Source organism: Amblyraja radiata, chromosome 5 (genome assembly GCF_010909765.2).
Source record: "Amblyraja radiata isolate CabotCenter1 chromosome 5, sAmbRad1.1.pri, whole genome shotgun sequence".
Classification (NCBI taxonomy): Eukaryota; Metazoa; Chordata; class Chondrichthyes; order Rajiformes; family Rajidae; genus Amblyraja; species Amblyraja radiata.
In genome coordinates, this window is record NC_045960.1 from 8513637 (window position 1) to 8585725 (window position 72089).

General features: G+C 49.4%; 1 protein-coding gene across 4 annotated transcripts; it reads left to right on the forward strand.

Annotated features, from left to right (window-relative positions):
* The first annotated feature begins 4452 nt into the window (after nucleotides 1-4452).
* mocs1 (molybdenum cofactor synthesis 1) lies at nucleotides 4453-47040 on the forward strand. 4 transcript variants are annotated; one of them, XM_033020568.1, is made up of 12 exons: nucleotides 4453-4575; nucleotides 4612-4642; nucleotides 20589-20721; nucleotides 23706-23873; nucleotides 29141-29305; nucleotides 29986-30047; nucleotides 33017-33128; nucleotides 35608-35720; nucleotides 38277-38387; nucleotides 40267-40387; nucleotides 43231-43278; nucleotides 46154-47040. In XM_033020568.1, the coding sequence occupies exons 1-12, from the start codon at nucleotides 4505-4507 to the stop codon at nucleotides 46861-46863; spliced, it is 1845 nt and encodes a 614-aa protein (XP_032876459.1). In that variant the 5' UTR covers nucleotides 4453-4504; the 3' UTR covers nucleotides 46864-47040. The 4 variants fall into 4 exon arrangements, with proteins under 4 accessions (XP_032876459.1, XP_032876458.1, XP_032876461.1 ...); XM_033020567.1 differs by having other exon boundaries at nucleotides 4453-4642; XM_033020570.1 differs by having other exon boundaries at nucleotides 4453-4642; nucleotides 43231-43306; nucleotides 46154-46275.
* The last annotated feature ends 25049 nt before the right edge of the window (nucleotides 47041-72089 follow it).

Genomic DNA, 72089 nt, shown 5'->3' on the forward strand with positions numbered 1-72089 from the left:
TCTTGGTTGGATTGCTCTTTGTCAGAGACCTCCCCTCGACCTTACCGCCATGGGTGGCCCTACCAGGAGCATAGCTCCAGACGGCATTGCTCTCAGGATCTCAGGTCCACACAAGCTTCTCCACCACGACAAGGTGACAGTCCATGGAGAAGTGGTTATGTATACATTCCCAAGAACGTGCCATCAACCATCTCTATTTCGCCGCCATCATTCTGAAGAAAGGGCCCTGACCAAAAACGTTGCACGTCCATTCCCTCCACAGATGCTCCCTGACCCACCGAGTTTCTCCAGCACTTTGCTAAAAAGCAAGGAATTTCAGACTTGGTTTACATAAAAGGACACAGAGTGCTGGAGTAACTGAGCAGGTCAGCAAGCATGGATAGGTGATGTTTCAGGTCGGGACCTTTCTTGGAGAACGTATCCTATCCATGTTCCCCAGAGATGCTGCCTGAGCCGCTGAGCTACTCCAGCACTCTGTGTCCTCTGGAAGTTCGTTCTATTCCTCAATAATGCAGCTGTTTGATGGTGACTATTGATTCATACAGCGTGGAAACATGTCCTTTGGCCCAACTTGACAGCACGTTTCCTATAACATGGTGCCCAGAAACGAACACAATACTCTAACTACAGCTTCACCAATATCTTACATAACTGCAACATGACCTCTCAACTTCTATACTCATTACAGGACTTAATAGCACCTTTGTTCTTTTGAAACTTCCAACTCAATAAGAGTCAAGAGTGTTTTATTGTCATGTGTCCCAGATAGAACAATGAAATTCTTACTTGCTGCAGTACAACAGAATATGTAAACATAGTACACGGCAAACAATATAATAAACGAGAACAAAAAGTTCAGCGTGTGTATATATTAAGGTTGCCAACTGTCCCGTATTAGCTGGGACATCCCGTATATTGGGCTAAATTGGTTTGTCCCGTACGGGACCGCCCTTGTCCCGTATTTGACCGCTACTACTCGGGTCGAGGGGACTGTCGGGTCGGAGCGCCGCGTCCGGCCCCGCCTCACCCGTCCCGACGTAGTGCAGCCCATGGAGTGCAGCAGCAGCAGCGCCTCGCCCGTGGCCCCGTCGGTCGGCAGCCCGGCCAGCTGTCCGACCTTCGGACCTTCGCTTACCGCCGACACCACCACCCCTCCTTCTCATGGCCGATCATCGGTTCATGAGTTGGATGGGGCGCCGGACTTTGCGAGCGACATCGCGCGGCCCGGGCCAAAACTCCTCAGCTGGCCCGCCGGCTGGGCTTTGTGTGCAGTCCAGCACCCGGGACAACTCATCATTCACCCAGCCACGGCCGAGTCGGTCAACGAATTGCCATCGGGAATTTGTCCCTTATTTTGACTTTTTGTCTCTTATTTGGGAGTGAGAAAGTTGGCAACCCTCGTTTTATGGGTGCCACATGCACACATAAAAAACAAACAATAATAGTACAATAATAATAGTCTATTGTAGTTTGGAGCTTATTTGAGGTTGTAGTGTTTAATAGCCTGATGGCTGTAGGGAAAAAGATGTTCCTGAACCTGGACGTTACAGTTTTCAGGTTCCTGTACCTTCTTACCGATGGCAGTGGTGAAATGAGTGTGTGGCCAGGATGGTGTGGGTCTCTGATGATGCTGGCTGCCTTTTAGAGGCAGCGATTTCCATAAATCCTTTCAATTGAAGTATCACAGTTACTGCTGAGAGATTTGTACTGAGAATAGACAATAGACAATAGGTGCAGGAGTAGGCCATTTGGCCCTTTGAGCCAGAACCACCATTCACTATGATCATGGTTGATCATCCACAATCAGTACCCCGTTCCTGCCTTCTTCCCATATCCCTTGACTTTAAGAGCTCTATCTAACTCTCTCATGAAAGTATCTAGAGAATTGGCCTCCACTGCCTTCTGAGGCAGAGAATTCCACAGATTCACAACTCTCTGGGTGAAAAGGTTTTCCTCATCTCAGTTCAAAATGGCTTACCCCTTATTCTTAAACTGTGGCCCCCGGTTCTGGACTCCCCCAACATCGGGAACATGTTTCCTGCCTCTAACGTGTCCAAACCCTTAATAATCTTATATGTTTCAATAAGATACCCTCTCATCCTTCTAAATTCCAGTGTGTACAAGGCCAGTCGCTCCATTCTCTCAGCATATGACAGTCCCGCCATCCCGGGAATTAACCTCGTGAACCTACGCTGCAATCCCTCAATAGCAAGAATGTCCTTCCTCAAATTTGGCAACCAAAACTGCACACAATACTCTAGGTGTGGTCTCACCAGGGCCCTGTACAACTGCAGAAGGACCTCTTTGCTTCTCTTACCTCTTACCTCTATACTCAACTCCTCTTGTTATGAAGGTCAACATGCCAATAGCTTTCTTCACTGCCTGCTGTACCTGCATGCGGTCTCTGCATTATTGATGTGGTCGGCACTGGACCCGGTGGTGTGGTTCCCAGAGCAGACTGCCCAGCTTGGCTGGCAAAATCCCTCATCGCCAGAACTCAACAAAAGGCACTAAGACCCGGCATGGCTGGCGGTGAGGGGAGCCCTCCCACTGATCCTTCCTGCACCGTCGGAACCTCACTACCAGCGCACGCTGCCCTCGGGACGGCTGCTATGGAGAGGAGACGGTTGCCCACCTCTTCGCAGAGTGTGGATTTGCAGAGAGAGTCTGGAGAAAATTGATAGGATCCCTGACACGATTTATCCCGAACATCTCCGTCACAGAGGACTCTGTGATTCACGGACTGTTCACAGACACATTTGGAGATGGACATCGAGTGCTGCTGGAGGGTCAACAACTAGGTGAAAGATGCTCTTTGTTCTGCCCGAGCTTTGTTGACCTCCCAGCGGTGCGGGATGTCCGTCGGGGAATGTTGCCGACTGGCCCGCTGCAGACTGCAGGAGTATGTGCTGAGGGACGCACTGAAGCTCGGCGCAGCCAACGCCAAGGCTCGATGGGGGAGGACTACAATGTAAGGTCTTTCTGCTGCTGGACATTGGAGGGCAGAGTGTGGTGGGGACAGACCACAAACAAGGGACGGGAGATCATCCCATGAGTGAGAGCGATGGCACAGCGGTATAGTTGCTGCCTTACAGCGAATGCAGCGCCGGAGACCCTGGTTCGATCCCGACTACGGGTGCTGTTTGTACGGAGTTTGCACGTTCTCCCCATGACCGCAAGGGTTTTCTCCGAGATCTTCGATTTCCACCCACACTCCAAACACGTACAGTTTTGTAGGTTAATTGGCTTGGTAAATGTAAAAATTGTCCCTTGTGTGTGTAGGATAGTGTTAATGTGCGGGGATCGCTGGTCGGTGTGGACTCGGTGGGCCTGTTTCCGCGCAGTATCTCTAAACTAAACTAAACTAAAGTGGCTTGGTCTATGGATAATTTGCAAACACTACCAAATACAACACTAATGAATGCATTAGAATATCGGAAGATTTTTTTTTGCACTGTTCAGGTTTTGTATATTTAAAAAAAAATTCTGGATAAGGATTAATTTTGGAAACAAAATTGAATTCAATTATGTGATATCTTTCACATAAAGTTAGCCGCATATATTTCTCACAGGTCTTGCGTGACAACATGGGGGGAGTTGCCAGCATTATCAGCTGTTATCAGTAGGGTGGGGAAATGCTGGCAAACAGAGGCAATGGTTAGTTTGTCTAGTTCAGTTTTTCCACTCATGTATCTTGTTGTGCTTTATGAATGTTGGCAGATCAATTTCCCTGCTGGGATAAGTAAAATTCCATATCGTATCGTAGGTCCTCTGGTACTCTGGGCAAGAGTAGGCAAGTGCACCTGCCAAGTCCGAAGAAGGGTCAAGACCCGAAACGTCACCCATTCCTTCCCCCCAGAGATGCCGCCTGTCCCGCTGAGTTACGCCAGCATTTTGTGTCCACCTTCGGTTTAAACCAGCATCTGCAGTTCCTTCTTCCACAAGCGCGTCTACCCCCCCCCCCCAATCTATTCCCCTCCTGGTTTGTCTGTTTCAACTACTTCCCTCCGGCAGACGTTACAAGGCCTTCTACGCCCGAACCTCCAGACTCAGGAACAGTTTTATCCCAAGAGCTATAGCGGCTCTGAACCGGCCCTAATGAGTGGCGCCCCACCCACCCCCCTTTGGACATTCTCCCTCAGATGGTTACGTCAATCAATTCAGCTTGTTTATTTATGTATTGTATTTATTTACCTTTCTTGTACATCAGTGGAGCTGCACACTAAATCTCGTTGCACTGACGTGCAATGACAATAAAAGATATATTATTATTATTATTATTATTTTGCACCTGATTGCATAATGGGCTGAATGGTCTGATTCTGCTCCTACTTGGCTCAACTATGACTGGCTTACGTCACAAGGGAGGGAGGGAGCTGAGGACTACAGCCCCCAGGGGGCAGTGCGCGGCGGCGGGCCGACGGAGCATGCGCGGGGTCTGGAGAGCGAGAGGGGTGGCTTTGAGTGACAGGCGGCGGCCGGGCCAGCGTTCCATTCCGCGGCGATGTTCCGAGGCTGCAGGAGCAGCTTTGCAGCGGCCGCTGCCCCCGTGTTCAGAAGAGCATGCATTCACTGCACCCTCGCTGACACATGCAGCCCCCAGCCGGCACCCACCCCTGCACCTGGCCGGCTGCCTGCTGAGGTGAGTTTGCAAAAAAAGTTTCCTGCCTCCTTTGGTTGTTAAGCGGAGAGATGCAAGGAGGAGGGGGGGGGGGGGGAGAGAAAAGCAATTATAAATGCAAGGGGGACTTGCTTGGAGTCACTGAGGGTTTCCCCCAAGTCAAACGATGCAATGGGAACGAAAGTAGCTTTGGGGTGTTTACGAGTAAGGTAGGACAGGGATTGATGTGGAAAATCTAGGAACTGCAGATGCTGGAGTCTTGAGCCAAGCACAAAGTTCTGGAGGAACCCTGGAGTGAGTCAGACAATATCTGTGGGGGAAAACAAGGAACTGCAGATGCTGGAGTCTTGAGCCAAGCACAAAGTTCTGGAGTGAGTCAGACAATATCTGTGGGGGAGAACAAGGAACTGCAGATGCTGGAGTCTTGAGCCAAGCACAAAGTTCTGGAGTGAGTCAGACAATATCTGTGGGGGAGAACAAGGAACTGCAGATGCTGGAATCTTGAGCCAAATGCAAAGTGCTGGAGGAACTCGGTAGCGGGTCAGGTAGCACCTATGGAGAAACAAGAAAATTGCAAGATGCTGGCATGTATGGAGGTGCGCCTGTCCATTCCCCTCCCGCAGATGCTGCCTGACCCGTTGAGTTCCTGCAGTACTTTGTGTTCTGCAGCAGAATTAACATTCTTGCTCATTTGTGAGGTAGCACAAACTCAATGGGTGGAATGGCCTGCATTCATCACACTCGATGGAGACTCCAGATGCAGGAATCCAGAGCAAGATATTAAGTTTCCTGGAGTAATTCAGCGGGTCAGGCAGCATCTGTGGAGAACATGGATAGGTGACGATTCAGGTGGAGACCCTTCTTCACACCCACTTTTCACCCGCTCTGGCACTTCGTGTCTGACTCAAAAATGTTCCTCCTTGGATGCTGCCTGACCTGCTGAGTTCCTTTGTGTTTAGTTTAGTTTAGAGATGCAGTGTGGAATCAGGCCTTTCGGCCCACCGAGTCCATGCCGACCAACAATCACCCCATATACTAGTTCGATCCTGCACATTTGGGACAATTTACAGAAGCCAATTAACCTGCAAGTCTTTGGCGTGTAGGAGGGACCCGGAGAAATTCCACGCCGGTCACGGGGAGAACGTCCAAACTCCGTACAGACAGCACCCGTAGTCAGGATTGAACCCGGGTCTCTGGCGCTGTGAGGCAGCAACTCTACCGCAGCGCCACCGTGCCGGCCTGTGTCTATCTTTGTAAACCAGCATCTGACCCAAAACGTCCATCCACAGAAGTTGCCTGAGGTCCTCCAGCGACCTAACTCGGTGTTTAGCAGGGATGGAACACGTGTTCCTAATCTCAAGACGACATTGCCACTTGGCCAGCTCCAGATATGCTCTTTAAAGAATATTTACATATTTTAATAAATTTGTTCCTGGCAACGGAAAATTCCAGTGCGGTGTGGGCGCAAGTGTCAGAGATGGGACGCTGGTGTTTGGAGATGCAAGGCGTCCGAGTGAAAACAGATGGACCTTTGGTGAAGCGTTTGTCGGCACTGGGCCTGTACTCGCCGGAGTTTAGAAGAATGAGGGGGGACCTCATTGAAACGTACAGAATAGTGAAAGGCTTAGTCAGAGTGGATGTGGAGAGGATGTTTCCACTAGTGGGAGATTCTTGAACCAGAGGTCATGGCCTGAGAATTAAAGGACATTCCTTTAGGAAGGAGATGAGGAGGAATTTCTTTAGTCAGACGGTGGTGAATCTGTGGAATTCACTGTGGAGGCCAAGTCAGTGGATATTTTTATGGCATAGATCGATGGGGAAAAGGCAGGAGAATGGGGTTATGAGGGAACGATAGATCAGCCACGATTGCATGACGGAGTAGACTTAATGGGCTGAATGGCCCAATTCTGTCCCTATCACATGAACATTTAGAGTATTGTGTTCGGTTTTGGTCTCCCTGTTATAGGAAATATATTGTTAAACTGGAACGGGTACAGAGAAGATTTATGAGGATGTTGCCAGGACTTGAGGGTCTGAGCTATTAGAAGGGGTTTGGCAGGCAAGAGGACTTTATTCCTTGGAGCGCAAAAGGTTGAGATGTGACCTTATAAGGGTATATAAAATCACGAGGGGAATAGATCGGGTTAATGCACTGAGTCTTTTATCCACAGCAGGGGTATCAAGAATCAGGGGACATGGGTATAAGGTGAGAGGTGAAATATTTGGAGTCAGAGAGTGATACTGTGTGGAAACAGGCCCTTCAGCCCAACTTGCCCGCACACGCCAACATGTCCCATCTACCCTAGTCCCACCTGTCTGCATTTGGCCCATATCCCTCTAAACCTGTTCTATCCATGTACCTGTTTAAATGTTTCTTAAATGTTGTGATGGTCCCAGCCTCACTACCTCCTCCGGCAGCTCGTTCCATGCACCCACCACCCACAATGTTAAGAAGATACCCCTCGGATTACTATTAAATCTCCCCCCCCCCCTCTAACCTTAAACCTATGTCCTCTGGTTCTCAAATTTAATAGGAACCTGAAGGACAACTTTTTCACACAAAGGGTGGTGGGTGTATGGAACGAGCTGCGAGAGGAGGTATTTGAGGCTGGGACTATAACAGCATTTAAAAGACATTTGGACAGGTACATGGATAGACGGGTATAGCGGGATATGGGCCAAACCTGGGCAACTGGGACTAGTATAGACAGGGCATGTTGGCCGTCATGGACAAAGTTGGGCCGAAGGGCCTGCTTCTGTACTGTGTGACTCTACGTCTCCTATATGTGCTGGGATGTTGCGTTATCTACTTTGACCTAGTGTGCATGCAGTAATCTTGTAGCAGATTCCAGTAGTTTGACAGTCTGGGAGATTATCCTCACAAGCAGAGACACCGTGGTCCCCGCCAGGAATGTCGGGCGGCCATTTTGAGCTCTGCCTTCACAAGCAGCTATTGTGGAAAAATAACGAGATTATACATGCTTGGGATCGAGGAGGGTCATGGGGTCCTGCCCGGGGACGAGATTCCTGTCACGCTACAAAATGTGCAGGAAGGAACTGCAGATGCTAGTTTAAACCGAAGATAGACAAAAAAATGCCGGAGTCACTCAGCGGGACAGGCAGCATCTCTGGAGAGAAGGAATGGGTGACGTTTCGGGTCGAGACCCTTCTTCAGAATCATGGCTACAAAATGGATTGAGTAGATTGAAAGTATCACTGGGTCAGGGGTGGGCAACCTTGTTCTGCATAGGGGCCAGGACCCACGTCTGTGCGCGGATGGCGGGTCACATCTATCGCCATAGTGTGACACTTGGTGGGTTTTTTCGCATTAGTTTTCAATTAGTTTTCTGCAGTTCCAAGGTCAGCTCGCGTGCCCTGGGACTAGCTGTATTTCCCAGGTCGACTCGCTTGCCCCAGGTCTGGCTGCAGTTCCCAGGTCGACTCGCTTGCCCCAGGTCTGGTTGTAGTTCCCAGGTCGACTCGCTTGCCCCAGGTCTGGCTGCAGTTCCCAGGTCCGGCCCGTGGGCCATAGATTGCCGATCCCTGCGTGTACAGTGAGCCAACTCCTTGACGATGGTGCCCACCACTTGCATTAGGGTCCCGAAGCATATGATCCAGGCCTCATGAATGCACACGTCGATCCCTTCTCGAATATTGACACCTCTGCAATTGGACCACTCTCTCGCAGAGCAAGCATTCCTGTATCAAATCATGATGTGGAATAGATAAGGTGGAATGCACAGTCTTTTACCCAGAATACGGGGGAAATCTATAACGAGAGGTTGAGCAGGCAGGGACTTTATCTCTTGGTGCGCAGGAAGACGAGGGGTGATCTTACTGACGTGTACAACATCACAAGATGAATAGATCAGGTCGATCCACAGCCTTTTACTCAGAACTAGGGGTATCAAGGACCAGAGGACGTAGGTTTAAGGTGAGGGGGACAAGATTTAATAGAAACCTGAGGGGCAACTTTTTTTCACTCAGATGGTGGTGGGTTTATGGAACGAGCTGCCAGAGGAGGTAGTTGAGGCAGGTACAGTAACAGGTAACACTTGAGCAGGTACATGGACAATAATTGTTTAGAGGGTTTAAGGGCCAGATGTGGGCAAATGGGACTAGCTTAGATGGGACTGCTTGGTCAGCATGGATGAGTTGGGCTGAAGGGCCTGTTGCCACACTGTATGACTGATTTTTGAGTAAAGGGATTAAGTGGTGTGGGGATAAGGATTGTCAGACTGCGAGGGACTTGTATAACCTTGCTGTACAACTTGCCATAGTTGTTGATAAACGTCACTCTGTGGGAATTGTAAGGCAAGTAATGTTGAAGGGTTGAAAGATACAGCATGGAAACAGGCCCTTCGGCCCACCAAGTCCACCCAGACCACTGATCACCCGTTCACACTAGTTCTGTGCTATCCCACTTTAGCATCCACACCCTACACACTAGGGGCAATTCACAGGCCAATGAACCGACAAACCTCGTGGGGGGGAAACCAGAGCACCCGGAGAAAACCCACGTGGTCACAGGGAGAGCGTGTAAAATCTGCGCACACACACACACACACACACACACACAGCAACCGAGGTCAGGATCGAACCTGGGTCTCTGGCGCTGTTCTTCTTGCGTTTGAAGCAGCGGAGGTTATGTAACGGCCTCCAGGCGCTGTAGCCAGTTCAATGTGCTGTTGTCCAGGGCCCTGAAGTCTACCCCTCCACCGGGGGGGGGGGGGGGGGGAGGACAGCGCAGTCGGAAATGGCGTGCCACGATGTTTGCGGGTCTGCTCCGCACACGCAGTCTGCTGATGAACGCAGCCCCCAGCGATGCATGTTGGCGTTGAACCGGCCGACCCCTGTACGGAGCCAGTTCAGGGCGACCTGCTCTTTGCGGGGCAGGTCAGAGCCGGGCGGGGCCGTGACGTTCGGTGCAGCAGTGAACTGCGGAGGTGACGAAGTCTGTCCCCAGCTGGTTCTCCACGCTACTTGCGGCGCTGTGAGGTAGCGTCTCTACCAGCTGCGCCGCCGTGCGCTGCCCTATGAAAATCACGTGCTGGAAAAATTGGACAACCCTCGGTGAGAACTGGGAAAAGATAAAGTGAAAGCAAGTTTTAAATATCGGGAGAAAGTGGAAAGAGGGAGATGGGGGAAAGTTGAAGGACATGAGTTAGAGAGAGTGCCCGTGTTCAATGAGTAACCAAGGGTCAGTCCGGCAATCTCTTTTACTACCTCCCCCATTTCACTTCCAGGAATTCATGTTCGGATGTAGTTACAGAGTCAATGATTCAGGTACAGAGGTTGTTGAAAGTGGTATCACAGGCAGATAGGCGGCTCAAAAAAAAATGTCAGCACCTTGGCACTAATCAGTCAGGTTAATGAGTATGGAAGTTAGAAGGTCCTGCTGCTGTTATATAAGACGTTGGTGAGGCCGCATTTATAGTATTGTGTAGGAAGGCACTGCAGATGCTGGTTTAAACCGAAGATAGACATGGTGGTGTTTACAGAGTATTGTGTCCAGTTCTGGGCACCAACTTACAGGAAAGATGTTGTCAAGCTCCAAAAGGTGCAGAGAAGATTTACGAGGATGTGTAAGAAAGAACTGCAGATGCTGGTAAAAATGGAAAGTAGACACAAAATGCTGGAGTAACTCAGCGGGTGAGGCAGCATCTCTGGAGAGAAGGGATGGGCGACGTTTCGGGTCGAGACCCTTCTTCAGACTTGCAAGGATGTTGCCAGTACAAGCGGGTCTGAGCTATAGGGAGACAATAGACAATCAGTGCAGGAGTCGGTAATTCGGCCCTACGAGCCAGCACCGCCATTCAATGTGATTATGGCTGATCATCCCCAATCAGTACCCCGTTCCTGCCTTCTCCCCATATCCCCTGACTCTGCTATCTTGAGGTTGAGTAGGCTGGGACTCTACTCCTTGGAGTGTAGGAGGATGGAGGGTGATCATATAGAGGTATATAAAATCATGAGAGGAATAACGTCCCTGGTCCAGATAGGAGAATCTAGAACCAGAGGAGATAGGGGCAAGATGAAGGGGGAAAAGATTTAATAGGAACACGAGGGGTAACTTTCACCCCAAGGGTGGTGGGTGTATGGAACGAGCTGCTGGAGGAGGTAGTTGAGGCAAGGACTATCGCATCGTTTAAGAAACAGTTGGACGGGTACATGGATAGTACAGGTTTAGAATGATATGGGCCAAATGCAGGCAAGTGGGACTAGTGTAGATGGGGCATGTTGGTCGGCCTAAGGTGGGCCTAAGGGCCTGTCTCCACGCTGAATGTCTCTCTGTGACCACGGCTCGGATTCACCCGAGCTCCACCCCGTCTCCCAGGCATTCCCTTTGTTCCCCTCCACTCCTGTAATTCTATCTGAACCATTAGACTTCCTCTTGTAAAAGATTAGTGGAACACAGAACAGCACAACACAGAAACAAAATGGCCGTGTCGAACATGATACCAAGTTGCAGTAGTCTTTTCTGCCTGCACGCGAACCATATCCCTCCACTCCTTGTGTATCCATGTGCCTTTCCAAAAGTCTCTTAAACGCCACTATCTTACCCCAGGATGGAGAAATTAAAAGACTACAAGGGCATAGCTTTCAACCCTTTCCTGCACATCCATGGGCCTATCTAAAAGAACTGCAGATGCTGGTAAAATTAAAGGTAGATACAAAATGCTGGAGAAACTCAGCGGGTGAGGCAGCATCTGTGCAGAGAAGGAATTGGCAACGTTTCGGGTCGAGACCCTTCTTCAGACGGATCCCGATCCGAAGAAGAAAGGTCTCGACCCAAAACCCTCACCCGCTGAGTTTCTCCAGCATTTTTGTCTACCTTCCATTTTCCAGCATCTGCAGTTCCTTCTTGAACATTTAAAAATTGCCATTCTCACCTTAAAGCTATGGCCTCAGGTCTTTGATATTTCCACCCTGGGACAATTGTAACACTTTATGTGCCGATTGTATTTTTATTAACTTCTATCAGGTCTTCCCTCAGTCTCGTTGCTCAAACACTAATCCCATTTGCCCACATTAGGGCTTTACCCATCAATGCTTTTGCCTTTTCAAGTACCTGTTTAAATGTCTCTTAAACATAGGGATGGACTCAACCACCTTCTCGTGCAGTGCGCTCCAGATATCCAAACTCTTATCTGTACATAAAATCTTTCCCCACATAATCCCTAAAGACTCTTTCCTGTCACTTTAAATCCAAGTCCTTTTGGTGATGACATGCAGAGACCTACAGCGTGGAAACAGGCCCTTCGGCCCAACTTGTCCACGCCGACCAACGTGCCCCATCTACACTAGTCCCACCTGCTCGCATTTGGCCCATGTCCCTCTAAACCTGTCCTATCCATGTACCTGCCCTAATGCCTTTTAAACCTTGTAATAATCCCAGCCTCAACTACCTCCTCTGGCAGCTCGTTCCATGCACCCACCAGCCTTTATGCGAATAAAACGTTGTCCCTCAGGTTCCTATCGAATCTTTCTCTCCTCACCTTGTACCCCTACCATGGGAAAATAATTTTGACTAACTCCGTTTAGTTTAGAGATACAGCCTGGAAACAGGCCCTTCGGCCCACCGAGTCTGTGCCAACCAGCCATCATCCCATACACTACACACTAGGGGCAGTTTGCAATTTTTACTGAAGCCAAGTAATGCACAAACCTGCACGTCTTTGGAGTGTGGGTGGGAAACAGAACACCCGGAGAAAACCCAAGGAGAAGGTGCAAACTCCGTACAGACAGCACCCGTAGTTGGGATCGAACCCGGGCCTCTGGCGCTGTGAGGCCGCAACTCTACCGCTGCGCCACCATGCCGACTGGATGGGCTGAATGGCCAAATTTTGCTCCCATGTCGTACAGGCGGTTGATATTACCAGAGTGTCCCTGGGATTTTTGTGATCTGTCGGATTTTGCAACAGGGTTTGGAAGGATGCCAGCAGTTTCTGGGCAGCCAAGGGTTTGTCACGAGGTTGGAGAGGAAGTGTCTTTCCAACGTGCGTTTGCCATCAAGGCAAGTTCAAGAGGGACAGGTCAGCATCAGCCCTGGGGCACTTTGGAAGGAACTGCAGATGCTGGTTTAAACCCAAGCCAGACACAAAATGCTGGAGTAACTCAACGGCATCTCTGGAGAGAAGGAACGGGTGACGTTTCATAAGGTCATAAGTGACAGAAGTAGAATTAGGCCATTCGGCCCATCAAGCCTACTCCACCATTCAATCATGGCAGATCTATGTCTCCCTCCTAACCCCATTCTCTCCATAACCCCTGACACCCGTACTAATCAACAATCTATCTATCTCTGCCTTAAATATACCCATTGACTTGGCCTCCACAGCCTTCTGTGGCAAAGAATTCCACAGATTCACCACCCTCTTGACTAAAGAAATTCCTCCTCATCTCCTTCCTAAAAGAAGGCCCTTTAATTCTGAGGCTATGACCTCCAGTCCTAGACTCGCCCACTAGTGGAAACATCCTCTCTACATCCACTCTAAACAACCCTTTCACTGTTCTGTATGTTTCAATGAGGTCCCCCCTCATTCTTCTAAACTCCAGCCCGTACAGACAAACACTCATCATAGGCTAACCCACTCATTCCTGGGTTTTGGGGTCGAGACCCTTGAAAGAACCATGGCTGGTTTGGCTGTGGAATTGTTTATCTGTTCAACTGATGGAGAGCTAAAGGGATGATCGGGTCAACGTATGATGCACGTTTGATGCCTCCATGTTCTCCGCAGATGCTGCCCGACCCGCTGAGTTACTCCGGCACTTTGTTCCTTATTTCTCCCACAGGCATGTGGGGAGGGCACACTAATTAATTGTTTGCCCATGAGGTTTGTACCAAGTCCGAGATCTTGATCTTCAACACAGTTTCCCTTCGTCCAAAGACCATTGCAACATTTGGAGTATTGTGAGCAGTTTTGGGCACAATATCTGAGGAAGGATGTGCTGACTGGAGAGGGTCCAGAGGAGGTTTACATGATCCCAGGAATGAGTGGGTTAACATATGATGAGCGTTTGTCGGCACTGGGCCTGTACTCACTGGAGTTTAGAAGAATGAGGGGGGACCTCATTGAAACGTACAGAATAGTGAAAGGCCTGGATGTGGAGAGGATGTTTTCACTAGTGGGTGAGTCTAGGACCAGAGGTCAAAGCCTCAGAATAAAATGACGTACCTTTAGAAAGGAGATGAGGAGGAATTTCTTTAATCAGAGGGTAGTGATTCTGTGGAATTAATTGCCACACAAGACTGCGGAGGCCAAGTCAATGGATATTTTTAAAGCAGAAATTGATAGATTCTGTTTAGCACGGGTGACAGGGGTTATGGGGAGAAAGCAGGAGAATGGGGTTGAGTGGGAAAGATTGATCAGCCATGATTGAATGGCGGAGTAGATTTGATGGGCCGAATGGCCTAATTTTGCTCCTATGAATTATGAACCTTTGAGAGTTGCAAAAAAATTATGAGGGGCAGTGATAGGATCCTTTATCGGGGGCAGGGGAGTGTAGAATTAGAGCACATAAGTTTAAGGTGAGAGGGGAAAGAACTTTAGCAAAATTCTGAGGGGTACATTTTTCAATAGTCAAGAGAGTTTAATTGTCATATGTATCGACAACAGAACAGTCTTAACGGGCCCCATAAACACAAAGATAAGATATGATAATCCATAATATAGTAAATGAATAAATTAATAACCATAGGACTAGGTAATCACAATAGCACAAAAATCAAAGTCCATGGTGCAACCAAAGACAAGGTCAATTGAAGATCATAGCGTGGGCTGAAATCCTGGGGGGGGGGGGGGGGGCTGTTCTCTCCCCCATGTTTTGAGAGATGTGGGTCAATTCCCCCCATGTTTTGACGTGCTGGTTTGTAGGTTAAGTGCTTCGGTAAATTGTCCCTAGTGTGTCGGATGGTGCTAGCGTACGGGGTGATTGCTGGTCGGCACGGACAACGTGGGCCAAAGGATCTGCAGTTCCCAGGTCTTTTACGGAAGCCTATTAACCTACAAACCTGCACGTCTTTTGGAGTGTGGGAGGAAACCGGAGCACCCGGAGAAAACTTACGCAGGTCACTGGGAGAACGTACAAACTCCGTACAGCAAGCGCCCGTAGTCAGGATTGAACCCTGGCCTCTGGCGCTGTGAGGCAGCAACTCTACCGCTGCGCCACCGCGCCGGATAGGGTTTCTGGGGATGGAGTCATGGTGTTTGTGTGAGTTGAGAACGGATTGCCCACTGCGGTTAATTGACCCGACTGATGTCTGTGAGCCAGAAGCTGCCGGGAACAGTTGTCATCCCCACTGGTTTCTGGAACGGGCGTGTTGTGAGAGTTCCTGGCCGGCATTTACTGTACTTCCTGTTGACAAGCACAAAGTCCACGGCATTGCCAAAGCACGGGGTCAGCAGAGAGTGGGTGTCGCAAGCGGTGGGTGCTAGCATGATGGTTCCAATCACGCGCACAGCGGGCACGCGCCACGCCCGTCCACACACACACACGCGCACGTCGCACGCCGCCCACACGCCAACGCGCACTCCGCACACGCGCACTGCCCGGCCACACGCGCACGCTACGCCCGCACACACTTCACTCCCGCACACACGCACGCCCGCACACACGCACACACGCACACGCACGCGCACGCCCGCACACACGCACACGCACGCGCACGCCCGCACACGCGCGCCGCCACACAAGCACCACACGCACCGCCGACACACACGCTCACTCTCCCTCACACACTCACTCCCTCACCACAACACCACCACACCACGCACGCCCTCACACACGTTCACTACCTCACACACTCGACACGCTCACGTCCCTCACACACTCACCACACTCACCGTCCATCAGCACACTCACGACACTCTCACTCCCTCACTCACTCACACTCACGCCACTCACTCTCACTCTCACACTCACTCTCACTCCCTCACACACTCACACTCTCACTCTCACTCACTTTCTTTCTAGCACTCTCACTCTTTCTCGCACTCCTCTCCAAGCCAGGCCTCCATCAATGTTCCTGAGGGTAGGGTGGTGTTTGTGGGGAGAGAGGCAGCAGATACACAGGCAGCCCCATGCCCACATTGTTTAGAAGCATCTCACAGCCAGTAACCAATACATCAAGGGGCTTTAGTTTGGTATTTTAACACAACCTGACACCAGACTGTGATTGTGTGCGCGTGTTTCTGTGTGTGTGTGTTTCTGTGTGTCAGTGAGTGTGTCCATGTGTGTTTCTATATATATATGTGTGTGTGTGTTTCTGTGTCAGATTGTGTGTGCATTTATGTGTGGTTTGAATATGTGCGCATGTTTGTGTGCGTGCGTGTGTATGCGCGCGTGTGTCAGATTGTGTGTGTGAGCGTGTGTCAGTTTGTGCATGTTTTTGTGTGCGCGTGTCAGATTATATGTGTGGTGTGTGTGCGCGTGTTTGTGTGTGTGGGAGTGTGTGTGCGCGTCATGTGGGTACACAACAGTGGCGGTGTGTGTTTACTGAGTGTGCAAAGAGAGGGGTTGGAGCCGTGGATTTGTGGCGTCCTTTTCCTTTCTTCACGCTCTCATCCCTATCCCAGCTTCTTCCACAGCCTCCGCTCCAGCCATGCTGTCACACAGAACGGAAACAGGCCCTTCGGCCCAACTCCTCCATGCCGACCACGATGCCCCATCCAAGTCGGTCCCATTTGCCTCCGCCTGGCCCACACTCCTCTCAACCTTATCTTTCCTAATCTTTCCCTGAGAGAACTGTGAAGGCGGGGAGAAGGCAGGAGAATGGGATTGAGACAGATCAGCCATGGTTGAATGGTGGACCAGACTCGATGGGCTGAATGGCCTAATTCTACCATGTCTTCTGGTCTTTATGATCATTACGACCACCTTGACCCGGAGGAAAGTGCAGGTTTGCAGTATGAACCATCATCATGAACTTCAAGACACTTTTTGCATGCTCCCAACTTCTTAACTGCAGCTCTTTTCTCTGTCAGCTTTAGCCCTCGAAACTGCTTGCAGAAGTACAGCTTCCTTTTATGCTTTACGTCCCCACAGACTACACAACTTGTGTGGTCATTTCCTGACTTGGTAGACTTGGTTCTGGCATGTCTTGGTTCAGTCCGAGTTTCCTTTCTACTCGGCTCCTCGTCCCTCAGTTGCTCGAGCTGTTCGTATATGCTCTCCTGCTCTTTGAGAAATGACAAGAGACTGTCAAACTATTTCTCTGGTGCCACAGCATTCCTCTTGTCAGCTACATAAACCAGCCATTCCTTCTTGAGGGTTTCTGGAAGCTTGGTTTCAATTGATTTTGTCATCAGTGGATTTTTAATAGCGCCTGTGTCTCCGAGATCGCTCAAGTCCTTAAGCGCCTTTTCCACAGCTTGAATTAATTACACTATTTTACGTGGCTGATGTCCTCTGACAGGTGGGATTCTCTGAAGCTCCTCCACTATTTCAATAGCAATAGCTGTTTGATTTCCAAACCGAAAGATATCATCTGCAGTGTTATAACTTGTGAGGTGGAGGTCTCTTGTAATTTTGTCCTCCAGACTGTCCAGCAATTGAACCTTCTTCACCTCATTTGATCCAGTGGGTTCACCTTGCTTTTGCAGTGCTTCCCAATCCTTCCTCCATCTATAAAAGTCACGCTTGTTTCCAGTAAACTTAGGAAGGGCCGTGGGTCTCAGTCTGATGGCTGGTGAAGGATAATTGAAAGCATTCGTCGCTTGTGCTAATCCTTCAGCGTCCTTCTTTATTCTTGCCTGTATGAAGTCAGCCTTCCTGGAACCCAGCTTGGGGACGAGAAGCTCGAGTGTTCTTAGGTGTTTCTGGAAGCTCTCTTGCTCATCCAGAGGGACCCAACGTTTCCACCGACTGTACGTCTCCTTTGCAGTCTCTACCAGTTTCTGCAGGTGGTTAAGCATGAATTCATATGCTTCTTGGTTGCTATTTGATGGTGCGGTGGCAGCAGCAAGTTCACATGCACCATCTGCTGTCTGTAGTGAGGTGGATAATTCAACATTTCCAAAGTTTGCCCATAGAGTGTCCTGGATGAGCCCTTTGACCTCTTTTAGTTTCGACTCGCACTCCTTTGCAGTCTTTGCCAGGTCGGCTTTTTGCTGTTCAGTTAACACAGTTTCTTCATCTGCGTCCAGCTCCACCTCCAGCTCTGCAATGAGTCCAGCCTCCACTTCGTCATTGGCTTCCATGACTTTTTCGGCCTCCTGCATGAGTTTGTTGAAATTGTTCCTGAGCACCTCTTCAGACATTTCTTCATGGTTCCTAATGATGCTGTTAACAAGACGAGAGAATGCCCGTTTTGCTGTTGTCCTCTCCACCTTGAGCTGCTCAGCTGACTTTCCAGTAACTTCATCAGCCATGTTTTATCTTGACTTAACTGTCTCCTTTCCAGGTTTCCAGATATCCTGGCCCCGCCCGGTTTTTCACTGTTAAGTCTTCTACTGTTTCCAGATCTCCTGGTCACAACGGTTTTTCACTGTCAAGTCTTCTAATGTTTTTGCAGATTCACCGCTTGAAAGGGATTTGATTTATCTACCCCGAAATGATGAACTGGATTCACTCAGACCAAACACTTCTTTTCCACCTTTTTTATTTTCTCCTCCTTTTATTTTGGCAGATCAGTCTTTAGCAGTTTTAGTCTTTACCAGGTGAAAAACCGGCTGCCGATCGGGTCTGTAGAAAATCAGTCCTGCTTGCCTTTTCTGGCTATCGCGGCAGTCTTTTCGGACAGTCCTTTTGATTTACTGTTCAAGTTTTGCCTCCCGCAAGTCTCTTCTGTCTTCTTCCCTGGCTTCTGGTGCTGTGTGCCCTTTTGAAAGCCCCGGGAAGAACTCGGCAGGCTGGGGTTCCGCCCACTTTAATCCCTGTCTCGTGATTTCAATGTAGCATTTCTCTGCACCTGTTCTTTCATTTCAGTTTGACTTGGCAGTTATAGTTGTAGAGAAACAGACCGAGAGGGGCCCTTCAGCCCATTGAGTCCCTGCCAAATATCGAGTACCAATTTTTACACTAACCCTATCCTAACTCTCCCCAAATTGCCAATAAATGTGGCTCAGTGGCAAAGCTGGTAGAGCAGCTGCCTCACGATGCCAGGGGCCTGGGTTCGATCCTGACCCCGGGTGCTGTCTGTGTGGAGTTTGCATCTTCTCCCTGTGCCCATGTGGGTTTAAGTTTAGTATTTAGTTTGGAGATACAGCATGGGAACAGGCCCTTCGGCCCACCGAGTCCGTGCCGACCAGCGACCCCCGCACACTAGCACTATCCTACACACACTAGGGACAATTTACAATTTTCACCGAAGCCAATTAACCCACAAACCTGCGCGTCTTTGGAGTGTGGGAGGAAACCAGAGCAAACCCACGCAGGTCACGGGGAGAACGTACAAACTCCGTACGGACAGCACCTGAGGTCGGCATCGAACCCAGGTCACCGGCGCTGTGAGGCTGCAACTCTACTGCTGCGACAATGTGGCGTGGGGGAGGGGATTCCAGAGATTGGGAATACTCGTTTTTGGTGGAAAGGAAAGCTGGAAAAGGAAGTCTACATTCTGATGATCCGCCACTGTGCATTGAAAGGGCTTGAATTCTGCAAGGGCCGAATGGCCTGCTCCTTCTCTTTTCCCACTTACTAAAGGGCCTGTCCCACTTAGGCTATTTTTTAGGCGACTAGGCTGTCGCCGGGGTGCCGCCTGCATGGTCGTGAGTCATCTCAGTCGCCCAAAGAGTCGTAGCGTCTTTCTGGTCGCCACTGGATTTTGAAATGTTCAAACTTTTGGGCGACAGTGGGCTTGTCGTAGCTTGTCATCTCCTGACGTAGGTGCTGACGTAGGTTGTCGCCGGTGCTGACTTCGGTGAATTCTATTGTCATAGTCGCCTAAAAAATCACCTAAGTGGGACACACCCATTAGTCCAGTCGCTGGTTTTTCGGCGACCAGCTACGACTATGACGGTCACCTTAAAATAGCCTAGTGGGACAGGCCTTTAAGTGGCCCATAACATTAGGGTATCCAGCACCAAAGAGAGTGCATAGACTGGGGAGTTAGAAGCTTTTTTTGCAGAGTGGAAGTATCATATACTAGAGGGCACAGCTTTAAGTGAGATGGGGAAAGTTTAAAGGAGATGTGCGGGGCAAGTTTTTTTCAAGAGTTCAGAGTCTTTCCTTTGAACATCACAGAGGACACTATCAAGGTGTCCTATTTTAGGCCAACATAAACATTACAATTCGTCAGGGGGTGTGGAATACGCTGCCAGGGGTGGTGGTGGAGGCAGATACGATAGTGGCGTTTAAGAGGCTTTTAGATAGGCACGGTGGAGCAGCAGTAGAGTTGCAGCCTCACAGCACCAGAGACCCGGGTTCGATCCTGACCACGGGTGCTGTCTGTACAGGGTTTGCACGCTCTCCCCATGACCGCGTGGGTTTTCTCCGGGTGCTCCGGTTTCCTCCCACACTCCAAAGACGTGCGAGTTTGTAGGTCAATTGGCTTCTGTAAATTGTAAACTGTCCCTAGTGTGTGTAGGACAGTGCTAGTGTACGGGGCGATCGCTGGTCGGCACCGACTCGGTGGGCCGAATGGCCTGTTTCCAGGCTGTATCTCCAAAGTTACACAGATGTGCAGGGAGTGGAGGGAAATGCAGTATGTGGAGATGGTTATAGGTTAATTGGCTTCTGTAAATTGTCCCTAGTGTGTGTAGGGTAGAACTAGTGTACGGGAGATCGCTGGTCGGCGTGGACGGGGAAGGCCGAAGGGCCTGTTTCCGTGCTGTATCTCTAAACTAGACTTGATGTCCATCTATAAATGTGCACCAGGGTTGGTCTTGTTCGGCACAGACATCGTGGGCCGAAGGGCCTGTTCCTGTGCTGTCCTGTGTTCTCGCTCTGTGATGTCGACCGGTCCCGGGAATTGCTGTGTGACCGGAACGCCGCCATTCTAACGCCCACTTCTGTTCCTCTTCAGGCCTCACCCGATCTGGGATCCACGAGCCGGTTTGCTTCCCGGCCCCTGCCCTTCTCGGCGTTCCTGACGGACGCATTTGGGAGGCAGCACAACTATCTGAGGATCTCGCTGACGGAAAAGTGCAACCTGCGATGTGAGTCCCCGCTAGACTCCCCTTTCCGAGCCCCCCCCCCCCTCCCTGTCTCCGTCTGTTTCGGGGTGACTGTTTCGGGGTGACGTCCATTGATTTCCTGGGCCACCATATAACCATATAATAACCATATAACAATTACAGCACGGAAACAGGCCATCTCGGCCCTACAAGTCCGTGCCGAATCAATTTTTTTCCCTTAGTCCCACCTGCCTGCACTCATACCATAACCCTCCATTCCCTTCTCATCCATATGCCTATCCAATTTATTTTTAAATGATACCAACTAACCTGCCGCCACCACTTCCACTGGAAGCTCATTCCACACCGCTACCACTCTCTGAGTAAAAAGGTTCCCCCTCATGTTACCCCTAAACTTCTGTCCCTTAATTCTGAAGTCATGTCCTCTTGTTTGAATCTTCCTATTCTCAAAGGGAAAAGCTTGATCACATCAACTCTGTCTATCCCTCTCATCATTTTAAAGACCTCTATCAAGTCCCCCCTTAACCTTCTGCGCTCCAGAGAATAAAGACCTAACTTATTCAACCTATCTCTGTAACTTAGTTGTTGAAACCCAGGCAACATTCTAGTAAATCTCCTCTGTACTCTCTCTATTTTGTTGACATCCTTCCTATAATTGGGCGACCAAAATTGTACACCATACTCCAGATTTGGTCTCACCAATGCCTTGTACAATTTTAACATTACATCCCAGCTTCTATACTCAATGCTCTGATTTATAAAGGCTAGTATACCAGACTGCTTCGAGACCCAGTGCTGCAGAACGCCATTAAGAATCAGGCTGTTCCCAGGTACACATTCAGAGACGGACATCAAGTTTAGTTTAGAGATACAGCGTGGAAACAGGCCCTTCGGCCCACAGGGTCCGCGCCGACCAGCGATCCCCGCACATTAACACTATCCTACTAGGGACAATTTTACTTTTATACCAAGCCAACTTCCAAGTGCTGCTGGAAGGTCATCAACTCGGTGAAAGACACTCTTTTGTCGGTCCAAGCTTTGTTGACCTCCCAGCAGAGCGGGATGTCCGTCAGGGAATGTTGCCGACTGGCCCGCTGCAGACTGGGCGTACTGAAGCTCGGTGCAGCCAACAGCAAGGCTCGGTGGGGGAGGACCACAGTCTAGGGCCTTCCTCTGCTGGACATTGGAGGGCAGAGTCCGGTGGGGACAGACCACAAACAAGGGATGGGAGATCACCCCAGGGGCCACTTGGGTAGCAAAGGTGGACACAAAAAGCTGGAATAACTTAGAGGGACAGGCAGTATCTCTGCAGAGAAGGAATGGGTGACGTTTCGGCTCAAGACCCTTCTTCAGATTGAGTCGGGAATGGGAAACGAGAGATCGCGGTGGCGCAGCGGTAGAGTTGCTGCCTTACTGCGAATGCAGCGCCGGAGGCCCGGGTTCCACCCCGACTACGGGTGCTGTCTGTGCGGAGTTTGCACGTTCTCCCCCGTGGGTTTTCTCCGAGATCTTCGGTTTCCTCCCACGCTCCAAAGACGTACAGGTATGTAGGTTAATTGGCTTGGTAAATGTAAAAATTGTCCCTAGTGGGAAGAGGATAGTGTTAATGTGCGGGGATCGCTGGTCGGCGCGGACCCGGTGGGCTGAAGGGCCTGTTTCCGCGCTGTATCTCTAAACTAAACAAATGAATGAATGATGTGCAGAAAATGATTTGTTTAAAGATAGGTGTGAACACTATTGAGTATGACACAAGAACATAGAACAATACAGCGCAGGAACAGGCCCTTCGGCCCGCAATGTCTGTGCTGTACATGCTGCTAGCACCAGTTTTTAATCTGTGATCCATATCCCTCCATTTCCTGCATATCCACGTGCCTATCTAAAAGCCTCTTAAACGCCACTATCGTAGCAGCCTCCACCACCACCCCTGGCAGCACGTTCCAGGCACCCACCACCCTCTGTGTAAAAAACCTGCCCCGCACATCTCCTTTAAACTTTCCCCATCTCACATTAAAGCTACGAAATAAGTATTGACCGGCTAATTTGGAACATCAAGAGAGAGAGATTCCCGTGATAAAGTGTCTCCTTTAATGGGGTTTACATTAGTTTTGTTCACAGATATTACGAACAAATGTAGCATTAGCGTGTGTGAGTGGTTGATGGCAGGAACGGACTTGATGGGCCGAAGGGCCTGTTCTGTGCTGTATAACTCTTGACTATACGTGGGAGTAGATTGTTTGTGGTGGACGGTCACGATGGGCCGAAGGGCCTGTTTCTGTGTTGTACGATGTTATGTAGGAATAGTGTTTGTGTGCAGCATTAGTGTGGTTGAGCGTAGTGTGGTTCAGACTTGATGGGCCGAAGGGACTGTGCCTGCTCTGCATAACTCTGCGAGAATAGTGCGTATGCGGGGTTGATGGTTAGGATGGGCCGAAGGGTCATTATAAATAGGACTAGAGTAAGTGGGACCTGTTCACACGGGAGGGCTGGTCCCCCAACGCAATATTCCACCTCTCCACCAATTCTAACATTGGTGGCCAGTGGAGGGGGTGGGAGGGGCTTTCTGGAGTGCTAGTATGGGTGTTGTGAGCTGAAGGGACTGGTTTCCAGAGGGCTAGTATGGACATTGTGGGCTGAATGGATTATTGGGCTGGCAGCTTATTCACAGCTGGTGGGCTGGCATTTGGCGTCTGTTCCTGTCCTGTGTGTGAGGACTGTATGAATGGTTGATGGTCGGCATGGGCCGAAGTGCCTGTTTCTGTGCTGTACAACTCTGACTGTATGTACCGTTAGTGTGTTTGAGGGATAGGATGGACCCGATGGGCCGAAGGGACTGTACCTGCTCTGTATAACTTTGACTATATGTGAGAACCGTGTGTACGAGTGGTTGACGGTCAGCACGGACCCGATGGGCTGAAAGGCCCGACTATGCGCTGTACGACTGTGACTGTGTGACGGCCTTGCCCATTGACTGCCCGTTTGTGTGTGTCTCCCCCTTCACCCAGGTCAGTACTGCATGCCTGAAGATGGGGTTCAGCTCACCCCCAGATCGCAGCTGCTGACGGCCGAGGAGATCGTCACCCTGGCGCGCCTCTTCGTCAGGGAGGGGGTGGACAAGATCCGACTGACCGGCGGGGAACCCCTTATCCGGCCTGACGTACAGCACATCGTGGGTGAGTCTCAGCTCGGCCTCTGCACGGTGGCGCAGCGGTAGAGTTGCTGCCTCACAGCGCCAGAGACCCGTCTTCGATCCTGACTACGGGTGCTGTCTGCGCGGAGTTTCACGTTCTCCCCGTGACCTGCGTGGGTTTTCTCCGGGTGCTTCGGCTTCCTCCCACACTCCAAATACGGGCAGATTTGTAGGTTAATTGGCTTTGGTAAATTGTAAATTGTCCTTAGTGCGTGTAGAAACATAGAAATTAGGTGCAGGAGTAGGCCATTCGGCCTTTCGAGCCTGCACCGCCATTCAATATGATCATGGCTGATCATCCAACTCAGTATCCCGTACCTGCCTTCTCTCCATACCCTCTGATCCCCTTAGCCACAAGGGCCACATCTAACTCCCTCTTAAATATAGCCAATGAACTGGCCTCGACTACCCTCTGTGGCAGGGAGTTCCAGAGATTCACCACTCTCTGTGTGAAAAAAGTTCTTCTCATCTCGGTTTTAAAGGATTTCCCCCTTATCCTTAAGCTGTGACCCCTTGTCCTGGACTTCCCCAACATCGGGAGCAATCTTCCTGCATCTAGCCTGTCCAACCCCTTAAGAATTTTGTAAGTTTCTATAAGATCCCCTCTCAATCTAGTAAATTCTAGAGAGTATAAACCAAGTCTATCCAGTCTTTCTTCATAAGACAGTCCTGACATCCCAGGAATCAGTCTGGTGAACCTTCTCTGCACTCCCTCTATGGCAATAATGTCCTTCCTCAGATTTGGAGACCAAAACTGTACGCAATACTCCAGGTGTGGTCTCACCAAGACCCTGTACAACTGCAGTAGAACCTCCCTGCTCCTATACTCAAATCCTTTTGCTATGAAAGCTAACATACCATTCGCTTTCTTCACTGCCTGCTGCACCTGCATGCCCACTTTCAATGACTGGTGTACCATGACACCCAGGTCTCGCTGCATCTCCCCTTTTCCTAGTCGGCCACCATTTAGATAATAGTCTGCTTTCCTGTTTTTGCCACCAAAATGGATAACCTCACATTTATCCACATTATACTGCATCTGCCAAACATTTGCCCACTCACCCAGCCTATCCAAGTCACCTTGCAGTCTCCTAGCATCCTCCTCACAGCTAACACTGCCCCCCAGCTTAGTGTCATCCGCAAACTTGGAGATATTGCCTTCAATTCCCTCATCCAGATCATTAATAGTAGGATAGTGTTAAGGGCCTGTCCCACTGTACAAGCTAATTCAACAGTTTCCCCTGATTCGAACTCGGAGAATTACGGTAATAGCCGCTCGTAGGTACTCGGGGCTCTCGTGGGCATTTTTCACCATGTTGAAAATTTTTCACGAGTTTACCGCGTTTCCCGAGTACCTGCCGTTAGCCTTACGAGCCGCTAAGAGACGTCCCGAGCTCCGACGTACCCGCTACGTACATTCTACGTACTTACCACGAGTTTGATTTTTTTTTCCGAAACTTGGGAGAGCTCTTGGGTAAACTCGTACAGTGGGACAGGCCCTTTAGTGTGCGGGGATCGCTGGTCGGCACGGACTCGGTGGATATAATCAAGTTTGACTTGATAATCAAGTTTGACTTGATAATCAAGTTTGACTTGATTATATTGATGCATAGTATTATCTGATTTGATTGAATAATAATAAATTACAATTGATCGCTTATGTTCTATGCATTTAGTTTAGTTTAGTTTTAAGACAGTGCGGAAACAGGCCCTTCTGCCCATTGACTTAGCGCCTGGAGCTCGCCTGGATAGGGCATCAATCTAGAAAACCTGGAGCGCAGACTGGACTTTGAAAATGGCGCCAAAACCTGGCGCCTCTTTAGTTTAGTCTAGAGATACAGAGCGGAAACAGGCCATTCGGCCCATCGAGTCCGCGCCGTCCAGCGATCCCCGCACATTAACACTATCCTATACGCACGAGGGACAATTTTTGCATTTACCAAGCCATTGGTAAACCTGCACGTCTTTGGAGTGTGGGAAGAAACCGAAGATCTCGGAGAAAACCCACGCAGGTCACGGGGAGAACGTACAAACGCCGTACAGACAGCTCCTGTAATCTGGGATGGAACCCGGGTCTCCAGCGCTGCATTCGCAGTAAGGCAGCAACTCTACCGCTGCGCCACCGTGACTTGCATGTCCTCGGTGGACTATTTCTGCACACGTTGTTAATCGGGGTTTGTGTTTACGTACGGCGTTACTTAACTGTGTGCTAAAGATAAGAGAACTTCACGGTTCTTAAGGCACCATGGATTGACTGTTGATCTGAGTGTAACTATTGTGTAGGAAGGAACTGCAGATGCTGGTTTCCACCGAAGAAAGACGCAAAATGCTGGAGTAACTCAGCGGGACCGGCAGCATCTCTGGAGATGCTGGAATGGGAGATGGAAGGGTCTCGACTCGAAATGTCACCCATTCATTCTCTCCAGAGATGCTGCCTGTCCCACTGAGTTACTCCAGCATTTTGAGTCTATCTTGGGTGTAACTATTTACAGACTCTCCCTTACCGCACCAGAGTTTTGGCTAATATCCAGCGGCAGCCTTGGGACATGAGTTGTTTATCTCTGCTCCAAGCTGAAAATTAGCAGCAGGCAGCCTTGAGTTCAGAGATACAGCATGGAATCAGGCCCTTCAGCCCATCGAGTCCGCTCCTACCATCGATCACCCCGTTCACACTAACTCCATTATCTCACTTTGACGTCCCCCCCCCTACACACTAGGGGGCAATGTTTACCGAGGCCAATTAAACCTACGACCCGCACGTTTTTTCAATGTGGGAGGAAGCCGTAGCACCCGGAGAAAACCCACGCAGTCACGGGGAGAACGTACAAGCTCAGCGCAGACAGCACCCGCAGTCCGAATCTAACCCGGGTCTGTGGGACTGTGAGGCAGCAGCTCTACCCGCTGCGCCACCGTGCCGATATTGTAAATGTTTATAAGCCACTGTAGACCCTGGAAGCAGCAAATGGCGTATTGAGAACATGAGCTCGCAGGTGGGTATGTTGGCGCAGCGGTAGAGTTGCGGCCTGACCACGGGTGCTGTCTGTACGGAGTTTGCACGTTCTCCCCGTGACCGCGTGGGTTTTCTCCGGGTGCTCCGGTTTCCTCCCACACTCCAAATACGTGCAGGTTTGTAGGTTAATTGGCTTATGTGAATTGTAAATTGTCTCTAGCGTGTGTGGGATAATGTCTCCTTCCTTCCCAAGATTTGGAATTGCCGAACCAGGCCATGATGTAGTAATGATACATTAGGTTTAGAGATTCAGCGCGGAAACAGGCACTTTGGCCCACCGGGTCCGCGCCGACCAGCGATCCCAGCACATTAACACTATCCTACACACACTAGGGGCAATTTACACGTACACCAAGCCAATTAACTGACAAACCTGCACGTCTTTGGAGTGTAGGAGGAAACCGAAGATCTCGGTGAAAACCCACGCAGGTCACGGGGAGAACATACAAACTCCGTACAGACAGCACCCGTAGTCAGGATGGAACCTGGGTCTTTGGCGTTGCAAGGCAGTAACTACTGCTGTGCCACCATGCCGCCCTCAATACAATAGTGGTATTTGAGGCTTTTCGAAAGGCATTTGAATATGGAGGGATATGGATCAAGTGCAGGCAGACGGGATCAGTTTAATTTTGCCTTCATGTTCGGCACTGACATTGTGGGCCGAAGGGCCTGTTCCTGTGTTGTACTGATGTACAGTGACTGCAGGGGATTGGGAGTTGAGTACTGCCTTGACCGATCGCATGAAAGAATGGAAACGAGGTGCTATCGCAACGTGTAAGAAACACTCAGACAGGTACATGGATAGGACAGGTTTGGAGGGATATGGAGCAAACCTAGGCAGGTGGGACATGTTGGTGGGAGGTAGACACAAAATGCTGGAGTAACTCCGCGGGACAGGCAGCCATCTCTGGAGAAATGGAATGGGCGACATATCAGGTCGAGACCCTTCTTCAGACTGATCCCACGTCCAGCATGTTGGTCGGCATGGACAAGTTGGGCTGAAGGGCACGTTTCCATGCTGTATCACTCTGAGGTCAAAAATAGGCATGTAATGCTGGAATAATATCGGTTTATATCTACACTAAGCAACTAAGTTACAGAGAAAGGTTGAACAAGTTAGGGCTTTATTCTTTGGAGCGCAGAAGGTTAAGGGGGGACTTGATAGAGGTTTTTAAAATGATGAGAGGGATAGACAGAGATAGACAGAGTTGACGTGGAAAAGCTTTTCCCACTGAGAGTAGGGAAGATTCAAACAAGGGGACATGACTTGAGAATTAAGGGACTGAAGTTTAGGGGTAACATGAGGGGGAACTTCTTTACTCAGAGAGTGGTAGCTGTGTGGAATGAGCTTCCAGTGAAGGTGGTGGAGGCAGGTTCGTTTTTATCATTTTAAAATAAATTGGATAGTTATATGGATGGGAAAGGAATGGAGGGTTATGGTCTGAGCGCAGGTATATGGGACTAGGGGAGATTATGTGTTCGGCACGGACTAGAGGGGTCGAGATGGCCTGTTTCCGTGCTGTAATTGTTATATGGTTATATGGTTACAGCGAGATGTTCAGAGGCTGCGATATGGCACTACAAATATATTGTGGTCGGCACGGACTCGGTGGGCCGAAGGGCCTGTTTCCCTGGTGTATCTGTAAACTAAACTAAAATAAAATATAAGATGTGAAAACGACAGATCAAAGCAGACGATTATCAAGTGATGTAGAATGACTGAAGATAGACTTAAAATGCTGGAGTAACTCAGCAGGTCAGGCAGCATCTCTGGAGAGCACAGATAGGTGACGTTTTGGGTTGGGACCCTTCCTCAGACTAAGAATCAGGGCTGAGGGACATGTTGGGGTCACGTTGGTAATTCTGGATAAGAAATGTGTAGGAAGGAACTGCATATGCTGGTTTACGCTGAAGATAGACACTAAAATGCTGGAGTAACTCAGCGGGACAGGCAGCATCTCTGGAGAGAAGAAAGTGAAGAACGGACTTTCGACCGGAAACGTCACCCAATCCTTCTCTCCAGAGATGCTGCCCGTCCCCGCTGAGTCGCTCCAGCATTTTGTGCCTTGTCTCTGGGGAGGAGGAATGGGTGACGTTTCAGGTCGAGACCCTTCTTCAGCCTGAAGGTGGGTCTCGACCCGAACTATCACCCGTTTGCTCTGAATGAGAAAACTACGTCTTGCTAACTGCGGTGCGTTCTGTCCTTCCGTTCCCACCGGCTCCCCCTCCTGGTCGCGCAGGCCGCCTGCGGCAGCTGGAGAACCTGAAAACCATCGCGGTGACCACTAACGGCATCAACTTGGCCAAACTGCTGCCCGGCCTGAAGACAGCGGGACTGGACCTGCTCAACGTCAGCCTGGACACCCTGGTACCCGCCAAGTTCGAGTTCATCGCCCGAAGGAGAGGTGAGGGTCTCAGATGTGCGAGGCTGTGTTTTTTTGTACACACAGGGTGGTGGGTGCCTGGAACGTGCTGCCAGGAGTGGTGGTGGAAGCAGATACGACAGTGTTTTTTTAAATGTTTTTAGATTAGATAGGCACGTCGATATGGAGGGATATGGTTCACGTGCAGAAGAAGGAGATTAGTTTCACTTTGGCATAGAAACATAGAAAATAGGTGCATGAGTAGGCCATTTGGCCCTTCGAGCCAGCACCGCCATTCAATGTGATCATGGCTGATCATCCCCAATCAGTACACCGTTCCTGCCTTCTCCCCATATCCCCTGACTCCATTATTTTTAAGAGCCCTATCTAGTTCTCTCTTGAAAGCATCCAGAGAACCTGCCGCCACCGCCCTCTGAGGCAGAGGGCTAAGAGCTAAGAGCTAAATCTAACTCTCTTGAAAACATCAAGTGAGTTGGCCTCCACAGCCTTGTATGGCAGAGAATTACACAGATTCACAACTCTCTGGGTGAAATTGTTGTTTCTCATCTCAGTGCTAAATGGCCCAACCCCTTATTCTTAAACTGTGACCCCCTGGTTCAGTTCAGGACTCCCCGGAGGGGAGCATTGCCCGGTGTTTTCTGCAGCGGGTAGTTCTACTGGTCGTTGTCCCTGACCCCCTGTGCCCGCCGATCTTTCCTCAGGCTTCCACAAGGTGATCGAGGGCATCGACAAAGCGATCGACTTGGGCTACGACCCCGTCAAGGTAAGTCAGAAATCATCGTCAGATGTGCTCACGTTTATCACTATCGCCTGTAGCGAGGTACAGTGAAAAGCTTTGCTGTGCACGCCTCCCAATCAGATCTGATAATACTATACATGAATGCGATCAAACCACTAGATGGAGCAAAGAGGAAGGTACAGAGTGCAGAATTTAGTTTAGTTTAGAGATACAGCGCAGAAACAGGCCCTTCGGCCCACCGGGTTCATGCTGACCAGCGATCCCCGCACATTAACACTATCCTACACACACTTGGAACAATTTACATTCATAACCAAGCTAATTAACCTACAACGCTGCACGTCTTTGGAGTGTGGGAGGAAACCAAAGATCTTGGGGAAAACCCACGCAGGTCACGGGGGATCTAGTACAAACTCCGTACAGACAGTGTCCGTAGTCAGGATCGAACCCAGGTCTCTGGTGCTGTAAGGCAGCAACTTTACTGCTGCGCCACCGCATTCACGATCCTGTCACATCAGGTAATACCATACATCAGGGGTCGGCAACCTTGTTCTGCATAGGGGCCAGGACGCATGTCTGTGAGCGGATGGGGGGGCCACATCCCCGGCCTATTGCTAACCCCGACCCCGACAGTGAAACCCAGACACAGAAGGTGCGCAGCCGTGCCGGTTGCTTTGCGCAGGATGCGGTGCAACCAGCGCTCGTCGGCTCTGCCATTGCGGCTGCCAGCGCAGGCCTCCTTGCGTACTTGCGTTACCGCGCCTGGGTGCCACAGCGTCGGGGCCCAGGAGGAACCGGAGATGATGCAAGTCTGCGGGCCGGATAATTACCGGAAAAAAAGTACGTCTGCGAGCCGGATGATTTTGGATCTACAGCCCGAGCTGGGGGCCGTAGGTTGCCGAACCCTGCCATACATTAATGCAATCAAGCCAAACTCAAGTACAATAGGTAGAGCAAAGGGGAAGATACAGAGTACGGAATATAGTTCTCAGCATTGTAGCGCACCAGTTCCAGAGACAAAGTCCAATGTCCGCAATGGGGTAGAGGTGAATCGGGCAGTGCCCTTGCTTATGTAGGGGCTGTTCAGGAGCCTGATAACAGAGGGGAAGAAGCTGTTCCTGAGTGTGGTGGTGCGCGCTTTCAAGCTTCTGTACCTTCGGGAGCGGGGAGAAGAAGGAATGACTAAGACTAGTCTTTGATTATATCGGCTGCTTTTCCGAGGTAGCGTGAAGTGTAGATGAAGTCGATGGTGGGGAGTCTGGTCTGTGCGATGGACTGGGCCACATCCACAACTCTCTGCAAATTCTTGCCGTCTTGGGCACAAACCAAGCCATGATGCAATAAGACATGGATTTTGGGGTTAAGCTGAAGTGAACTTCAGCCTTTCACCACAGGTTATTGCGGATAAAATTCCCATTATCCTGTGTCTGTACATTGTGGGCGGCTTGATTGGAATCATGTATTGTCTTTCCGCTGACTGGATAGCACGCAACAGAAAAGCTTTCCACTGTACCTCGGTTATTTTATATGGATGTATGGTAATCTAATTTTTTTCTTTGTGGCTTCAACTTGATTTGATTTAAAAGTGCTATATAAATAAAAATTACTTGCGTGACAATAAACTAAACTAAAAACGTGGTGGTGGGTGGAGGGGGAGGGGAGAGAACAGGAGGAACAAAGCAAGTTTTGGAAGGAGGTATAAAAGTTTTCTAGCATGCAAAGGTGATGTGTGAACCATTGGAACAGTTCATTGCCACCATTGACTCCATCTGCACTTCCCCCTGCCTTGGAAAAGCAGCCGATATAATCCAAGACTTGTCCCACCCCGGTCATTCCTTCTTCTTTGAGGACATTCGTTTGGCTCAGCACAGATATTGTGCGCTAATGGGAATGCCAAGTACACGTGACAATAAACTAAACTGAAGTTGAGTTACAGAGATGAGTGCAGACAACAAGTCCCTCGACTTTGGTGGTGAGCCTGGGTGGGATAATGGTGTTAAAGGCAGCGCTCAGTTTTAGTTTAGTTTATTGTCACGTGTACCGAGGTACAGTGAAAAGCTTTTGTTGCATAGAAACATAGAAAATAGGTGCAGGAGTAGGCCATTCGGCCCTTCGAGCCTGCACCGCCATTCGATATGATCATGGCTGATCATGCGTGCTAACCAGTCAGCAGAAAGACAATACGTGATCACAATCGAGCCATTTACTGTGTACAGATACATAGAAACATAGAAATTAGGTGCAGGAGTAGGCCATTCGGCCCTTCGAGCCTGCACCGCCATTCAATATGATCATGGCTGATCATCCAACTCAGTATCCCGTACCTGCCTTCTCTCCATACCCTCTGATCCCCTTAGCCACAAGGGCCACATCTAACTCCCTCTTAAATATAGCCAATGAACTGGCCTCGACTACCCTCTGTGGCAGGGAGTTCCAGAGATTCACCACTCTCTGTGTGAAAAAAGTTCCTCTCATCTCGGTTTTAAAGGATTTCCCCCTTATCCTTAAGCTGTGACCCCTTGTCCTGGACTTCCCCAACATCGGGAGCAATCTTCCTGCATCTAGCCTGTCCAACCCCTTAAGAATTTTGTAAGTTTCTATAAGATCCCCTCTCAATCTCCTAAATTCTAGAGAGTATAAACCAAGTCTATCCAGTCTTTCTTCATAAGACAGTCCTGACATCCCAGGAATCAGTCTGGTGAACCTTCTCTGCACTCCCTCTATGGCAATAATGTCCTTCCTCAGATTTGGAGACCAAAACTGTACGCACTGTACATGATAAGGGAATAACGTTTAGCGCAAGGTAAAGCCGGCAAAGTCCGATCAAGGATAGTCCGAGGGTCTCCAAAGAGGTAGATAGTAGTTCAGCGCTGCTCCCTGGTTGTGGTAGGATGATTCAGTTGCGTGATTACAGCTGGGAAGAAACTGTTTAGAGTCATAGAGTGATACAGTGTGGAAACTGGCCCTTTATACCCCTTCTCGTCCTTACTCAGGTGAACTGTGTGGTGATGAGGGGTGTGAATGAGGATGAGCTGCTGGACTTTGTGGAGTTCACCGCCACAAAGCCTGTGGACGTGCGGTTCATCGAGTACATGCCGTTTGATGGTAGGTATGCGTCGAGCCGTGTATTGAAGGGGCCGATGAAACATAGAAACATAAAAAACAGGTGCAGGAGTAGGCCATTCAGCCCTACAGGCCAGCACCGCCATTCAATATGATCATGGCTGATCATCCAAAATCAGTACCCCATTCCTGCTTTCCCCCCATATCCCTTGATTCCGTTAGCTCCATGAGCTATATCTAACTCTCCCTTGAAAACATCCAGTGAATTGGCCTCCACTGCCTTCTGTGGCAGAGAATTCTACAGATTCACAACTCTCTGGGTGGAGAAAGTGCTTCCTCTTCTCAGTCCTACATGAACCTACCCCTTATTCTTAAACTGTGACCCCTGGTGCTGGACTCCCCCTACAACAGGAACATTTTTCCTGCATCCAGCCTGCCCAATCCCTTAAGAATTGTATATTTTTCCATAAGATCTCCTCTCGTCCTTCTAAATTCCAGTGAATACATGCTCAGTCAACCCATTCTTTCATCATGTGTCAGTCCCGCCATCCATTCTCTCAGCATATGACAGTCCCGCCGCCTTCCCGGAAATTAACCTTGTAAACCTACGCTGCACTCCTTCAATAGCAAGAATGTCCTTCCTCAAATTAGGAGACTAAAACTGCACACAATACTCCAGGTGTGGTCTCACCAGGGCCCTGTACAACTGGACGTTGGGACTAGGTCAACTCATCGACTTTTCACATTCCCCCTTCAGCTCCTCACCCCCCTCCACTGCCTTTATGAGCTGACGTTTCATCAGGCCTCATTTTGGATTATTGTGAGCAGTTTTGTGCTCCCATTGGTGTGTTACACTGGCGCAGCGGTAGAGTTTTAAAAAACGAACTCAGCGCTGTATAAACTGTGAGTACATTTTCGGCCGGAGTTTTCGTCGTCTTTGAATCTTATATTGGTTATGGCTGACCCAAATTACGACGATGTGACCCTGGATGATTTTCTGCGATGGAAAGTCGAAGCATTTGAAGCATTGTTTAGCGGACAGGGGGTTGGAAAAGGCGGGAAGAAAAGACGAGCTCGCTGCTCTTGCTTACGCTGCAAAATTGGAATGTCAAATATGGATTAAAATGATCCAATGTAATGGGAATCAGTAGAGACATGATTAGTCAAATGACTCGTGATGAAGTTTTGTACTACACAACTTTACTTACACACGTACATGCAGAACTCATTCAGAAGTTAACAAATATGCATACTGCCTAGTATTGGAAAAAGTTCACTTTAAAGATAGGCAAAGTACCAATTCTTAAGACCATACAAAGCTTTAATTTAACGTCTGACGGGTGTGGACCTAGAGACGCAGAGGCACCAGTTTTACATCTGAATACTCCAGCAGCACACACACAGAAATACCAGAAAACCAGGGTTAATATACCTACACACATAATACCAATTGCATGAGGTAATGTACCAGAAACCATCAGCCACCTCCAAATATGGAGTTGTTTTTCACTCCTTGCCAAAAGCCAGTCATCCCAATGGCACCCTCTGGCCCCATCTTATCTGATTAACCTGTTCAACTTACATTAAAAACTTGTAAGGGAGCTGTGAACTATTCAACTTGCGTAAAAAAAGCCTTGTCATGGTAATTTTGGCCAAATCCCATCAATTGGCTTTTTACATCAGGAAAGCTTAAATATGACAACAATCGATTTATAACTAACTCTTTCAGTATAGTAAGAGGTGAAAACCACGCAGATACTTTTCATGTTATCTGTTGATAGTTTTAGAAATCATACATTTCATTTTATTCTCTCCCCCCCCCCCCTCCAAATCAAAAATGGTTGTTATTTGTCGTCACAATCTCGCTCACTCACCGAAGCATAAAGCAATATAACCACAAAAATCATCGCAGTTTTGTACAAATGAACCATAAATACACCTGTTTAATCATTTTGAAAGCAGTATTTTCTTACCTCGAAGAAGCAAAACTGGATAATACGTATGAAACGCAGGCCCGTACACACACAATAGCTCAGCCGGACAGAATGTTTATCCCGAATGACCCTTGACCTGGGCATGCGCAGTTGTAACACCGAACTCTCTTGCTGTCTTTACAGGCCTGTTGTGCTGCAGCTAGTTAAGCCCGTGTCCCACTTTCCCAAGTTATTCACAAATTCTCCCGAGCTTGCCCCTTGATTCAAACTCGGAGAATTACGGTAATAGCCAGACGAAGGTACTCAGGGCTTTTTGTTTTACTCGTGGACATTTTACAACATGTTGAAAAAACGTCCCAACTTACCTGATGCCCCGAGTACCTACGGCTGGCATTACGAGCCGCTACGATATATCTACGGACTCGCTACGGACATTCTCCGAGTTTGAAACAAGGGGAAAATTCGGGAGAATTCGTGAGTAACTCGGGGAAAGTGGGACAGGGGCTTAAGGATATCATTGTTCCATTGTCAGTACACGTGCCACAAAACAGTCGTGACCCTCCGTGTGGCCTGTGTTCTCTCTGCAGGCAACAAGTGGAACTTCAAGAAGATGGTGAGCTACCAGGAGATGCTGAGTGTCATCAGGCAGAGGTGGCCTGAGCTGCAGAATTTGCCTTCGGAAGATTCCGGAACTGCTAAGGTGAGTTCCCCTCCCCCCCCCCCCCCCCACAGGTTTGTAGGTTAATTGGCCCGTCGTGCTCATGCCGGTTCATGGAACAATGGTAAGGGCGTCACGGTGGTGCAGCGGTAGAGTTGCTGCCTCACAGCCTCAGACACCCTGGGTTCCATCCTGACTACAGGCGCTGTCTGTATGGAGATGGCACATTCTCCCCGTGCCCTGCATGGGTTTCCGCTGGGTGCTCCGGTTTCCTCCCGCACTCTTCTTCTTTCGTGTGGCGTGCACAGCCTAAAGTTGTAGGACAACTTGTTCTATTTGATGTTCCATGTTTGCACGTCGAGTTGATTGCATTAGACGAAACAGGGCGGACCACGTGAAGGTTGCAATCTTCCACCCCCTCCCGCGCTCCAAAGACGAACAAGCTGTAAATTATCCCTAGTGTGTGCAGGATAGTGCTAGTGTACAGGGTGATCGCTGGTTTGTACGGGCTCGGCGGCCCATAGGGCCTGTTTCCACGCTGTATTTCTAAACTGAACTAAATTTCCATCGCTCAGTTTCGCTCTAACCTGTTCTCCCCCCCCATTCACGTCGATTCTACATTCCTCCTGCACAATTTTCGGCCACCATTTCAGCTTCAAACCTGGGAGTTTCGTTGGGATAGGAGCGTGCCAAGGAGTCATAAGGTCACAAGGGATAGGAGGAGAATTAGGCCATTGGGCCGATCAAGTCTACTCCGCCATTCAATCATGGCTGATCTATCTCTCCCTCCCAACCCCATTCTCCTGCCTTCTCCCCATAACCCCTGGCACCCGTACTAATCAAGTATCGATGGGAATGTGGGAAGAATTTTTAAATGGTAAAAGGGCCAATGTGCTGTTCTGGTCATTTGCTGGAAGGATGTAGCGGCTTTTCGAATGGGCACAGAATAGGAATGAGTGAATGAATACATTTATTATGTACACATACAAGGAATTTGCCTTGGTGCTCCGCCCGCAGGTAACACCACGACATACAGTAAACAATTAAAAATAAAACATGAAAAAACATTAATAATCAAACATTATAATTTAAACATGTGAATGAAATTTAAAAATACCAGGGCAAAAGGAGGCTAAAGACTTCTGGTTATTGAGTAGAGCTACTACTCATGGAAAAAAGCTGTTTTTATGTCTGGCTGTGGCAGCTTTGACAGTCCGGAGTCGCCTTCCAGAGGGAAGTGATTCAAAGAGTTTGTGGCCAGGGTGAGAGGGGTCAGAGATGATCTTGCCCGCTCGCTTCCTGGCCCTTGCAGTGTACAGTTCATCAATGGAGGGAAGGTTGCAGCCAACAATCTTCTCGGCTGATCGGACGATTCACTGCAGCCTCCGGGTGTCGTGCTTGGTGGCTGAGCCAAACCAGACCATGATGGACAAGGTGAGGACAGACTCTGCGATGGCAGTACATAGTTGGACCATCATTGCCAAAATGCTACCTGGATGAGCAGGTACTAGTTCTGAGGAGAGGCACACAAAGTGCTGGAGTAACCCAACAAATTACTCCAGCACTTTGTGTCTTTTTTGGTTTCGGCTTTAAAGCGGGGATTGATAGATTCCTGATCTCATTGAAACATATTGAATAATGAAAGGAGTGGATGTGGAGAAGATGTTTCCACTGGTGGGAGAGTCTAGGACCAGAGGGCACAGCCTCAGAATTAAAGGAGTGGAGATGAGGAGGAATTTCTTTAGTCAGAGAGTGGTGAATCTGTGGAATTAATTATCCACAGAAGATTGTGGAGGCTAAGTCAGTGGATATTTCTAAGGCAGAGATTGATAGGTTCTTGATTAGTACGGGTGTCAGGGGTTATGGGGAGAAAGCATGAGAATGGGGTTAGGAGGGAGAGATAGATCAGCCATGATTGAATGGTGGAGTAGACTCGATGGGCCGAATGGTATAATTGCCTAGTGCGCTGCTCTGTTGGCCTTGCTCTAAACGTCATTCCCTTTATCGTGTATCTGTACACTGATCGTGGCCAGTCACGGTGGCGCAGCGGTAGAGTTGCTGCCTTACAGCAAATGCAGTGCCAGAGACCCAGGTTCGATCCCGACTACGGGTGCTGTCTGTACGGAGTTTGTACGGTCTCCCCGTGACCTGCGTGGGTTTTCTCCGAGATTTTCGGTTTCCCTTCACATTCCAAAGACGCACAGGTTTGTAGGTTACTTGGCTTGGTAAATGTATAAATTGTCCCTAGTGGGTGTAGGATAGTGTTAATGTGCGGGGATCGCTGGTTGGCACGGACCCGGTGGGCCGAAGGGCCTGTTTCCGCGCTGTATCTCTAAACTGAACTGTGGACGGCTTGTGTAATCATGTATGCTGACTGGTTCGCACGCAACAAAAGCAACCTCGGTACACGTGACAATAAACTGTTCTGAACTAAACTAAACGAACCGAAACGTCTCCCGTTCTTTCTCTCGGGAGATGCTGTCTGTCCCGCCGAGTTACCCCGGTATTTTGTGTCTATCTTCGGCGTAAGCCAGCATCTGCATTTCCTTCCCACACATGAAACTAATTCTGCTCCTGTGTCTCCTGGCCTTCCCGCAGGCCTACAAAGTTCCAGGTTTCCGGGGCCAGATCGGGTTCATCACCTCCATGTCGGAACATTTCTGCGGCTCGTGCAACCGTTTGCGACTCACCGCGGACGGCAACTTGAAGGTAAGAGGCAGGCCAAAGGTCTCGTGGTTCTTGCGGGCGGGGAGGAGGGGGGGGGGGGGGGGGTGTGACCGTTCGGAATCGTTTCCCTCGAGCCCCAAACCATCCCCATCTCAGTTGCTCGAGGCCTGGGCTCTTGAGTGTGTTCAGTTTAGAGATGCAGCACGGAAACAGGGACACCAACGCCAGATAACCCACAAACCCGTAATGACAGCCGTAGGTACTCGGGGCATCAGGTAAGTCGGGCCGTTTTTTCAACATGTTGAAAAATGTCCACGAGTAAAAAATAAAAAGCCCCGAGTACTTTTGTCTGGCTATTACCGCAATTCTCTTAGTTTGAATCAAGGGGCAAGCTCGGGAGAATTTGGAGTATGGGAGGAAACCGGAGCACCTGGAGAAAACCCACGCAGGTCACGGGGAGAACGTACAAACTCCACACAGTCAGCACCTGTAAGTCTGGATCTTTGGTTTCCTCCCACACTCCAATGACGTACAGGTTTGTAAGTTAATTGGCTTGGAATGAATGTAAACTGTCCCTAGTGTGTGTAGGATAGTGTTAGTGTGCGAGGATCGCTGGTCGGTGCGGACCCAGTGGTCTTGGTTCCGTGCTATATCTCTAAACCAGACTGAACTCAACTAGTTTAAGAGATACAGCTGGAAACAGGCCCTTCGTCCCATCGAGCCCACACTGACCATCGATCACCCGTTCACACTAGTTCTATGTTATCCCGCTGTCTCATCCACTCCCTACACACAAGGGACAATTTACAGATGGCCGATTAACCAACAAACCTGCACATCTTTGGGATGTGGGAGGAAACCGGAGCGCCTGGCGGAGGAAACCCACACGGGTCACAGGGAGAACGTACAAACTCCACACTCACCCACAGACAGCACCAACATGGTCAGGGGGAGAACGTGCAAACTCCGTCCAGGCAGCACCCGCAGTCAGGATCAAACCCGTGTCTCTGGAGCTGTGAGGCAGCAACTCTACCGCTGCGCCACCATGCTGTTTGAAATGTTTACTTAAACATAAAACAGCACAGCAGAAGAACAGGCCGCTCAGCCCACAGTGCCTGTGCCGAACATGATGCCATGCTAACTAATCTCCCCTGCCTGCTCCACATCCATATCCCTCCATTCCCTGCAGATCCACGTTTAAATTTGGGACTATTATGGTCACGTACGCCGAGGTACAGTGAACAGCTTTGTTGTGCGCGCTATCCAAACAGATCTGATAATACTAGACATTAATACAATCAAGTCAAACTCCAGTACAATAGGTTGAGCAAAGGGGAAGATACAGAGTACAGAATATAGTTCTCAGCATTGTAGCGCACCAGTTCCACAGACAAAGTCCAATGTCCGCAATGGGGTGGAGGTGAATCGGACAGTACCCTAGCTTATGGAAGGACCGTTCAGAGGGGAAGAAGCTGTTCCTGAGTCTGGTGGTGCGCGCTTTCAAGCTTCTGTACCTTCTGCCGGACGGGAGCGGGGAGAAGAAGGAATGACCGGGGTGGGTCGTGGACAAGTCTTTGATTGTGTCGGCTGCTTTCCCGAGGCAGCGTGAAGTGTAGACGGAGTGGATGGTGGGGAGTCTGGTCTGTGGGACGGACTGGGCTACATGCACAACTTGTGGCCTTCGGCTGAATCGGACCTTGTGGATGACGAAAGCCACAGGGAGAAGGCAGGAGAATGGGGTTAGGAGGGAGAGATAGATCAGCCATGTTTGAATGGCGGAATGGACTTGACGGGCCGAATGGCCTAATTCTGCTCTGCTGTCCTTTTGATGGAAAACCTGTTAATATGGTGTCACCGGCTCTCCACGGTAGCTCGGTCCAGGCGGCAGTAATGAACCTGTTGTTTGTGCTTTGCCGCGCAGGTCTGCCTCTTCGGGAATACCGAGGTGTCACTGCGGGACGTGATGCGTTCGGGAGCCACGGAGGAGGAGCTCCTGGAGATCGTGGGGGCGGCGGTGGGCAGGAAGAAGAAGCAACACGCAGGTAAGCTTGCTGCATGCGTCGGTGAGGGGCAGATATCCCCCCACCCCCGCCTTCAAATTTCACTCCTCTCTCCCCATCCAACACCCTTACCTCTCCTTTTCATATCTGGCCTTTGTCCGCCCATAACCTGCCCTCACCTGTATCCACCTAGCACTTAATAATGTACTGAAAATGAACTGCAGATGCCGGTTTACACCAAAGATAGACACAAAGTGCTGGAGTAACTCAGCAGGTCAGGCACCATCCCTGGAGAGAAGGAATAGACAATAGGTGCAGGAGTAGGCCATTTGGCCCTTCGAGCTAACACTGCCATTCAATGTGATCATGGCTGATCATCCCCAATCAGTACCCCGTCCCTGCCTTCCCCCCATATCCCCTGACTCCACTATCTTTAAGAGCCCTTTCTAGCTCTCCTTTGAAAGCATCCAGAGAACCGGCCTCCACCACCCTCTGAGGCAGAGAATTCCACAGACTCACCACTCTCTGTGAGAAAAAGTGTTTCCTCGTCTCCGTTCTAAATGGCTTACTCCTTATTCTTAAACTGCGGCCCCTGGTTCTGGACTCCCCCAACATCGGGAACATGTTTCCTGCCTCTAGCGTGTCCATACCCTTAACAATCTTATATTTCAATGAGAAACCTCTCATCTTTCTAAACTCCAGAGTGTACAAGCCCAGCCGCTCCATTCTCTCAGCATATGACAGTCCCGCCATCCTGGGAATTAACCTGGTGAACCTACGCTGCACTCCCTCAATAGCAAGAATGTCTTTCCTCAAATTAGGGGACCAAAACTGCACACAATACTCCAGGTGTGGTCTCACGAGGGCCCTGTACAACTGCAGAAGGACCTCTTTGCTCCTGTACTCGATTTCTCTTGTTATAAAGGTGACATTTCTGGTCAGGAAACCTTCCTTGGAAGTCCAAAGATGTCTGTAGAAGGGTCCTGAGCCAAAACGCCAGGTATCCAGAGATGCTGCCTGACCTGCTGAGTTGTTCCTGCACCATGTGTCAATCTCCACCGATCATTTTCTGGGCTTTGTCCTGCCCCCGCCTCTCTTCTCCTTTCTACAATCCGGGGTGGCATGGTGGCGCAGAGGTCGAGTTGCCACCTCACAGCGCCAGAGTCCCGGGTTTGAACCTGACCTCGGGTGCTGTCTGTTCGGAGTTTGCATGTTCTCCCCGTGACCAAGTGGGTTTTCTCCGGATACTCCGGTTTCCTTCCACACTCCACAGACGCGCAGGTATGTAGGTTAATTGGCTTCTGTAAGTTGTCCCCAGGGTAGAACTAGTGTGAATGGGTGATCGCAGGTCGGTGTGGACTCGATGGGCCGAAGGGCCTGTTTCCACACTGTATCTCTAAGCTAAACTGGCCGCAGTTGGAGTACTGAACGTAATTCTGGTGACTACATTGCAGGAAGGACATGAATGTACTAAAGATTCAGGTACAGTTTCTTCCTCTCTGCTCTCAAACTACTGAACGCATCATCCTTTTATTCTGAGGCTGGTCCGAGACTCAACCCACTAGTGGAAACATCCTCTCCACATCCACTCTATCCAGGCCTTTCACTATTCTGTACGTTTCAATGAGGTCCCCCCCCCCTCAACCTTCTATACTGCCTGTCCCGCTGAGTTACTCCAGCATTTTGTGTCTAAACTCCAGCGAGTACAGGCCCAGTGCCGACAAATGCTCAGCATAGGTTAACCCACTTATTCCTGGAATCATTCTCGTAAACCTCCTCTGGACCCTCTCCAACGCCAGCACATCCTTCCTCGGAAAAGGGGTCCAAAACTGAAATCCGCTGGTCTGAAGAAGATGTGATTGAATTCGTAAAATGCTTCAAGCACTTTTAGTTTTGTTTAGAAACATAAAAACATAGAAATTAGGTGCAGGAGTAGGCCATTCGGCCCTTCGAGCCTGCACCGCCATTCAATATGATCATGGCTGATCATCCAACTCAGTATCCCGTACCTGCCTTCTCTCCATACCCTCTGATCCCCTTAGCCACAAGGGCCACATCTAACTCCCTCTTAAATATAGCCAATGAACTGGCCTTGACTACCCTCTGTGGCAGAGAGTTCCAGAGATTCACCACTCTCTGTGTGAAAAAGTTCTTCTCATCTCGGTTTTAAAGGATTTCCCCCTTATCCTTAAGCTGTGACCCCTTGTCCTGGACTTCCCCAACATCGGGAGCAATCTTCCTGCATCTAGCCTGTCCAACCCCTTAAGAATTTTGTAAGTTTCTATAAGATCCCCTCTCAATCTCCTAAATTCTAGAGAGTATAAACCAAGTCTATCCAGTCTTTCTTCATAAGACAGTCCTGACATCCCAGGAATCAGTCTGGTGAACCTTCTCTGCACTCCCTCTATGGCAATAATGTCAGCGCGGAAACAGACCCTTTGGCCCACCGGGTCTGCACCGACCAGCGATCCCTGCACACTAACACTCCTACACCCACTAGGGATTTACATTTGCACCAAGCCAATTAACCTACAAACCTGTACGTTTCTGGAGGGGAAACCGAAGATCTCAGAGAAAACCCACGCAGGTCACGGGGAGAACGTACAAACTCCGTACAGACAGCACCTGTAGGCGGGATGGAACCCGGGTCTCCAGCGCTGCATTCGCTGCAAGGCAGCAACTCTACCGCTGCGCCACTGTGACCGCCCTAGTAGAGTGTCTGGAGGAACACTTTGAAACGTCACCTATTCCTTTTCTCCGCAGATGCTGCCTACCCTGCTGAGTTACTCCAGCACTTTGTGTCTATCATCGATGTAAATCAGCATCTGCACTTCCTTCCTACACACTTTATTCTGCTCTAATACGAATCTGATATTTCATTGCAGGGATGTTCAACATATCACAGATGAAGAACCGTCCGATGATTCTGATCGGTGGGTGATGGAGCGCTACGTCCCATTGGTATTTCAATTTTGTTTCACACTTATAGAATCATAGAGTGATTCAGCGTGGAAACAGGCCCTTCGGCCCAACTTACCCACACCGGCCAACAATGTCCCATCTACACTCGTCCCACCTGCCTGCATTTGCCCCATATCCCTCCAAACCTGTCCTATCCATGTACCTGTCTAACTGCTCATTAAACATTGGGATAGTCCTAGCCTCAACTACCTCCTCTGGCAGCTTGTTCCATACACCCACCACCCTTTGTGTGAAAAAGTTACCCATCAGATTCCTATTAAGTCTTTTCCTCTCCACCTTAAACCCATGTCCTCGATTTCCCTACTCTGGGCAAGAGATTCTGTGCATCTACCTGATCTATTCCTCTTATGACAGGAGCATCCACAGCTCTTAAGAGACTGTCACACAACCCTACCTGATCCTGCCGACTATTTTTAGTTTTTTTTCCGGGATTTCTTTCAACCTCTGATTAAAGAAATTTCCCCTCATCCCCTTCCGAAAGGAATGTCCTTTTATTCTGCGGCTACGACCTCTGGTCCTAGACTCTCCCACTAGTGATTGATAAAATCATGAGAGGAATAGCTCGGGTAGACACATGCCCGGAGTCGGGGGATCGAGAACCAGAGGAAACGGGTTTAGGGTGAGGGGGAAAGATTTAATGGGAACTTGAGGGGTAACTTTTTCACTCAAAGGGTGGTGGATGTACGGAACGAATGCACAGGATCTAAAACCCAGAGCAAGAGAATCAATAGACAATAGGTGCAGGAGTAGGCCCTTCGAGCCAGCACCGCCATTCATTGTGATCATGGCTGATCATCCATAATCAGTACCCCGTTCCTACCTTCTCCCCATATCCCCTGACTCTGCTATTTTTAAGAGCTCTATCTAACACTCTCTTGAAAGCATCCAGAGAACTGGCCTCCACTGCCTTCTGAGGCAGAGAATTCCACAGATTCACAACTCTCTGTGTGAAAAAGGTTTTCCTTGTCTCTGTTCTAAATGGCCTACCCCTTATTCTTAAACTGTGTCCCCTGGTTCTGGACTCCCCCAACATCGGGAACATCAAAATCAAGAGGTGTATAAAACATAAAATCATGAGGTATATACAGGGTCTGAGAATCACGATGTATAAAATCATGAGATGAATCTTTTACTCAGAGTTGGAGGATTCAAGAATCTGAGGGCAGAGGTTTAAGGTGAGAGGGGCAAGATTGAATAGGAAACTGAGGGGCAACATTTTCACTCAGTGGGTGGTAAGGAGATGGAACGAGCTGCCAGAAGAGTTACTTAAGGCGGGTACTATCACAACTGTGGCGGCACGGTGGCGCAGCGGTAGAGTTGCTGCCTCACAGCGCCGTAGACCCGGGTTCCATCCTGACTACGGGTGCTGCCTGTACGGAGTTTGCACGATAGTGTTAATGTGCGGGGATCGCTGGTCAGTACGGACTCGGTGGGCCGAAGGGCCTGTTTCCGCGCTGTATCTCTAAACTAAATCAACATTTAATAGCATCTTGGCCAGGTACATGGATAGGAAAGGTTTAGAAGGATATGGGCCAAACACGGGCAGGTGGGAAGAGCTTAGATGAAGCCTGGGCTGTTTAAGTGGTTTATTATGGCCACGTGTTTCGACAAGCCGTGAAAACCTTGGCTTACTTGTTATCAAGTCATACACAAGTTTAGTTTAGAGATACAGCGCGGAACAGGCCCTTCGGCCCACCGGGTCCGCGCCGACCAGCGATCCCCGCGCAGTAACACCATCCTACAACCACTAGGGACAATTTTACATTTAGACCGAGCCAATTAACCTTCAAACCTGTACATCTTTGGAGTATGGGAGGAAACCGAAGATCTCGGCGAAAACCCACGCAGGTCACGGGGAGAACGTACAAACTCTTTACAGACAGCACCCGTAGTCGGGATCGAACCCTGGTCTTCGGCGCTGCATTCGCTGTAAGGCAGCAACTCTACCACTGTGCCACCATGGCCGCAGCGGTACAACTTGGCTCTGAACACGTGACGTTTCGGGTTGAGAACCTTCTTCAGACTTATTCCAGTGGGGGGGGAGGGGGGGGGGGGGAGAAAGCTGGAAGAGGTCATAAGTAATAGGAGTAGAATTAAGCCACTCGGCCCATCAAGTCTACTCAGCCACTCAATCATGGCTGATCTACCTCTCCCTCCTAACCCCCTTCTCCTGCCTTCTCCCCATAAAGTGAGCAGTGGGGGCAGGACAATGCCCGGCGATGTGGATGGTGGATGGAGCATCTTGGTCAGCATGGATGGGTTGGGCCGAAGGGCCTGTTTCCATGCTGGGTGACTCCATGATTATGACTCTTAATAGGTGGGCGTAGATGGGTGCGATTGACGGAAGGGACCGCAAGTGACCGTGAGGGTTTCCCCGCACATTTGAACACCGGCGAGACCAAGCGCAAACTTGGCGATCGTTTCGCTGGACACCTCTGCTCAGTCCGCCTACACCAACCTGATCTACCAGTTGTTCAATGCTTTAACTCCCCCTCCCATCCCCACGCTGGCCTTTCTGTCCTGGGCCTCCTCCATTGTCAGAGTGAGGCCTAGCGCAAATTGGAGGAACAGCACCTCGTATTTTGGGCAGTGGTCTGGAGGTTAATCGGCCTCTGCGAATTGCCCCTCGAATGCAGGCAGTGGGTCGGAAAGTGGGATATCACAGAACTAGTGTGGTCGAGGGTCAGCACTGACTTGGTGGGCTGAAGGGCCTGTTTCCACGCTGTATCTCTGAACTAAAACTAAACAATGGTTGTGTGCTTTCTGTGGTAGAGGTCTGCATCGTGCTTCCCATTGTCTGACTGTCCTTTTCCTTTCCACCACCAGAGGGAGAGGTTGCTGCATCCGCCGTGAAGCCGACTGTTCCTGTTCCCGAGGGAAGAGTTTTCCGGAAGGCAGTGCTCCCGGGACGGGTTGTGCCGCTACCTCTGGGCGGTGTGGAGGGGTGGGCGGCGGGCCGGGGGGTCCGGGCCTACGTCGTCGCCCCCGGCAACGGGGGTCGGGCCGAGGACTCTGCCAAGCAAGGCCCGGCAGAGCCCGAGGGCCTGACGCACTTGGACGGGCGAGGGATGGCAGTCATGGTGGACGTGGGCGGGAAGCCGGACTCCCTGCGCACGGCGGTCGCCCGGGCGACGGTGCGGCTGGGCGAGAGGGCCTTCGGCCTACTGCGTGAGGGGGCGCTGAAGAAAGGGGACGCGCTGTGCACCGCCCGGCTGGCTGGCATCTCGGCTGCCAAGATGACCCCTCACCTGATCCCCCTCTGCCACCCCGTGCCCCTCCATCGGGTGGACGTGTGCCTGGACCTCGACCCGGCCCGCCTGGCGGTGGTGGTCACGGCAACCTGCGCCGCCCATGGCAAGACGGGGGTGGAGATGGAGGCCCTGGTGGCCACCAGCATGGCTGCCCTCACCCTCTACGACATGTGCAAGGCTGTCAGCCACGACATCGTGCTGGAGGACATCAGGCTGGTGAGCAAGACCGGCGGGCAGCGAGGAGACTTCCATCGCCCGGGCAAGGACCCGTCCAACACACCTTAACCCTCCCCCTTCTTCAGGCCTCCTCTCCACTAGCGCCCATTGCTTCATCATTAGGGTCACTCAGCACTCAAATAGGCCCTTCAGCCCGACTCACCCACGCCAACCAACATGCCCCATCTACGCTAGTACCATTGAGTCATTGAGTCACAGCAGGGAAACAGGCCCTTCGGCCCAACTCATCCACGCCAACCAACATGCCCCATCTACGCTAGTACCATTGAAAGTCATTGAGTCACAGCAGGGAAACAGGCCCTTCGGCCCAACTCATCCAAGATACCCCATCTAAGCTCGTCCCATTAATTGTCATAAAATTATCTCGCCCGGAAACCGGCCCTTCGGCCCAACTCGCCCATTCCAGCCAAGATACCCCATCTAAGCTCGTCCCATTAATAGTCATAAAACCATCTAGCACGGAAACAGGCCCTTCGGCCCAACTCGCCCATTCGAACCAAGTCATCCCATCTAATTAGTTCCATTAAGAGTCACAGTCATAGTCGCACAGTGTGAAAACAGGCCTTTCAGCCCAACATGTCCATGCTGACCAAGATGTCCCACCTTATCAGATTTGATTCAAAAGGCTCGACTATTAATCAAGAGATGTGTCAAAATCTCAGCTGTGATATTTAACCTCAGCTTATTTAGAGTCATACTGCATGGAAACAGGCCCTTCGGCCCAACGCCCACACCAACCAACGTGCCCCATCCACACTAGACCCACCTGCCTGCGTTTGGTCCAATCCCTCTAAACATGTCCTATCTATGTATCCTCTCCAAGTGTCCTTTATAAAAGCTCTTATAGTATCAGCCTCAACTACCTCCTCTGGCAGCTCGTTCCATACATCCACCTCACAACTTAACGTACATCTGGGGTGACGGAGGAACTGAAGGAAATTCACATTAGGCAGGAAATAGTGTTGGGCAGACTGATGGGACTGAAGGCTGATAAATCCCCAGGGTCTGATGGTCTGCATCCCAGGGTACTGAAGGAAATGGCTCTAGAAATCGTGGATGCATTGGATATGATTTTCCAATGTTCTATAGACTCAGGATCAGTTCCTGTGGATTGGAGGGTAGCTAATGTTATCCCACTTTTTAAGAAAGGCAGGAGAGAGAAAACGGGGAATTATAGACCAGTTAGCCTGACATCGGTGGTGGGGAAGATGCTGGAGTCAATCATAAAAGATGAAATAGCGGCACATTTGGATAGCAGTAACAGGATTGGTCCGAGTCGGCATGGATTTACGAAGGGGAAATCATGCTTGACTGATCATCTGGAATTTGTTGAGGATGTAACTAGGGAAATGGACAAGGGAGAGCCAGTGGATGTAGTGTACCTGGACTTTCAGAAAGCATTTGACAAGGTTCCACATAGGAGATTAGTGGGCAAAATTGGGGCACATGGTATTGGGGGTGAAGTGCTGACATGGGTAGAAAATAGGTTGGCAGACGGGAAACAAAGAGTAGGGATTAACGGGTCCCTTTCAGAATGGCAGGCAGTGACTAGTGGGGTATCGCAAGGCTCGGTGCTGGGACCGCAGCTATTTACAATATTACATCAATGATTTGCAGCTATTTACAATATACATCAATGATTTGTATGAAGGGATTCAAAGTAACATTAGCAAATTTGCAGATGACACAAAGCTGGGTGACTGAACTGTGAGGAGGATGCTATGAGAATGCAGGGTGGACAGGTTGGGGGAGTGGACAGATGCATGGCAGATGAAATTTAATGTGGATAAATGTGAGGTTATCCACTTTGGTGGCAAAAACAGTAAGGCTGATTAATACCTGAATGGCATCAAGTTGGGAAAAGGGGAAGTACAAGGGGATCTGGGGGTCCTTGTTCATCAGCCACTGAAAGTAAACATGCAGGTACAGCAGGCAGCGAAGAAAGTGAATGGCATGTTGGCCTTTATAACAAGAGGAGTTGAGTATAGGAGCAAAGAGGTCCTTCTGCAGTTGTACAGGGCCCTGGTGAGACCACATCTGGAGAATAGTGTGCAGTTTCGGTATCATAATTTGCTGTCTGGCCCGCTGAGTTACTTCAGCACTTTGTGTCTAACGAAAATTAGGTCAGGTTCAAATTTAGTTCACTTTAGTTTAGAGATACAGCACTGAAACAGACCCTTCGGCCCACCGGGACCACGCCGACCAGCGATCCCTGCACAATAATACCATCCTACACACACTAGGGACAATTTTTTTACATTTACCAACTTACAAACCTGCACGTCTTTGGAGTGTGGGAGGAAACCGAAGATCTCGGAGAAAACTCACGCAGGTCACGGGGAGAACGTACAAACTCCGTACAGACAGCGCCCGTAGTCAGGATTCGCTACAAGGCAGCAACTCTACCTCTGCACCACCGTGCCTGCCTTGTGTCTAGGGGGAATCAAGAGCCAGTGGACATAGGTTTACAGTGACAGGGTGAAGATTGAATGGGAACCGGGGGGGCAACTTTTTCCACACATAGGGTGGTGGGTGTATGGAACGAGCTGCCAGAGGAGGTAGTTGAGGCAGGGACTATAACAGCATTTTCAAGACATTTAGCCAGGCACATGGATAGGAACGGTTGAAAGGGAAACGGGCCAAATGAGCTTAGATGGGACTTCTAGGTCGGCATGGATGAGAGGGGCCGAAGGGCCTGTTTCCCTGCTGTATGACTGTTCTCCAGGAAGTCCTATTTGCAGTCACTTCCAATACATTGCTCACCGCCTTCGTTGCCGCAGTTACGCTGACGCAGAGACGCTGATTTGGAAGGGAAAATGTTTATCTTAATGGCATGTTGAACTTTGATGCGTAAGTGGCAAATTTATAACGCAGATCTTTATTTTGGCAGCAACATTAAAACATGCCTGTGGCTCTCGTATTCATTTGTCATTGTGTGTTTTTCTCATAGCTTTTAATTCCATGAAGTAATAATAATAATGGATGGGATTTATATAGCGCCTTTCTAATACTCAAGGCGCTTTACATCGCATTATTCATTCACTCCTCAGTCACACTCGGTGGTGGTAAGCAACTTCTGTAGCCACAGCTGCCCTGGGGCAGACTGATGGAAGCGTGGCTGCCATTCTGCGCCTACGGCCCCTCCGACCACCACCAATCATTCACACACAGGCAAAGGTGGGTGAAGTGTCTTGCCCAAGGACACAACGACAGTATGCACTCCAAGTAGCACTATATCCATCTGATGCAGGCAATGGCCTTTCACTAACCAGCAAGGCACGGTGGTGCAGCAGTAGAGTTACATAGAAATAGAAAATAGGTGCAGGACGAGGCCATTCGGCCCTTCGAGCCATCACCGCCATTCATTGTGATCATGGCTGATCGTCCCCAATCAATAACCCGTGCCTGCCTTCTCCCCATATCCCTTGATTCCACTAGCCCCTGGAGCTCTATCTAACTCTCTCTTAAATCCACCCAGTGATTTGGCTTCCTCAGCCCTCTGTGGCAGGGAATGCCACAAATTCACAACTCTCTGGTTCTGGACTCGCCCAACATTGGGAACATTTTTCCTGCATCTAGCTTGTCCAGTCCTTTTATAATGTTATATGTTTCTATAAGATCCCCTCATCCTTCTAAACTCCTGTGAATTCAAGCCTAGTCTTTTCAATCTTTCCTCAGTCCCGCCATCCCAGGGATCAATCTCGTGAACCTACGCTGCACTGTCTCAATCACAAGGATGTCCTTCCTCAAATTAGGAGGCCAAAACTATACGCAATACTCCAGATGTGGTCTCACCAGAGCCCTATACAACTGCAGAAGAACCTCTCTACTATACTGAAATCCTCTTGTTCTGAAGGCCAACATTCCATTAGCTTTCTTCACTGCCTGCTGTACCTGCACGCCAACTTTCAATGACCGGTGTACAAGGACACCCAGGTCTCGCTGTACCTCCCCCTTACCCCGTTGAGATAATAATCTGCCCCCTTGTTTTTGCCACCAAAGTGGATAACCTCACATTTATCTATATTGTACTGAATCTGCCACGCATCTGCCCACTCACTCAACTTGTCCAGGTCACCCTGCAACCTCCTAACATCCTCTTCACAGTTCACACTGCCACCCAGATTTGTGTCATCTGCAAACTTGCTAGTGTTGCTCCTAATTCCCTCTTCCAAATCATTAATATATATCGTAAACTTGCGGCCCCAACACCGAGCCTTGCGGCACTCCACTCGCCACTGCCTGCCATTCTGAAAAGGATGCATTCACTCCTACTCTTTGCTTCCTGCCTGCCAACCAATTATCTATCCATGTCAACACCCAACCCCCAAAACCATGTGCTCTAATTTTAGTCACCAGTCTCCCGTGCGGGACCTTATCAAAGGCTTTATGGAAGTCTAGATACACTACATCCATTGGCTCCCCTTCATCCATTTTACTTGTCACATCCTCAAAAAATTACAGAAGATTAGTCAAGCATGATTTCCCTTTCATAAATCCATGCTGGCTTGGTCTAATCCTTTTACTGTTATCCAAATGCCCCATTATTACCTCTTTACCACCACCGGTCAGGCTAACTGGTCTGTAATTCCCCGTTTTCTCTCGCGACTTTCTTGAAAAGTGGAATAACATTAGCTATCCTCCAATCCACAGGAACTGATCCTGAATCTATTGAACATTGAAAAATGATCACCAATGCGTCCACTATTTCTAGAGCCACCTCCCTGAGGACCCTGGGATGCAGACCGTCAGGCCCAGGGGATTTATCATCCTTCAGTCCCATTAGCCGACCCAATACTATTTCTCGCCTAATGAAAATTTCTTTCAGTTCCCCCTTAGATCCTCTGTCCTCCAGTACTTTTGGGAGGTTGTTTGTGTCTTCCTTAGTGAAGACAGATCAGAAGTACCTGTTCAACTCTTCTGCCATTTCCTTGTTCCCCATAATAATTTCACCCCTGTCTGCCTTCAAAGGACCCACATTTGACTTTGCTACTCTTTTTCCCTGAACATGTCTAAAGAAGCCTTTACTGTCCTTTATATTCCTGGCCAGCTTCCCCTCGTACTTCATCTTTTCAGCCCGTATTGCCCGTTTTATTTTCTTCTGTTGGCCTATGAAAGTTTCCCAATCCTCTGGCTTCCGGCGACTCTTTGCTGTGTTATACATCTTTTCTTTTAGTTTAATTCTATCCCTAACTTCTTTTGTCAGCCACGGTTGCCTCCTACTCCCATATAACCATATAACCATATAACAATTACAGCACGGAAACAGGCCATCTCGACCCTTCTAGTCCGTGCCGAACACATAATCTCCCCTAGTCCCATATACCTGCGCTCAGACCATAACCCTCCATTCCTTTCCCATCCATATAACTATCCAATTTATTTTTAAATGATAAAAACGAACCTGCCTCCACCACCTTCACTGGAAGCTCATTCCACGCAGCTACCACTCTCTGAGTAAAGAAGTTCCCCCTCATGTTACCCCTAAACTTCAGTCCCTTAATTCTCAAGTCATGTCCCCTTGTTTGAATCTTCCCTACTCTCAGTGGGAAAAGCTTTTCCACGTCAACTCTGTCTATCCCTCTCATCATTTTAAAAACCTCTATCAAGTCCCCCCTTAACCTTCTGCGCTCCAAAGAATAAAGCCCTAACTTGTTCAACCTTTCTCTGTAACTTAGTTGCTGAAACCCAGGCAACATTCTAGTAAATCTCCTCTGTACTCTCTCTATTTTGTTGACATCCTTCCTATAATTAGGCGACCAAAATTGTACACCATACTCCAGAATTGGCCTCACCAATGCCTTGTACAATTTTAACATTACATCCCAACTTCTATACTCAATGCTCTGATTTATAAAGGCCAGCACACCAAAAGCTTTCTTTACCACCCTATCTACATGAGATTCCACTTTCAGGGAACTGTGCACAGTTATTCCCAGATCCCTCTGTTCACCTACATTCTTCAATTCCCTACCATTTACCATGTACGTCCTATTTTGATTTGTCCTGCCAAGATGTAGCACCTCACACTTATCAGCATTAAACTCCATCTGCCATCTTTCAGCCCACTCTTCCAACTGGCATAAATCTCTCTGTAGACTTTGAAACTCTACTTCATTACCCGCAACCCCACCTATCTTAGTATCATCTGCATACTTACTAATCCAATTTACCACACCATCGTCCAGATCATTGATGTACATGACAAACAACAGTGGACCCAACACAGATCCCTGTGGCACCCTTAGAATCCTTACTCCCCTTAGAATCTTTCTTCCTTTTTGGAATGAAATGATCCTGCGTCTTCCAGATTATGCCCAGAAACACCTGCCATTGCTGTTCCACCGTCATTCCTGCTAGGATCCCTTTCCAGTCTACTTTGACCAGCTCCTCTCTCATGCCTTCATAATCCCCTTTGTTCAGCTACATCGCTGACACTTCCGATTTAACCTTCTCCTTCTCAAGTTGGTGCCTTAGAGTGCTTGCAGTGCCGGAGACCCTGGTTCCATCGCAACTACGTGTACCATCTGTATGAGGTTTGCACGTTCTCCCCATGACCTGTGCAGGGTTTCTCCGAGATCTTTTGATCCTCTCACCTTGTAGGTTAATTGGCTTGGTGTATGTGTCAATGGTCCCTAGTGTGTGTAGGATAGTGTTAGTGTGCAGGGATCGCTGGTCGGTGCGGACTCGGTGGGCTGAAGGGCCTGTTTCCACGCTGTATCTCTAAATGAAACTAGATGCAAGGAACTGCAGATGCTGGAATCTTGCATAGACCACAAAGTGCTGGAGTAATTCATCGGCTCAGGGCAGCATCTCCGGAGAACTTGGATAAGCGCAGAAGGAACTGCAGATGCTGGTTGACACGAAATGCTGGCGGGACAGGCAGAATCTCTGGAGAGAAGGAATGGGAGACATTTTGGGTTGAGACCCTTCTTTAGACTGATTGTAGTAGGAGTGAAGAAAGCTGGAATGGAGGCAAAACTGAACACAATACTCCAGGTGGGACAAAGCCTGGTGAGTGATAGGTGGATATAGGTGAGGGGAGGGGGGAGGGTGTTGGGCAGATGGGTGGACAAAGGCTGGAGATGAAAAAAAACAACAAAATGGTGTTGGATAAGGAGAGAAGAGTCGAGAGTGTTTTATTGTCATGTGTCCCAGATAGAACAATGAAATTCTTACTTGCTGCAGCACAACCGAATATGTAAGCATAACAAATAATATAACAAATACTCAGAAATAAAAGAACAAACAATGACAGTGCAATAATAATAGTCTATTGTAGTTCAGAGCTTATTTGATGTAGTGTTTAATAGCCTGATGGCTGTGGGGAAGTAGCTGTTCCTGAACCTGGACATCACAGTTTTCAGGCTCCTGTAGCTTCTTCCTGATGGCAATGGTGAAATGAGTATGGCCAGGATGGTGAGGGTCTCTGATGATGTTGGCTGCCGTTTTGAGGCAGCGACTGCGATAGATCCATTCAATGGTGGGGAGGTCAGAGCCGGTGATGGACCGGGCGGGGGTCACAACTTTTTGCAGTCTTTTCCGCTCCTGGACGTTCAAGTTGCCGAACCAAGCAACGATGCAACCTGTCAGTATGCTCTTTACTGTGCACCTGTAGAAGTTCGAGAGAGTCCTCTTTGACATGCCGAATCTCCGTAACCTTCTCAGGAAGTAGTGGCGCTGATGTGGGGATTATAGATGAAAGGGAACAGGAAAAGTTGGTTAACTATCTAAAATTGGAGAATAACATTTTCATACCGCTGGGGTGGAAGCTGCCCAAGCAGAATATGAGGTGCTGTTCCTCCCATTTGGGCCTCACTCTGGCAATGGAGGAGGCCCAGGACAGAAAGGTCAGTGTGGGAATGGGAGGGGGAGTTAAAATATCAGGAGCACAAAATGCAGCAGATGCATAGTGCTACACGTAAACACAAGCAAGTCAAACTCAAGTACAACAGGTAGAGCAAAGGGGAAGATACAGAGTGCAGAATATAGTTCTCAGCATTGTAGCGCACCAGTTCCACAGACAAAGTCCTAATGTCCTCAATGGGTCAGAGGTGAATCGGACGTTTAGCTTTTTAATACTTTCAGAGAAACATCGTGGAAATAGGCCCTTCGGCCCACCGAGTCTATGCTGACCAGTGATCAACCGTACACACTATTTCTGTGTTATCCCACTTTATCATCCGCTCCCCACACCCCTGTACGTTAGTACTATCCTACACACACTAGGGGCAATTTACAATTTACAGAAGCCAATTAACCTACAAACCTGCAGGTCTTTGGATTGTGGGAGGAAACCGGAGCTTCCCGGAGGAAAAACCCACAGCCACATCTTCCCATCTCCGCCCCTTTGTGCTTTCCGCAGAGACCGTTCCCGCCGCAACTCCCTGGTCAACTCGTCCCTTCCCAACCAAACCACCCCCTCCCCAGGTACTTTCCCCTGCAACCGCAGGAGATGCAACACCTGTCCCTTTACCTCCATCCTCTACTCCATCCAAGGACCCAAACAGTCTTTCCAGATGAGGCAGAGGTTCACTTGCACCTCCTCCAACCTCATCTACTGTATCCGCTGTTCCAAGCGTCAACCTCTCTACAACGGCGAGACCAAGTGTAGGCTCGGCGAACATTTCGCTGAACACCGTCTTAACCTACCTGATCTCCCGGTTGCTCAGCACTTCAACTCCCCCTTCCATTCCCAATCAGACCTTTCTGTCCTGGGCCTCCTCCATTGTCAGAGTGAGGAGGCCCAGTGAAAATTGGAGGAACAGCACCTCATATTTCGCGTGGGCAGTTTACACCCCAGCGGTATGAACATTGACTTCTCTAACTTCAAATAGCCCTTGCTTTCTTTCTCCTCCCCCTTCCCAGTTCTCCCACCAGTCTGACTGTCTCCGACTACATTCTATCTCTGTCCCGCCCACTCCCCCTAACTTCAGTCTGAAGAAGGGTCTCGACCCGAAACTTCGTCCATTCCTTCTCTCCAGAGATGCTGTCTGTCCCGCTGAGTTACTCCAGCATTTTGTGTCTTTTTTTCCCCTTCTTTTGATGTTTTAATCACTTCCCTGCACTAAAATGGTTGGGAATAGGACAACAAAGCTGTAGCCTTGAATCTCAATCTTACTATCCCTTCACACGCAGGAACACAGAGTTTTGTTGATCCATTTTGTGATGAATAAAATAATCATTTAAAAAAATATAAATTATAAAATATAAGCAGATCCCGATATATTTAAAAAAATCATGGATTTTGAAAGTTAAATACAGTTTGGAATGTGAATCCTGTTCTGTGCCACATAACAAATTTTAGTAATTGTATTGGGGTCAACATGATCGAGTGGCCACTGGACGTTCACACTAGTTCTACATTAACTAGGGCTGCCAACTTTCTCACTCCCAAATAAGGGACAAAAGGTCAAAATACAGGACAAATTCCCGACGGCAATTCGTTGACCGACTCGGCCGTGTCTGGGTGAATGATGAGTTGGCCCGGGTGCTGGACTACACACAAAGCCCAGCCGGCGGGCCAGCTGAGGAGTTTTGGCCCGGGCCACGCGACATCGCGCGCAAAGTCCGGCGCCCCATCCAACTCATGAACCGATGATCGCCCATGAGAAGGAGGGGTGGTGGTGGTGGTGTCGGCGGTAAGCGAAGGTCCGAAGGTCGGACAGCTGGCCGGGCTGCCGACCAACGGGGCCACGGGCGAGGCGCTGCTGCTGCTGCTGCACTCCATGGGCTGCACTACGTCGGGACGGGTGAGGCGGGGCCGGATGCGGCGCTCCGACCCGACAGTCCCCTCGACCCGAGTAGTAGCGGTCAAATACGGGACAAGGGCGGTCCCGTACGGGACAAACCAATATATGGGATGACCCAGCTAATACGGGACAGTTGGCAATCCTAACGTTATCCCACATTCACAACCGCTCCTCACGCACTAGGGACAATTTACAGAGAGCCAGTTCACGTACAAACCCACACGTCCTTGGGACGCGGAAGGAAACCGGAGATTTTCTGATCTTTGGGTACCTGGTGCGGAAGGGGAGGGGAGAGTGGGTCAGTCGTAGGTTGGCATTGCACTGGGCCTGGCCAAGCTGGACATTCATGGGTCATGGCAGTGGGCAGACAAGAACTCCACCTAGGCTGACTGACTGGGCTTATATTCACTGGAATTTAGAAGGATGAGAGGGCATCTAATAGAAACGTAAAATTCTTAAGGGATTGGACAGGCTAGATGCAGGAATAATGGTCCTCGATGTTAGGGGTCCAGAACCAGGGGGTCACAGTTTGAGAATAAGAGGCAGGCCATTTAGGACTGAGTTGAGCAGTTTCCAAGTCTGCTGGGGGCCGCAGCAGCTTCAGTGTTTCTAAGATAGGAACAATACATTTTCGCTTTGATACTTGTCTCAGGCACAGTGGCACAGCGGGTAGAGCCACTGCCTCACAGCGCCAGAGACCCGGGTTCGATCCTGACCTCGGGTGCTGTCCGTGTCTGCGTGTGTGTCCGTGTCTGCGTGTGTGTGTGTGCAGTTTGCACGTTCTCCCCATGACCTGCGTGGGTTTCCTCCGCGTGCTCCGGTTTCCTCCCACATCCCAAAGACGTGCAGGTTTGTAGATTAATCGGCCCTCTGTAAAATTGGCCCACTAGTGTGTAGGTAGTGGATGGGAAAGTGGGATAACATAGAAATAGTGTGAACGGGTGATCGATGGTTGGCATGGACTCGGTGGGCTGAAGGGCCTGTTTCCATGCTGTATCTCTAGACTAAACCTATATGTTTATTTATAAAGTTTTGGTTTGAAGTCTCCATGGAATAGCTAATCACTTGTCAATTTGTACCGGTAAATAAGCTAACTTTTGATTTTAAAAAAAGTGTTATCTAATTGGAGAGGCTGAAATGCAGTCTCGGCCTAGTCACGGTAGATTCCTGTTAGTCAATATCACCAACAACTTCTCCTGGACCACCCATATTGAAGCAACGACCAAGAGAGCAAACCAACACCTCTGCTTCCTTAGAAGGCTTATGAAGTTCGGCATGTCCCCAACTACTCTCACCAACTTCTACAGATGCGCCACAGAAAGCATTTTATCGGGATGCATCACAGCATGGTTTGGGAACAGCTCCATCCAAGGCCACAAAAAATTGCAGAGAATTGTGGACGCAGCCCAGACCATCACACAAACCAACCTCCCTTCCATTGACTCCATCTACACCTCACGCTGCCTCGGCAAGGCCAGCAGCATCATCATGGACGAGTCGCACCCTGGCCATTCCCTCTTCTCCCCTCTCCCATCGGGCAAAAGGTACAGAAGTGTGAAAACGCACACCTCCAGATTCAGGGACAGTTTCTTCCCAGCTGTTATCAGGCAACTGAATCATCCTACCATAACCAGAGAGCAGTACTGAACTACTATCTACCTCATTGGTGACCATCGGACTATCCTGGATTGGACTTTGCTGGCTTTATCTTGTACTAAACGTTATTCCCTTATCATGTATCTGTACACTGTGAATGGCTCGAGTGTAATCATGTATTGTCTTTCCGCTGACTGGTTAGCACGCAACAAAAAGTTTTCCACCGTACCTCGGTACACGTGACAATAAACTAAACTCAGATTATCAGAGGAAATGGCAAAGACTGGCGGACATAGCTTTATCATTTTATATTTTATTTTAACATTTAATATTTTAACAGGAGATGTGCGGACAAGTTTTAAAACATTTTTTAAAGGATTTGGGTGAAACGAGGCTGGAGGGCATTGCTTTACATTGAGAGGGGCAAAGTTGAAAGGAGATGTGAGGGCAAGTTTTTTTTACTCGGTGGGTGGCAGGGGTGGTGGTGGGCAGATATGATTGTGGTGTTTAAAATATTTTTGGATAGGCACACGGATATGCAGGGAGCGGAGGGATATGGATCACCTGCAGGCAGGTAGGAGTTGGTCTTGGTATCACCTTGTGGGCTGAAGGGCCTGTTGTTCTATGTTCTAATCTCACTGCTTCCGGTTGCTCATTGCACATCCTCATACCACCAGCAGAGGGAGGCACAGACCAGCATACAGGCAGCAGCCATTGATCTTAGCTCCATTGTGTCACAGTCATAGAGTGATACAGTGTGGAAACTGGCCCTTCGACCCAACTTGCCCACACCGGCCAACAATGTCCCAACAAGTCCCACCTGCCCGCGTTTGGTCCATATCTCTCCAAACCTGTCCTATCCATGTACCTGTCTAACTGTTTCTTAAACGTTGGGATAGTCCCAGCCTCAACTACCTCCTCTGGCAGCTCGTTCCATACACCCACCACCCTTTGTGTGAAAAAGTTACCCCTCAGATTCCTATTAAATCTTTTCCCCTTCACCTTGAACCTATGGTCCACGATTCACCTACCCTGGGCAAGAGCGTACAGCATTGAAGCAGGCCCTTCAGCCCATCGAGTGCATGCTGACCAGTGATCAAGCAAACACGCCATTTCCACGTTCTCCCACTTTCTCATCCACTCCTACACACTAGGGGAAATTTACAGAGGGGCCGATTAACCTACAGACCCGCACAACTTTGGGGTGTGGGAAGAAACTGGAGAAAACCCACGCGGTCGTGGGGGAGAACGTACAAACTCCACACAGACAGCACCCGTAGTCAGGATGGCACCCGGGTCTCAGGCGCTGTGAGGAAGTAACTCTACCGCTGCGCCACCGTGCTGCCTCTGAATGATCGTTCAGTTATTATTGTCATGTATACTGAGACACAATGAAAATCATTGCTTGAGTCTGAAGAAAGGTCCTGACTCGAAATATCACCTATCACTGTTCTCCGGAGATGCTGCCTGAACTACTGAATTTCTCCAGCCCATTGTGTCTTTTAATTGGTAAACCAACATCTGCAGTTCCTTGTTCCATAGCCGTGAGCACTGGCTCGCCCCAAGGCTGTGTCCTAAGCCCCCTGCTGTTTAGTCTGCTTACACACGACTGTACTGCTAGACTCAACAACAACTTCATCAACAAGTTCGCTGATGACACAACAGTGGTGGGTCTCATCAGTGACAATGATGAGTCGGCGTACAGGATGGAGGTGGAGCTGCTCACAGGATGGTGCAAATCCCACAACCTCATTCTCAACGTGGGAAAAACGAAGGAGATGGTGGTTGACATCAGGAGGGCGGGAAAACAACATCATACACCTCTGCACATCGATGGAGCTGATGTGGAAAGGTCAGCAGGGTGAAGTTCCTAGGACTCCACCTGTCAGATGACCTGACGCCCACGACCAACACCTCAGCACTGGTCAAGAGAGCCCAGCAGCGACTACACCCTCTCCGAAGACTACGGAAAGCAGGTCTCCCCACTACACATCTACGAACTTTTTATAGGGGGACAATCGAGAGCACATTAACCTACGGCATCACTTCCTGGTTCGGGAGCTGCAAGGCGTACGAACGGCACCAACTAGACAGGATTGTGAAGACCGCCAGCAGGATTATTGGTGCTCCACTCCCTTTCCTGCTGGACATATACAGGAAGAGATGTATCAGCAGTCATCTCCATCATCAAAGACCCCTACCACCCATCCCATCACATATTCTCCATCCTGCCATCTGGGAAGAGGTACAGGAGCATTAGCTGCAAAACCAGCAGGATGCTCCTCAGCTTCTTCCCGCAGGCTATAAGACTGATAAACGGACTTTGCCCCCTGCCAAAGTATCGCGCACCAACCACCAACCTGGACACACTGCAGCAGAGTCACTGTCATGCCGCTGCCGATCGGAACGCCTGTTGATGTTTAGTAGAGAGTAGAGTGTTTAATTTGTTCATGATATATGTATTTTTATTTCTATTTATTTTTTACTGCACACTGAATAGGACACTGGTTAGCAATGTTTTTTTTGTTTCCTCTGGGTATGTGAGTACTCAGGAAAATGACAATAAAGATATACTATACTACATAGAAGGAACTGCAGATGCTGGAAAATCAAAGGTAGACAAAAGTGCTGGAGAAACTCAGCGGGTGCAGCAGCATCTATGGAGCGAAGGAAATAGGCAACGTTTCGGGCTGAAACATTGCCTATTTCCTTCGCTCCATAGATGCTGCTGCACCCGCCGAGTTTCTCCAGCACTTTTGTCTACCTTCTGTAGATCCTTGTGCCTCCATGTTTGCATGGTTTCCAGGCAAATAATATCATATATGTATGAGCACATCAACATAACGTCAGAATGTAAGAACCGTGGCCACTCCCTCTTCTCCCCTCTCCCATCGGGCAAGAGGTATAGAAGTGTGAAAACGCACACCTCCAGATTCAGGGACAGTTTCTTCCCAGCTGTTATCAGGCAACTGAATCATCCTACCACAACCAGGGAGCAGTGCTGAACTACTATCTACCTCATTGGTGACCCTCGGACTATCCTTGATCGGATTTTGCTGCTTTACCTTGCACTAAACGTTATTCCCTTGTCATGTATCTGTACACTGTAGAGAGCTCGATTGTAATCACGTGTTGTCTTTCCGCTGACTGGTTAGCACACAACAAAAGCTTTTCACTGTACCTCGGTACACGTGACAATAAATTGAACTGAGAAAGGGAACAAACTACAATGTTACAGCCACAACCAAAGTGCAGATTTTTGTTTAAAGTGCAAGAGCTGTAACAAGGTAGATTGGAGGATCGCGAACACATCTCCAGCATATGAGAGGTCCGTTCAAGAGCGGGGAAGAAACGGCTCCTGGTGCTTTCAATCTTCAGTTTCACCTGTCCAACGGGATGGAGAATGAGCAGGTTGTGACTGGCCCTTGATTATGTTTCCAGCAGATGGGTGCAGTACTTCATCTGCCCCACAGATGTACACAGATGTACAGGCAACCAGACTCACAAACAGACTTTCCCCATACACATATGGGCAAGCACACACACACACTCACGCACACACTTGCGTGGACACACTCACATGCACACAAACACTCACACACTCACTCGCATACAATATAATACAATACAATTCAATTTATTGTCATTTGGACCCCTTGAGGTCCAAACGAAATGTCGTTTCTGCAGCCATACATTACAAAACAAAACGACCCGAGACACAACACAGTTTACACAAACATCCATCACATCGCTGTGATGGAAGGCAAAAAAAACTTATCTCTCCACTGCACTCTCTCCCCCGATGTCAGAGTCAGAGTCAAAGTCAAAGCCCCCGGCTGGCGATGGCAATTGTCCCGCGGCCATTAAAGCCACGCCGGGTGATGCAAGGTCGCGCACCGGGTCTTGGTGTTAGAGCCCCCGGCGTGCGCTCGCAAAGTCCCGCGGCCATTCCAAGCCGCGCGGGGCGGTGCTGTAAGGCCCCGCTCCAGGTGCTCTTCAACCCCGCAACTCGGGCGGGAGAAGTCGCCGCTGCGGAAGCCCCGAAAAGCGGTCACCCAGCAGGGACCCGCGGGCTCCCGGTGCCGCCGTCCGCCAAACCCGCAGTTGCAGCCTCCGAAACTCCGGAGGTCGGGTGGCAGCAGCGCTCCACCACAGCTCCACCCGCTCCGGACTCGGCCAGCCCCGTGACGGTGAGTAGTCGGCAGCTCCGCAGCTGGAACCCCAGGTCGTTCCTGTTGGAGGCCGCTCCACGTTGCAGCCCCAACGACAACGGAGACCCGACAAAGAAAAGGTCGGGTCTCCCGTGCAGGGGAAAGATTTTAAAGTTACCCCCACCCCCCCACACACATACCCCAACAAAAAAAATAACAAAAACTACATAAAAACGAGACAAAAAATAATAAAACACAGACGGACTGCAGAGGCCGCTGCTGACGAGAGTCGCGCCGCCCACCGTAGCATGCACACACACATTCATATGTGCACACACTCACTCACATGCGCACACTCACTCATTCATTCACATGCACACACAAGCTCACTTGCTCACATGCACACCTACACGCGCGCACACACACACGTGCACAATCACGCACGCACACACACACATACAAACACAAATATACCCACATGCTCACAAACACATACACATTTACTCACACATACTCGCATATACACGCACACACTCGCTCACTCACACACACCCACCCACCTACTAATACATACATTCACACACACACAATCACTCGCACACACGGGATACACATACACACATACTCACACACACGCACACAAGTACTTACACTCATACACAAACACACACAAGTACTCATTTACAGACATACTCACACACTTATACTCACATGCTTATACTCACATGCACACAAACACACACACCGCTAGGCTAGTGCTAAAGTCTCTGGATTCACATCTGAATCATTGACCCAGGGCCATGAGTTGAAATCCCACCAGGCAGCTGTGGAATTTTAATATGATTAAATAAACCTGTATACTCTTTTGAAAGGCACAAAACTACAGAATTAGCGCACACTAATCCTCCAGACAGGCGCAAACTTTCCGTCACAACTGCCAGCTGTGTGCTGACTGATCTGTGTGTCCGGCTCACTGCTGTGGGCCTGGACTCGATGGGCCAAAGGGCCAGTATCCATGCTGTATCTCTAAACTGATCTAAATCAGTCTCCTGTGGCAATGTAATAGGTTTAAGCCCATTCCTTAGACCTTTCAGTAAACCTCCCGTACTCTTATGAATGAATACCCGATCTTCCAATCTACCCCATTGCGCTTAAAAAAAAAGATTGCACTTCCTCTGTTCCACTATATTCTGTGCTGTTTTGTGCTTTCTCTTTGCACTGTGCGTGTTGCATGGATTGTCTGTACTCACGTGTGATGTAGTATAATGCTCTAGTATGGGACTCACAACAAAGTTTCTCCATGCACCTGGGTACAGGTGAGAATAATAATCCAGGTGAAGACTGCAGCTTCCACTGAAGATATCCATGAGTAAAACACACGGTTGTTGAATAGCCCAGAGAGCCACAATGTCCAGGGCAATTTCAAGAGCCACTTGCTTCTCAAGTGCCCTGTTAATTCCCAATTATTTCCCTGTTGACCAATCTACCCTCATGGGGAATGGGGTTAAGAGGGGAGATAGATCAGCCATGCTTGAATGGTGGAGCAGACGATGGGCTGAATGGCCTGGTTCTGCTCCTATCACTTTATGAACTTATGACCCCCTCCCGGCCCAGATTTAGAAGAATGAGTGGTGGTGGGAGCAACTCTTCCTTGGAGACCATCACAGCGTTTTAAAAATATTGTACAGGTACATGCAGAGGGGGGGCTTTTCGAGGGATATGGGCCATACTCTTGGGATGTAATGTTAAAATTGTACAAGGCATTGGTGAGGCCAATTCTGGAGTGTGGTGTACAATTTTGGTCGCCTAATTATAGGAAGGATGTCAACAAAATAGAGAGAGTACAGAGGAGATTTACTAGAATGTTGCCTGGGTTTCAGCAACTAAGTTACAGAGAAAGGTTGAACAAGTTAGGGCTTTATTCTTTGGAGCGCAGAAGGTTAAGGGGGGACTTGATAGAGGTTTTTAAAATGATGAGAGGGATAGACAGAGTTGACGTGGAAAAGCTTTTCCCACTGAGAGTAGGGAAGATTCAAACAAGGGGACATGACTTGAGAATTAAGGGACTGAAGTTTAGGGGTAACATGAGGGGGAACTTCTTTACTCAGAGAGTGGTGGCTGTGTGGAATGAGCTTCCAGTGAAGGTGGTGGAGGCAGGTTCGTTTTTATCATTTAAAAATAAATTGGATAGTTATATGGACGGGAAAGGAATGGAGGGTTATGGTCTGAGCGCAGGTATATGGGACTAGGGGAGATTATGTGTTCGGCACGGACTAGAAGGGTCGAGATGGCCTGTTTCCGTGCTGTAATTGTTATATGTTATATGGTTATATGGTTATACTCGGGCAGGTGGGACTAGTGTAGATGGGGCATGTTGGTCAGCATGGATGAGTTGGGCCGAAGGGCCTGTTTCAATGCTGTATGTCTCTATGACTCAATCCGGGCTCCAGCGGGACAAACATCAGGGGAAACAAGTGCCAGAGGAACTCAGCGGGCCAGGCAGCATCTGTGGAGTAGAATGGACTGTCGAGGATGAAGAAGGGTCCCGACCTGAAACGCCATCTGTCCGTTCTCTCCGCAGATGCTTCCTGACCTACTGAGTTCCTCCCGCACTTTGTTTACTTGTTAAACATTCCAGCATCCAGTACCCCCAGCAGAAAACTCATTCCTGCATGAATCCCTAAGACCATAAGACATTGGAGCAGAATTAGACAATTCTGCCCATCGAGACTACTCCGCCATTCTGGTTGTGGTAGGATGATTCAGTTGCCTGATAACAGCTGGGAAGAAACCTGAATCTGGGGGTGTGCATTTTCACACTTCTGTACCTTTTGCCCGATGCGAGAGGGGAGAAGAGGGAGTGGCCAGGGTGCGACTCGTCAAGAGGAATCGAATATAGGAGCAAAGAGTTGTACAGTTGTACAGGTCCCTGGTGAGACCACAGCTGGAGTATTGAGTACAGTTTTGGTCCCCTAATTTGAGGAAGGACATTCTTGCTATTGAGGGAGTGCAGCGTAGGTTTACAAGGTTAATTCCTGGGATGGCGGGACTGTCATATGCTGAGAGAATGGAGCAGCTGGGCTTGTACACTCTGGAGTTTAGAAGGATGAGAGGAGATCTCATTGAAACATATAAACATATAAGATTGTTAAGGGTTTGGACACACTAGAGGCAGGAAACATGTTCCCGATGTTGGGGGAGTCCAGAACCAGGGGCCACAGTTTAAGAATAAGGAGTAAGCCATTTAGAATGGAGACGAGGAAACACTTTTTCTCACAGAGAGTGGTGAGTCAGTGGAATTCTTTGCCTCAGAGGGCGGTGGAGGCAGGTTCTCTGGATGCTTTCAAGAGAGAGCTAGATAGGGCTCTTAAAAATAGCAGAGTCAGGGGATATGGGGAGAAGGCAGGAACGAGGTACTGATTGGGGATGATCAGCCATGATCATATTGAATGGCGGTGCTGGCTCGAAGGGCCAAATGGCCTACTCCTGCGACTATTGTCTATTGTCTATTGTCTATTGTCGTCCTTGATAGAAACATAGAAACATAGGAAATAGGTGCAGGAGTAGGCCATTCGGCCCTTCGAGCCTGCACTGCCATTCGATATGATCATGGCTGATCATCCAACTCAGTATGCTGCTGGCCTTGCCGAGGCAGCATGAGGTGCAGATGGAGTCAATGGAAGGGGAGGTTGGCTTCTGTTGACGGTCTGGGCTGCGTCCACAACTCTTCTCCAGTTCTTTCTTGTGGAGGATAAAGCTGCCTTTGAACAAAATGCCCTTGCGAGCATGCGGTGGGAGTGGTCCTTGGTTATGTTGGTGGCTCAGCCGAGGCAGCGTGAAGTGTACCTGCTACTGAGGAAGCGCAACATTAAAGCAACTTCTCTGCAGCTTCCTCCACCCTCATCCACCATCTCCCACCTTGGCAATCCCCTTCCTACCTCCCACATTGCAAGAACAAGGGTTGTGGTTGACTTACTGGAAGCTGAAGTTCTGAATATTAGCCCATTGTGACCACAACAATCCTGCCCTGGATCTCATGAAAAAAGTATTGTTGGATTAGCTGTGAAACTTATCAATTAAATCAGAAAATGTTCCACTATTTTATATACTGAATTAATTCTCTGCATAATAAGTTCATAAGTCGTGGGAACAGAATGAGGCCATTCGGCCCACCGAGTCTACTCCGCCATTCGATCATGGCTGACCTATCTTTCCCTCTCAACCCCATTCTCCTGACTTCTCCCCATAACCTTTGACGCCATTACTGATCCAGAATCTCTGCTTTAAAAATATCCACTGACTTGGCCTCCACATCCTTCTGTGGCAATGAATTCCACAGATTCACCACCCTCCGACTAAAGAAATTCCTCCCAGTCTCCTTTCTAAAGGTACGTCCTTTTATTCCGAGGCTGTGCCCTCTGGTCCTAGACTCTCCCACTAGTGGAAACATCCTCGCCACCAGGGGCATTGCAGGCAAACATAGACAGGGAAAGGGAAAGTTATGGGCCTGTCCCACTTAGGCGATTTGTCAGGAGACTAGTTACAAGTCGTAGCAGGTCGCTGGAAAACTACCGACTGGAACGGCGACTGTCAGAGTGCAACACACACACACACACACACACACACACACACACACACACACACACACACACACACACACACACACACACACACACACACACACACACACACACACACACACACACACACACACACACACACAGACACACACACACATCGCTTCCTTCACCAGCCCGTTATGCAGGCGGGGGACAGGGCAAGCGGGGGGGAGCGCTGTCTGAGTGAAATTCATGCGGTGCAAAGCCAATGTGATACAGACACACACCGCGATGAACAGGAAGGTTGGCGCTGTAATTAAGACGGTGAAAGCACAATGTACGGGAAAGGTCACGTAAGTCCTTTAAAAGAGAAGGGGGGAGAAGGAGTAGAGACAACTTTTAAGAAGCCGGAGATACACAGCTGTGAAGCTTGGCGGACATTAACATTACCGGTCTGTTATCCTTGGTTCTGAAAACTACTGTTTACGTTTTTTTTCCCCAATGAGCCAATTAAATTCACCGGTCAGTACCGGCTACAACCTACGACAACCTTCACCTCCTGGCGACCCACCACCGCTGCAACTACGGCACGGGAATTCTCGCTACTCTCCATGGAGTCAGAATTCTGGTTGCCGTTAATTTCTCAACATGTTGAAAAATTAGCGGCGACCAGAATGAAGCCGCGACGAGTTACGAGAATGCGGGAACTCCTCACCACCATGCGGGCGACACCCCGGGCAAACTCCGGCGTACATGCGGCGACCTTGTGGTGACCTCATAGTCTCCTGTAGTCACCTAAAAAGTCGCGTCAGTGTCACAGGCCCATCCATGTGATTTCCTTTCATTGAATGAGAAGAGGAGTCAAGCGAGGACAATGTTCCAACAATTTCATTCACTTGGCTTCAATTGACAAGGAAAAAATGTTCCTGGAGAGAGTCAAGAGTGATTTATTGTCACAACTGAACAATGAAATTCTTAGGAAGAAACTGCAGACAGTGTCATAGAGTCACTGAGTGATACAGTGTGGAAACTGGCCCTTCGGCCCAACTGGCCCACACCGGCCAACAATGTCCCATCTACACTAGTCCCACCTGCCTGTGTTTGGTCCATATCCCTCCAAACCTGCCCTATCCATGTACCCCGTCCAACTGTTTCTTAAACTGATTCTGAAACAGATGCTGGTTTACACCGAAGACAGGCACAAAATATAACTCAGCTCAGTCCGAAGAAGAGACTCGCCCCGAAACGTCACCCATTCCTTTTACCCAGAGATGCTGCCTGTCCCGCTGGGTTACTCTGTCTCTATCTTCAATGAAATGCTTACCTACTACAGCTTAACAGACCCATAAACGCAATAACGCAGGAGACACACAACAATCAAAAACACAATGACTTCATACTAAGTAACCTTAATAGTCCAAAGCCCAAGTCTGCAGTGCAACCAAAGACACTGTCCACAGAGGATCATGTACAAACAAGGAACTGCAGGTGCTGGTTTACAAAAGACGACACAAAGTGCTGGAGTAACTCAGTGCTGGAGTGACTCTGAACCCAACCCAAAACGTCACCTCTACATGTTCTCCAGAGGTGCTGGGTTACTTTGTCTCCTTGTATCTTCCATAAAAGATCATGTTTGCTGAGGTTAGTGTTGTGGTAGTGTTCAAGAGCCTGATACTTGTTGGGAAGAACCTGGAGATCACAGTTCGCAGGCTCTGTAGCTTCTTTCTAATGGTAGCAGTGTGATGAGAGTGTGGCCAGGATGGCGTGGGTCTCTGGTGATGCTGGCTGCCTTTTAGAGGCAGCGACTCCTGTAGATCCTGTCGATGGTGGGGAGGTCAGAACCCATGATGGAGCAGGGATTGTCCACCACTCTCCGTAATCTCCATCATTCCCTGATGATCAAGTTGCCGAACCAGACTGTGATGCAACCAGTCAATATATTGGGGAGGTCAGGACCAGGCAGTGTCAATTTTTTTATTTAGCTTAGTTTAGTTTAGTTTAGTTTAGTTTAGAGAAACAGCGCGGAAACAGGCCCTTCGGCCCACCGGGTCCGCGCCGACCAGCGATCCCCGCACATTAACACTATAACACACCCATTAACACCATCCCACACTCATTTTTACATTTACCAAGCCAATGAACCTACAAACCTGCACGTCTTTGGAGTGTGGGAGGAAACTGAAGATCTCTGAGAAAACCCACGCAGGGGAGAACGTGCAAATTCCGTGCAGACAGCACCCTTAGTCAGGATTGAACCTGGGTCTTTGGCGCTGCAATCACTGCAAGGCAGCAACTCTACCGCTGCGCCACTGTGACTGCCCGTAAGGTACTAGGGCAGCACGGTGGCACAGAGTTGCCATCTCACAGCGCCAGAGTTCAATCTTATAGGTGCTGTCTGTATGGAGTTTGTACTCGCTCCATGTGACTGCGTGGGTTTTCTCCGGGCGCTCCAGTTTCCTCCCGCACTCCTTAGACCTACGGGTTTGTATGTTAATCGGTTCCAGTAAAAATTTGATTTGAATTGAATTGAATTGAATTCCTTTATTGTCATTCAGACCTTACGGTCTGAACGAAATTTCGTGCCTGCAGTCATACATACAATCATACAATAATAAACAACACTAAACACAAATTAACATCCACCACAGTGTATCCTCCAAGCACCTCCTCACTGTGGTGGAGGCAAAAATCTTAGGGCTGCAGTCTCTTCCCTCCTCTTCTCCCTCTGCGCTGAGGCGGTTCCCCACCGGGCGATGGTACAAACAGTCCCGCGGCTCACCGAACCCCGCAAACGGGCCGGCTCAAACACGGGGTGGTCGAAGCTGCCGCCCTCCAGTCCAGCGTACGCAGCCGCTGGCCCGCGGCTCAACCCCGGACTCAGGTCACCGCCGCCAGAACGCCGTCCCAGCCACCGGAGTACCGTTCCAGCCCCGAGCCGGATCGCCCTCACGTGAGTGCCGTTCCTCCCTCGAGCTGGGCCGCTCCGACGGGAGCGCCATTCCACCTCGGGCTGGGCCGCTCCGACGGGAGCGCCGTTCCACCCTCGGGCTGGGCCACTCCGACGGGAGCGCCAAAGCCCCTCAGGGGAGAGTCTCAGCCCCTCGCCAGGCCGTCCTCACGGGAGCGCAGTTCCAGCCCCGAGCCGGGCCGCCCTCACGGGAGCGAGCCCAGGGCGAGTCCTGACAGGCTGCCTCCGGAGTCTCGAGGTCGCCAGCTCCGCCATTAGGCCTCAGCGCAGACGGAGGCAGAGAAGGGGGATACGACAAAAAAGTCGCATTCCCCCGAAGGGAGAGACAGCAAGTCCCGTTTCAACCCCCCCCCCCCCCCCACATAAACACAACCTAAAAACCAAAAACTTAACTAGACAAAACGAAAAAAAAACAACACAAAAAAGTAAAGACAAATGGACTGCAGGCGAGCCGCAGCCGTTCACCAGCGCCGCCACTTCCACTGACTTGAAATAGTAAATTGTCTTTAGTATTTAGTCTTTAGTGTTAAAATTGTACAAGGCATTGGTGAGACCAAATCTGGAGTATGGTGTACAATTTTGGTCGCCCAATTATAGGAAGGATGTCAACAAAATAGAGAGAGTACAGAGGAGATTTACTAGAATGTTGCCTGGGTTTCAACAACTAAGTTACAGAGATAGGTTGAATAAGTTAGGGCTTTATTCTCTGGAGCGCAGAAGGTTAAGGGGGGACTTGATAGAGGTCTTTAAAATAATGAGAGGGATAGACAGAGTTGATGTGATCAAGCTTTTCCCTTTGAGAATAGGGAAGATTCAAACAAGAGGACATGACTTCAGAATTAAGGGACAGAAGTTTAGGGGTAACATGAGGGGGAACTTCTTTACTCAGAGAGTGGTAGCGGTGTGGAATGAGCTTCCAGTGGAAGTGGTGGAGGCAGGTTCGTTGGTATCATTTAAAAATAAATTGGATAGGCATATGGATGAGAAGGGAATGGAGGGTTATGGTATGAGTGCAGGCAGGTGGGACTAAGGGAAAAAAAATTGTTCGGCGCGGACTTGAGGGGCCGAGATGGCCTGTTTCCGTGCTGTAATTGTTATATGGTTATATGGTTATATGTGCGATAAAACTAGTGTACGGGGTGATCACTGGTCGGCGCGGACTCGGCGGGCTGAAGGGCCTGTTACTGCACTGTATCTCTAAAGTCTAAATAAAGACTCATAAACCATCCATGCAGCCCATTCCATCAACCCAGGTGTGGAAGAAAAGGCAGTTTCTATCATCTGATCTGCTATCAGTAGAGTAAAATGGGATTAGTGGAAAATGGTTTAGTTTAGTTTAGAGATACAGATGATATCTGTGCACACCAGCGATCTCCCGCACATTAACACTATCCTACACACACTAGGAACAATTTTACATTTATACCAAGCCAAGTAACCTACAAACCTGCACGTCTTTGGAGTGTGGGAGGAAACCGAGGATCTCGGAGAAAACCCACGCAGGTCACGGGGAGAACGTACAAACTCCGTACAGACAGCACCCGTAGTCGGGATCGAACCCGGGTCTCCGGCGCAGTTAGTGCTGTAAGGCAGCAACTCTACCGCTGCGCCTGGTTTTGCTTGCATTAACCCATGAGCCTAATCGCATTGTTCAAATCCCACCGTGGCAACCAGGAAATCCAAATTGCAGTGATGAAATAAATCTGGAATATAACGTGAATCTCAGCAACGGAAACCACAAAATCCTAGCATCGTCGTAAAAAACTCCATCTGTTTCACTGATATCTTTCAAGGTCATAAATCTGCCTTTTCCTCCCATTCCACGTCCAACAGAGTGATTGATTTAAGTCAAGAGACAGCAGAGTTTATCTGTGATATGCATTGGGCATAAATCGGGACAGTTAAATCATTACCTTCTGCGGCTTTACGGGGACATTAATTTAGTTCACTTTATTATTGATAGATTTGGGGTGGCGCAGTGGTACAGTCGCTGCTTCACAGCGCCAGAGACAGGGGTTCAATCCTGACTACGGGTGCTGTCTGCACCGAGTTTGCACGTTCTGCCCTCGTTTTTCTCCGGGTGCTCCGGTTTTCCCCCTCTCTCCAAAAACGTGCGGGTTTGCAGCTTAATTGGCTTGGGTAAAAATTGTAAATGGTACCTGGTGTATATTGTGTGCCAGTGTAACAGCGATCGCTGGTCGGTGAGGAGTCGGTTGGCCTAATGTCCTGCTTTCTCACTATCTCTAAA

What these genes read in the sequence shown, in the direction of transcription:
- mocs1 (XM_033020567.1), top strand. Translation starts at nt 4,505, where the DNA reads ATGTTCCGAGGCTGCAGGAGCAGCTTTGCAGCGGCCGCTGCCCCCGTG. An exon ending in TGACGTACAGCACATCGTGG is followed by an intron (nt 23,874 to 29,140) that starts GTGAGTCTCAGC and finishes CTGGTCGCGCAG; the next exon opens with GCCGCCTGCGGCAGCTGGAG. An exon ending in CCGTCCGATGATTCTGATCG is followed by an intron (nt 43,279 to 46,153) that starts GTGGGTGATGGA and finishes TTCCACCACCAG; the next exon opens with AGGGAGAGGTTGCTGCATCC.